This window comes from Mus caroli, unplaced genomic scaffold (assembly GCF_978045245.1).
Source record: "Mus caroli unplaced genomic scaffold, Mus_caroli_1 scaffold_13, whole genome shotgun sequence".
NCBI lineage: Eukaryota > Metazoa > Chordata > Mammalia > Rodentia > Muridae > Mus > Mus caroli.
Genome location: NW_028227268.1, coordinates 45,694,855 through 45,766,337, shown reverse-complemented (window position 1 = coordinate 45,766,337; position 71,483 = coordinate 45,694,855). Strand labels below are relative to the sequence as shown.

Below are 71,483 nucleotides of genomic sequence, written 5' to 3'. Positions count from 1 at the left end.
AGGTTACACGTGTCTCCCAACAGGAACTTGTAATGCAAAGTGAGCCAGTAGGTCAGTAAGCTTGATTTGTAGAAGGCAAGCTGTCACGTGTGGCTTCCTGACTTCCAGTTTGGTAAAAGATATTCCGATCTGTGACTGTGATCTGATTTCTACCCCTAATCACCTGGCCTTTTGCTTCCTGATAAATTTCTTTGGTGTATAAGTAGAGCGGTCTCCAGTAAGGTAATGACCTCAGTATATCCCAGAGTTGATTAATACAAAGCCAGAGCTCTCCAAGACGACTCATCAGGCACACATCTATGGAATGGTTGGCACCATGAGAATAATTGGGGAGGGGGAACAGCTAAGAGTGTGCAGGAGTGAAGGATGCTTTGGAGCTAGGGTGTAGCTCAGTGGTAGAATTTCTGCTTGGTATGTGTTAGGCCCTGGGTTCTATCCCTAGCACTCCTACACACAAAAAAACTGAGGGATGTTTAATTTATTTACTTATCCCGCCCACCCCAAATATCCTGAGCAGGAGCCAAAAGCAAACAAATAAACTTTGTGTTATGGGCATCAGGATACAGATCAGTGGACTTCATTTCCAAGCAGGCACGGTGACTATAGTTCCCATCACTGTCCTGGTGGAACTCTTTGCCAAAGTTGGGAAGACTGGAGTCCTACTTCCTTACAGATGGTGTGCAGCCAGGCTCTTAAGCAGTACATGACCCCATCACATATCTAGGTCAAGAATCATGCCAGGCAGTGGTGGCACACGCCTTTAATCCTAGCACTTGGGAGGCAGAGGCAGGAGGATGTCTGAGTTCGAGACCAGCCAGGGCTACACAGAGAAACCCTGTCTCAAAAAACCAAAACCAAACCAAACAAACAAACAAAGAAGTTGAGAACCAATGTTCTAAGTGTCTTACCTGCCTGGGGCATTAACATAGTACAGACTACTGTTGGTGCTGCTCTTCAGACCCACTCATGTCTCCTGTCTTTCTTAGTCTGGGGAGCCCTTTTCACCTTTGTCTTCTTGCTCTCCCATCCCTCTTCTCTCTCTTTCCACTTCTGAGACTCCTCCTAAAAACTTTTGTGCTTTTAAGAAGGCATTGACTTCAGTTTGCTTCTGCTCTCTGTGTGGCAGGAAAGAGGGGGAGAGGTGGGTAGAGAAGCAAACAAGCAAGCTAGCTCTGGGCAGTGCTGCTGCATGCCTTTAGATCGTCCAATCTCTGCGAGTTTGAGGCCAGCTTGGTCTACAGGGTGAGTTCTAGGAGAACTAGGGCTTACACGGAGAAACCCTGTCTGGGGGTGGGGATGGGGTTGGAAAAACACAATAAAGAAAGCACAAAATGGCTGAACAGTCACTTTGAGTGAGGTACTCAAATTTCAGAAACTCCTTTCACAAAGGAATGGGTTCAAAATCTGCATTTGTCATTTAACTCTGTGATTTTGGATAAGTAGCCTAACCTGTCAAAATCCCCATTATGCCTTATCTTTTAGGGTTGTTTGGAGGATTTAACTAAAAGGGTGATATATGCAAAGTGCACATGCTTGGTTCATGTTAGAAACACAGCAATATGAAGTATTAGAAGTTGACTGCTTTCTCTGCATTTGCCTTCCCAACAGACAAAGTTTTTGTCATGCCGGCAGAGCCCATCATTGCTGCTTGTATCGTGGTCTTCCTGACGCTGGCTTTTGCCCTGTTTTCTAGGAGGAAAAGAATAATGAAGGTACCTGAGTATTTTGAGATACTAGGGCACAAGTCATCTAAGAGGCTGGCTCTATGCTCAGTGATAGACTGCACGCCTCTCAAGTACAAGGCTCTAGCATTCATCCTGTATGTCGCTTTATAAAGGAGAGAGATGCATATGAACAAAGCCTGAGTAGAAATACAGGAGCTTTAGAGTTGGTTTTCCTTCCTTTTAAATCTCTCCTGCCAGGTGAGACAGTGCACACTTGTTTTCCAGTGCTGGGGACATAGAAGCAGGAAGATCTTGAGTTTAAGTCCAACCAGGGCTGCATAGTCAAATCTTCTTTGAAAAACAAAAACCCCAATCAATAACTTTCTCTTTTATCGTTGCTATGGCACCCTTGGTGCAATAAATAAACACAGAGAGGAACAGACGTCTGCATGCTCTCCTCTTGGATACAGCCACATGCTCTGCTGTGGCCGACTGGAGTTTGAGTTGTCCAATGGTTGACATCATTGTGTACTGTGTCTCAGAATGTGTGCATGCTTAGGCTAATGGCTCGCATTTGACTCTGTGAGATCACTGGGGCCAAAGAGGGCACATGACAGAAAACCTCTAAACAGAGCCAGAATGCCCTAGGCTGAACTCATCAGCCAGAGAGCTGCCTTCTCCATGCAACAGTAACTAGATCTGATTTGGGGCAACAATGTTTCCCAAGAAGAAACTTGTCCCACCCTCTATTCCAGTCCAAAACATTTTTCCAGAGAAAGAAAGAATGGGAGGGAGGGAGGAAGAAGAGGAAGGAAGGAGGAGAGAGAGAGAAAGGAGGAAAAGGAGGGGAAGGAGGAGGAGGAGGGAGGGAGGGGAAGAGGGAGAAGGAGGGAGAGGGAAAAGAAGAGAACAAATTGGACAGAGAAGATTGTTTAGTAGGTAAGGGCACTTGTGGCCAAGCCTGAGGACCTGAGTTCAAATCCTGGAGCCCATATAAGGAAAAAAATGGACACCTGCAAGTTGTCTTCTGTCCTCAACACATAGACTAAGTCATGACACTCCTCCACCATGTACATACACACACACACACACACACACACACACACACACACACACACACACACACACACTGATTTATCTCTATATCTATCTATCTATCTATCTATCTATCTATCTATCTATCTATCTATCTGTATATATAACCTGTGAGCCCTAGAAACATTCTGATTAAGACTTATATCTTCTCAAAGTTCAATCAAGATCTATCCACACGATCAAAGAAAATGAACTGAGCCCACACAGAAGGCTGCACTGTAGCTCCACAGCACCCAAAGCCACGCTGATGCATTCAAAATGCTCACAAGTACCCTGTGCTTGCCTTTTAGCTCTGTGTGAAAAAGAATGACCCGAATTCAGAAACAGCTCTGTAAGTGCTCTCTGGCAGAGATAGCAGTAGGGGGTGGGGACTGGGGGGTTGGGGGTGGGGTTGGGGGTGGGAGTGGGAGGATCCGTTCCTTAAGCAATGAGCCACAGAGAATGCCTATCCCAGGCAATCCCCTTCAGAGATGGGAGGCCCTGGAGAGGGGTTCAGAGGAGAACACAGTGGAGAGAATCCTGCCTCCACTTTAGAGGAAGAGTCGGGAAGGTTTTCAGAGCAGGGGAGACCTTGGGGCTTTCTGCCTATTCTCTAAGCAGGTTTAGCCAGGGCTTGCACAACTGCATTGCCACACAAGCGACTGAGGGAGCTTGTCCTGGTAGGAGCCAAGGCTGTACCGCATTCCCACAGCAAGCCCTGCATCCTGTGTGCTGCTTCCTCTGCACAGCGTTCCTTTAGCCAGCACATGGCAAGTAGGTCCTGTAGAGCAAACAGAGGCCTGCTGCTGTAGAGAATGGATTTTGTGTTGAATTTCTTTTTGTTGCTACAATCATTATTTGAATTAATTTCTTGATTCATTTCAGATAAAACAAACAAACAAAAAAAGCGGAGCTGCCACCTAACACGGGAAGAGTTTTGCATCAAGACCATCTCAATTTGTATAATGTCATCTGTATTTATTGCCATTTTTAAATTCACTCCTGTCAAATTGTCAGAGGTTGTGAAGAAGTATTTAGTTAATTACTAAACAGTTGTTATGACCAATTTGATCTACTTATGGATCTGTGTAATGGGTAAGGGTTCAGAATAGAAAGATTTGGGTAAGGTCACTCCCGAAGTATGTTAATTATTTTTCAATTTATTCCTAATAGATCGGTAACCACTTACTATTTGACTTCTAGTTTTCTACATGGGAGATTAACCGACATTTGGATGCTCTAAATCAGTGCAGTAGGTGAGACTCGAAGCAGAGACCAACATAGAACGGTGATGTTTCTAAGATGCCAGGGAGCCTGTAAAGATGCAAACTGTCTCTTGAGTTCAGTGTCATCTCATTAATGTTTTGGGACTAAAGGAGGGAAGACCTAATCTCAGAATGTAAGACATTCCTTCAAGTGGAATAAATTTTGTACCATGAAGATTTTAGTATATGTCCTCGTTTTTCTTATCTCCACACAGCTGACACTGTCATAAAGCTGATGTGTGGTGTGGAACATGTGTGCAAAGGGCACGGACTGGGGCTGGATAGCTGGACGGTGGTGCCTCCCTCAGTATCCGGAATCATTTGCATAGCTCTATCTGTGTGCCCGATGAGTCAGCATGTACTCACGCCATAGTATCAACCTCAAACTGCAGCACACTTACTGTTCAGCGATGACTCCCTCCACTTCCAGTCTTTCCTTCCTGTTTATATATATATATATAAAAGAATTTATGCTTCTCTCTCTCCTACAACTGAGATAAATCCAGCAAGAGACAGCACTGCCCAGAAACATCTTTAAGATCTCTCCAACAATCCACCTCTAACTTGAAAGAAATTTCTTTTCTGGTTTGTTTCTTGGTGTTTTGAAATATTTGGAATTAAATCTGGTGTACTTTACATCCTAGACAAGAGACTCCGCCTCTCCCCTCTTCAGAATGTGTCTAATGCAATAAATAGGCTAGAAAAGGGAGTGGGAGAGGGGGCTGGGGGCGGGGTGGAGGATGATCTGGCTTCACGCAGGATTTCTCCCAGAATCTGGAAGCCCTGATGAGACGCTACAAGGACAAAGTATGACTATGGATAAATCGGATGCTTAGACCATTAAGTAGAAGCCTAGAATGTATAAAGACAAAATAGGTAGTTCTGGTCTTGATTGCGCTGTCTGGGGCAACTCTTTCTCCTCCCCTTCCCCAATCCTGGGCATTTGGAAAACAAGGAGGCTGGATTGGGAGAGCTTTAGAGCATTTACATTATTTTGACAATCCCGATTCCCACAAGCTTTAGGTAAATGTAGGAAACAGCTGACAAGGACTGAAAGGTAATGCCTTCGCCCCACCTAGCAAAATTATGAATCATGCTATGTTCTAGAACATAAAACAATTCCCTGAGAATTGCAGGTCATCAGGAGAGCGTTTCTTCACCCATATATAATTCAGTGGCCTTGTACACTGGCACAAAGACCACTGCGTGCGCATGAACAGCAGCATCATAAATGACGCTGCAGTCAGAGACATTGTTTCACTGCAGAGAAAACAGTCAGTAGTAATACGAGGCTTCCTGTTATAATCGATGTGAGCCTGCTCTGGACATGAAATCCCTGGCCTCAGAAGCAGCCCCCATTCCTGCCTCTCCCCCAGCAGTTTTTCTCCCTACCCAGAGGTAACTGAGCCCCTGACACTTGGACATCAAGTTTTGACTTGAGATCAAGTTCCAGTGGAAAATGACAGTAACGGTCACTCCTTTCTCAGCCTTTCCATCAACGAGGACACCTGTCATTATTATGTTTCCTCCTTTTGAAATTCATTCTTTTATTTTAAAAAATTTTTAATTACGTGTGTGTGTGTGTGTGTGTACAAGTGAGTGGAGTGCCCATGGATTCCAGATGAGGGTGCTGCATTCCCTTGCAGCTGGAGTTTTAGACAGTTGTGAGCCACTTGACATGGGTCCTGGGAACTGAACTTAGGTCCTCAGCAAGAGCAGAGCAGTTTGTGTCCTTAACTGCTAAGCCACCTCTCCAGCCAACCCACCCCCCTCGTTCTTTCCAGTGTTGAGGATCAATCAAGCAAATTCTACTTATAGTATATAGTAATCTATCTTTTTATAAAAAAGATTTATTTATTTATTTATTTATTTTATATGAGCACTCTGTAGCTATCTTCAGCTGTCATTGGATCCCATTACAGATGGTTGTAAGCCACCATGTGGTTGCTGGGAATTGAACTCAGGACCTCTGGAAAAGCAGTCAGTGGTCTTAACTGCTGAGCCATCTCTCCAGCACCCACAATCTATCTCCTTAATTTTAGAAAGATTTATCAATAACATTTACCTGCTAGTCTGAATTTGCATTAGGATAATCTGATTACCCAGTCAATATAGTGCCACCTAAAAGCAAAAGTGATATTTTATTTAACCTGTGCAGTCTTTTAGAGGGTAACAATATAACCAGGTATGGTACCCAATGCCTGTAATCCAGCCCTTGGGAAGTGAAGGCAGGAGGATCAGGAGTTCAAGGTCAGCTCCTGCTACATAGTAAATAAACCTGGGTTACATGGGAGCCTGTGTCAAATAACAACTACAGAAATCCCATAGGAACAGTGTTGGGGCATGGGAAACAATATGACAAAAATATACTGTTTGAAATTCTCAAAGAATTAAACTAAATTAAAAATAAAAGGAGCAGCAAAAATACTCAATGTAGTCCTTGTTATTTGGCTGAAGAGTTGAAGCCGGCTTCACCTCCCTGCCAGCTTTCCCACTTCAGTCACTCCTATCAGGACCGACTGCTTTGTGTGTCAGTGGCACTCACATTCTTACGTGGGTCAAGCCTATGGGTGAGTAAAGCAGGCGAGACAGACAACAGCGAGGAGGGATGAGCGTTGTTGGCATCCTCAGAAAGCCCATCTGTTTGTAAGATGCAGATTTTGACCACTGGAGACAGAATTAATTCTTTAGAAGAAATCAGTAATTTGTATTTGTATGTCTAAAAGTCTCCTAGTTTAATTTTGTTGTTGTTGTTTATTTGTTTGCTTTGATCCTTAATGGGTAGGAGTAGACGAGTCCCCTCCTGCCAACAAAGGCCATTTCCTGACAGATAGGTCCTAACCTGGGGTTGACTTGGGCTTTCACGGACTCAAGTGAAACTTCTGTGACAAAGCTCTCACACCAAATGCAGGAATTCGCACTAGAACGTATCAGTGACTGAGAGTTACCCTATACTGTGCTGGGGACTTGATCTGAATTATTTCTTGATCTTATAGATCACCTTGTGAAGTAGTCGTGACTGTCCCAATGTTAAAAGGCCCTGATTCAATCTCAGTACAGACACACACACACACACACATACACACACACACAAAGATGGGCTCAGAATGCTCGATAACTAAACAGGGTGACTAAACTGGGATTCACACCCAGGCTGATCTATAAAGCTTAGACGCTGGAGTCAGGGAGAGGGTATCACAGAATGAAAAAAAGGTTCCATGATAGAACAAAACCGTACCTCCCACTCCGAGAATGGTGTCTGTGTTCATCCTATCTTAAATTACTTCCAGACACTTACAAGCATAGGTAATTTACAATCATCTTGGCCATGATGTCTTTGAGAAGGGTCCCACAGTCTTTGAGATGATCTGCCCCATCAGAGCTGTTGGGAAAGAATTGTCACCTTAGACATTTTGTGCCCTCCCCGTGATGACAAGCACAGAGTGTCTCTCGCTCGCTCGTGCAGAGGTGGGCGTTGGAATCTCCACTCGACAGGTGTGGAAATGGAGGCTAGCATGGCTTGCTCAGTCACACAAGCAGCATGAAGCTGAGGTGAGAGTCAGAACCACTGCAGCTCACTCTGTGGTGCTGTGATGAGGATGGAGGTGTGTGAATCACCCAGAACCGCTTGCCTCTTCTGGGGCTGAGGACTGTGATGGAGACTTTTATACTTTCTGAGTGTCTCTGGCCCATCCTGTTTTCAATTTGCTTGGTATCAGGATGTCCACAGGACTTCTAATCAAGGGGCTATAGATAGAAGGTGTAGTGTCACCTCTGGACAAAGCAAAGCAAAAAGGGTTGTTGTTGTTCCTAGACATGGCAGCTGTGGAGAGAAGTCAGGACACCCGGGACACCCGCCATCTTGGTTGCCATCGTGGTGTTCTGAATATCCCCAGGGACCAGAACTTCCTGTTCATGTGTAAATGAGAGACAGAACTCTCGGTTAAGCCATCAGATTGGAATGATTTTGCTGTTGTTATTATTGCTACACAATTTAACTTCTGACTAATGCAGGTATTTTCATCACAATAAGAACTCAAGAGCATTTGTTTAGCTCCATGGTAGATCACTTACCTAGTACTTGTAAGAACCTGTCTAATCCCCAGCAATGAAGCAAATCAAAACAGTTTCTAAAATAAAAAAAAAAAAGCTTTAATAAAATAATGTTTAATTTCAAGGTAAGTTTCTTTATAATTGTTAAAGATTTATTTATTTTTTTATTATTTATTTATTTATTTATTTATTTATTTATTTGTGTTTGGAGTGGCCTGCTTGTGAGAGGACAACTTGCAGGAATCCTCCCCTTCTACCATGCAGGTCCCAGGGCTCAAACTCAAGTCATCAGGCTTGGTGACAAGGTTCCTTAACCTCTGAGCCACCTTGCCAACACAAGGACAGTTTTCTTAACCCCTATCCCTTCCCCCCCCCCCCTCTGTGGACTCTGAGTCACAGACAATGCTGGCTAACCCGGCACAAAATCATGTTTAGCCCTTTCAATAGATTTGTATCTACTAGGAACACATCTTAGAGGAAATGGGGCAGCAGTGATGTGAGCCAAAATAAAATCAAGCCATTTGTCTCATTTCATGAAAAACAAAAATTCAAATTCTACTCGAGCTCATGCCAGGGACTGCGGAGAACACACGTTCGTTCTCCATTCATCACAGATGTCGTAGGGCTTGGGTAGTCTCCACTGGAGACTTTATCTCAGCGACATCAAGGTGGGTATGTGACAATCAACTTGCATCATGGGTTCTTTGCATTTACATAGTGCTATAAAACATGTTGTTCTCAGAGCGCTTTCTACATATGTGTACAGGGTTGAGATGGGAGTGGGGGGTGGGGATCTGAGCCACTGCCAACAGATTCCGAAAGTGTTGCTGTGGAAACCTATGCCTTAGTACCAGCCTTTATTTCTTCGGATGCTCGTTTAAATAGATTAGGAAGGACATCCTCTTACATTTTCATGTATCTTTTAATTGATAAATTATTTTACACCTGGCTTTTTGACTCACATAGCCGCTCTGGGAGGTAACGATGCCATTCTTTACCATTTATGATTGGAGATACTAAAGTTCAGAAAGGTTAAGTGATCTGTCCAAGGCCACACAGCCAGAAAAGAGAGCCACTCCTTTCTATCACTCGGCCTTTTGGCCATAAATAAGTACCATGATGATTCTTGGTTTTACAGGACACTCAGCTCTTGGGCAATCTGACGGGAAGAATGGAGACAGGTTAAAAAAAAATTGACTTACAAATGCAGGTAATTTCCACTCGGTCTTATTAGGTTGTTACAGGGTCTGCTATAAATCAAGAGAATTTTGGATCTCAATCCACAGCATTTCATCTGTCCTGAGCCAGCCAAGTACAGACTGCAGGGTGTTTGTTTGTTTGTTTGCTTGTTTGTTTGAATATAGAGGACGCTTCTTCGGAAACTTCAGTTTACATCTGCCTCTTACACCAAGAATGAACATCTGTGAGGAACTTCCTATATCACAGAACACACACGTGTATATAAAGGAACCCCCCAGGATCAATGAGTTTAGCATCAAATAGAAAACAGATGCAGACAGAAAGGGAGAGCAGAATGAGGGGTGGGGGGAAGTGGGGGTTGGGGAGAGCGAGGAGACAGAATAATTTAAAGCCCGGAAGGTCCTGGCTCCCTTCATGGTTCTCATAGTTTACCTAGCTCAAGAACTGAGATCAGATCTTGTATTCAAGGATTTGCTGTATAGGGAATGTAAAGGGTGTCGTTCTCTGGAGTGTTTGCCTAGTACCTGGGTTTGATCCATCCTCTGGGGCTGCTGTGAGGTGGTGGGACCTTTAACACAGCAGCTAGTGGGCGGTCTTAGGTTAGTGTGGGTGTGTCCTCAGAGGGAATTATGGGACCCCTGCCTTTTGGAAGAGAACAATGGCTCCACCTTAAGTTCCTGGTGGTACAGCCACAGGAATAACTCAACAAGATGCAACAGCCATAAACTGAAACCCTTGAACTGTGAGCCAAAATGATTTTTTTTCTTATTGAGTTGACGTCTCATCTATTCAGTCACAGAGATGGGAAACTGGCTTATGCCCCTCGACTCTTGGAATCTTGTCTTTGTGGAAGGCACAGCTTCTCTCGGAATTATGATTAGGCTGGGTGCTGGAGCGAGTAGCCAGGTGCCTGTGATTTCATGCCGCACTACTACACAGAGCCAAAATCACTCGTGGGAAAGCTGTAGCTGCCAGACAGACATCCTTGACGTATCTGAGATGCTTTGAAAAAACCGGATGCTCACTCTGGCTCTACAACATGAAATCAGTCGTAATGGAGAGACCAGTTAGGAGTATTCTCTGTACAATCCCATGAGCCCTCATATTACAGGATTTAAAAAGTATCTATTTGTCGGGCAGTGGTGGCACATGCCTTTAATCCCAGCACTTGGGAGGCAGAGGCAGGTGGATTTCTAATTTGAGGCCAGCCTGGTCTACAGAGTGAGTTCCAGGACAGCCAGAGCTATACAGAGAAACCCTGTCTCGAAAAAAAACAAAAAAGAAAAAAAAAGTATCTATTTAACAATAAAGACTCTTAGGAGGCTTTGCCACCTTGTATGTCATTTCTGCAAACTGTATGTTCCTTTTGAAGCAAATTCTCATTCCCAAACAGGACTTTTCTGTCCAGCTGTGGTTCTGACAGGCAGCTCAAGGGCATCATTAAACAATTCCATCAAAGATGACATAAACTTTGTTGCCTCTGAGGCACCATAGCCTTGAATTCCTGAGATGATTTTATAGTTATGAGACTTCATAAAACGGTTTGATAACTAAACGTGGCTCACATGGAAATCATCAGTCTGAAGGACTTTGTTCCGATCGGAGACGTAAGTTGTATTTGTTTTTAGGAAACTATTTACTGGTTTATTGCCAACTTTGGATTTCTGCTAGACTTCCGGTCTCTCTTGATCCCCCTGAAGGGGATGGTGCCTTCTGAACCCACAATGGCTGATCACCATACTGATGCTTCTGCCGGGTGCTCCTTGCTTGAATGTTGTGTGACCTCCATTATATTCCATCTACATTGGATGAATGGGAAAACTTCACTACCAACATGCACAAGAAAAGCTTCGTGATAAGGACGTGCTGTCTGTCTGTCTGTTTGTCAAATCGTCAGAAACCTAAACTATTCAGACACTTGCTTTGTGGCAGGCTGAGAAAGGGCATGCAACAACACCCCACAGTTTGCAAACTTCTGGACTTATTGTTTAAATCAGCCAGCTTAAAGAATTCTTTTCCTCCGGGTTTGTCCACTTACACTGTCTTTGGCTCTCCAGATTGGAGGGTCTAAGTTCTTAGTCTCTGGAGTCAGCTGCTTTCTCTCCCAACTCTGTGTGATGATATAAACATAATCTAGTCTCTCTGCTTATATTTCCTTGTCTGTAAGATGAGGATAGTAACAAAACCCACTTCTGATGTAGGGTTGTTAATAGGGATTAAATGACCAAAGACTGAGCAAAGTCTATGACATAGTTGGTGCTGGAGTCATTTTACTCATGATATTTTGCGTTTAAATAGCAACATCCCTTTTTAGAAGAGGAAAGCTACTCAGCAATTAAGTAACTAACTGTACATGCCTCTAAATGGTAGAGCCAAGTTGAGTGGATTTCAATCCTGGTCTCTTTTTTGTACCTTATGCTGCTTTTCGTTTGATATTGTTTTGTGAAACAGACCTTTCCTCTGTAGCCCAGACTGACCTCAAACTTAGAAATCTCCTGCCTCAGTTCCTGAGAGATGGAATTGCAGACATGCACCAACGAGATGCTGTGTTTCTTATTAAATTGAAGAAATCAGGTCTCTTCCCACCTCACCTCCAACTCAGGGACTCCTGCTTGATGGGCACATCTCCAGGCATATTAAGGGGTTTTACTAAAGACTTTTTTTTTTGTCCTAAAAAGAGAAACTTATTTATTTCCTTCCCTTTCAGAGATGCATGCCAACACTCCCTCTCCCTCTCCCTCTCCCTCTCCCTCTCCCTCTCCCTCTCCCTCTCCCTCTCCCTCTCCCTCTCCCTCTCCCTCTCCCTCTCCCTCTCCCTCTCCCTCTCCCTCTCCCTCTCCCTCTCCCTCTCCCTCTCCCTCTCCCTCTCCCTCTCCCTGTCTTTGGTTTCCATTCTAGTTGTGAACACAGTTTCATTTCTATATGATGAGTTATTCTTTCTTGGGACAAGGAAGAAAGAAAAATAAGGCGAACAAGGTGAGACTGAAAACTAAGAATTGCATGAGAAAGTAGCACAAGGATTCTGCTCTGGGAAGGGTGGGGCTGAGACACCCCTTCCTGTGTGCTGTATTTAGTAACATTTTCATTTTTTTTTTGTCCCAGCAACATCACGATTATTGCTCTGGATCGTTTGTTCCAGATAGAATCCACTCCACAGACAAGAGATGAATTAAAACCCTGGCGCTCGCTTGCTCGCAGCTAAGCAGAGCCTGTCCAACAGCATTCCTAAAAGGAAACAGAGACCTGTGGTCTCCAATGGTATCTAATTATTGTTTTCCTGAAGATCCTGTTGCTCCAGTTTCCTATCTCCTGTTATTTGCCCTTCTTTTCCTTTTGTCTTCAGTCCAACTTCTCTAAACTTCAACAAAATTTCTCTCTCCAGGATTGTAGGTGAACATTTTAGAAGAGTAGGGAGTCACATACTTAATTGAAGATATTAGGTGCCCCCCACCCCCACCCCACCCCACCCCTAACCTCACCCTAACTCAGGGCTTCACATGTCAAGAATTTCCGGAGCTCTGTCAGGACTCTCTATACCTGATCTCCACAATACTGGCATGCTTTATCCTGTTTTTCTTTTCCTTTTGGGGGTGGGGGTGTTGGGTGGGTGTGAACACGAAGGTGTGGGCACCTGTGTCTATGCTTGTGGAGGCAGAAGACAGCCCTGGTTTTTGAGATAGGACCTCTCAGTGGGGCTTAAGACTGGCAGAATAGGATGGGCTAGCTAGCCAATCTGCCTGTCTCCACCTCCTCAAGACTGGGATTACAAGTGTGGGCCACGCCACACCGGGTAGTTTTTAATTCAGGTGCTGGGGGCTCAACTCAGGTCCCGTGCTGGCAAATGCTTCACTGACTGAGCCATCTTCTTGGCCCATTCTCCTGTTTCTCACAAGGAACTTCCTTTATTCCCCAGCAGAAGGAAAGAGAAATGAAGGCAGTTCCCAAGAATCTTTCAGGTTCTGTGTTTCGATTCCTCAGTGGGTTCAATCAACTCTCTGTCTCCTCTCTCTTTAGTTCTAGCTGTGCTCAGTCTTCAGTCTCTAAACAGAGATCCACTACCTTAAGACACTCTGTATGAGGTATTACTTCCATGTGTTGGTTAATTCTTGTGACACAAACTAGAGGTATCTGAGAGGAGGGAACCTCACCTGAGAAATCACCTCCAACAGATGGGCACATTGGCTGATCTATAGAGTATTTTCTTGATTAATGTTTGATGTGGTAGAGTTGGTCTATCCAGGTGGACCAGGTAGCCCAGATGGTCCTGGGCTGTGTAAGAAGCTGAGGGCTGGAGAAATAGCTCATCTATTAAGGGTGCTGGCTGCTCCCCCCTTTTTTATTGGATATTTTATTTGTTTACATTTTAAATATTATCCCCTTTCTTGGTTTCCCTTCTGCAAACCCCCTATCCCATTCCCCCCCCCTTTCCCTGCTTCTATGAGGGTGCTCCCCCACCCACCCACTCCTACTTCACTGCCCTAGCATTCCTCTACACTGGGGCATCAAGCCTTTACAGGACCAAGGGCCTCCCCTCCCATTGATGCCAGATAAGGCCTCTTCAGCTCCTTCAGTCCTTCCCCTAACTCCTCCATTGGGGGCTCTGTGCTCAGTCCGATGGTTGCCTGTGAGCCTCTGCATCTGTATTGGTCAGGATCTGGCAGAGCTTCTCAGGAGACAGCTGTATCAGGCTCCTATCAGCAAGCACTTCTTGTCATCAGCAATAGTGTCTGGGTTTGGTGTCTGCTTGTGGGACGGATCCCCAGGTGGAACAGTCTTTGAATGGCCTTTCCTTCATTCTCTGCTCCACTCTTTGTCCCTGTATTTCTTTTAGACAGGAGCAATTCTGGGTTAAAATTTTGGAGATGGGTGGGTGGCCCCATCTCTCATCCAAGGGGCCATGCCTAACTTCTGGATATGGTCTCAACAAGTTTTCCCTCCACTTTGTGGGATATTTCAGCTGATGTCATTCTTGTGGGGTCCTGGGAGACTCTTGCTTTCCTGGCATCTGGGACTTTATGGTTGCTATCCCCAGTTCCCCATCTCCCATTGCTACAAACCTCTGTTCAATTTCCTGACCCTCTGTACATCTCCTTCATCTCCTCCCATACCTGATTCTGCCCCTCTTTGTCCCACTCCCCCTCCTCCTTCCTCCCAAGTCCCTCCCACTCTTTACTTCCCTTGATTATATTGTTCCCCCTCCTAAGTAGTACTGAAGCATCCACTCTTTGGTCTTCCTTCCTCTTGAGCTTCATGTGGTCTATGAGTTGTATCGTGGGAATTCCACACTCGTTGCCTAATATCCACTTACAGGAAGTACATACCAAGTCTGTTCTGTGACTGAGTTACCTCAGGATGATATTTTCTAGATCCATCCATTTCCCTGAAATTTTTGTGAAGTCATTTAATAGCTGAGTTTACTCCATTGTGTAAATGTACCACATTTTCTGTATCCATTCCTCTGTTGAGGGGCATCTGGGTTCTTTCCAACTTCTGGCTATTATAAATATGGCTGCGATGAACATAGTGAAACATGTGTCCTTGTTATATGTTGGAGCATCTTCTGGGAATATGCCCAGGAGTGGCATAGCTGGGTCCTCAGGTAGTACTACGTTCAATTTTCTGAGGAACTGCCCAGACTAATTTCCAGAGTGGTTGTACCAGCTTGCAATACCACCAGCAATGGAGGAGTGTTTCTCTTTTTTCAAGCATCTGCTGTCACCTGAGTTCTTGATCTTAGCCATTCTGACTGGTGTGAGGTGGAATCTCAGGGTTGTTTTGATTTGCATTTCCCTGATGACTAAGGATGATGAACATTTCTTTAGGTGCTTTTCATCCATTCAAATTTCCTCAGTTGAGAATTCTCTGTTTAGCTCTATTCACTATTTTTTGATAGAGTTATCCAGTCTGTTAGCCTATGTCTTTTTATTGGGGAATTGAGTCCATTGATGTTAAGAGATATTAAGGAATAGTGATTGTTGCTTCCTGTTATTTTTCTTATTAGAGGTAGAATTATGTTTGTGTAGCTATCTTCTTTTGGGTTTGTTGAAAGAAGATTACTTTCTTGCTTTTTCTAGGATGTAGTTTCCCTGCTTGTGTTGGTGTTTTTCCATCTATTATCCTTTGTAGGGCTGGATTTGTGGAAAGATATTGTGTAAATTTGGTTTTTGTCATGGAATATCTTGGTTTCTCCATCTATGGTAATTGAGAGTTTTGCTGGGTAGCAGCCTGGGCTGGCATTTGTGTTCTCTTAGGGTCTGTATGACATCTGCCCAGGATCTTCTAGCTTTCATAGTCTCTGGTGAGAAGTCTGGTGTGATTCTGATAGGTCTGCCATTATATGTTACTTGACCTTTTCCCCTTACTGCTTTTAACATTCTTTCTTTGTTTAGTGCATTTGATGTTATGAGTATATTTGGACTTCTTTTCTGGTCCAATCTATTTGGAGTTCTATAGGCTTCTTGTATGTTCATGGGCATCTCTTTCTTTAGGTTAGGGATGTTTTCTTCTATAATTTTGTTGAAGATATATACTGGCCTTTTAAGTTGGGAATCTTCACTTTCTTCTATACCTATTATTCTTAGATTTGGTCTTCTTATTGTGTGCTGAATTTCCTAGATGTTTTGGGTTAGGAGCTTTTTGCATTTTGCATTTTCTTTGACTGTTGTATCAGTGTTTTCTATGGTATCTTCTGCACCTAAGATTTTCTCTTCAATCTCTTATATTCTGTTGGTGATGCTTGCATCTATGTTTCCTGATCTCTTTCCTTGTTTTGTTTTTCTTTTTCTTTTTTTCCTTTTCTTTTCTTTTCTTTCTTTCTTTTTTTTTTTTTTTTTTTTTTTTGAGACAGGGTTTCTCTGTATAGCTCTGGCTGTCCTGGAACTCACTCTGTAGACCAGGCTGGCCTCGAACTCAGAAATCCACCTGCCTCTGCCTCCCAAGTGCTGGGATTAAAGGCATGCCCCACCACTGTCCGGCTTTTCCTAGGTTTTCTATCTCTAGGGTTGTGCCCCCTTTGTGATTTCTTTGTTTCTATTTCCATTTTTAGATCCTGGATGGTTTTGTTCAATTCCTTCACCTGTTTGGGTGTGTTTTCCTGTACTTCTTTAAGGGATTTTTGTGTTTCCTCTTTAAGGGCTTCTACCTGTTTATCTGTGTTCTCCTGTCTTTCTTTCTTTCTTTCTTTCTTTCTTTCGTTCGTTCGTTCGTTCGTTTTTTGAGACAGGGTTTCTCTGTATAGCCCTGGCTGTCCTGGAACTCACTTTGTAGACCAGGCAGGCCTCGAACTCAGAAATCCGCCTGCCTCTGCCTCCTGAGTGCTGGGATTAAAGGCATGTACCACCATGACCGGCTTCTCCTGTATTTCTTTAAGGGAGTTATTTATGTCCTTCTTGAAGTCCTCTATCATCATCATGAGATGTGCTTTTAAAATGGAGTCTTGCTTTTCCAGTGTGTTGGAGTATCCAGGGCTCACTGTGGTGGGAGAACTGGGTTCTGATGATGCCAAGTAGCTTTGGTTTCTGTTGCTTATGTTCTTGCACTTGCCTCTCACCATCTGGTTATCTGTGGTGTTAGCTGGTCTTGCTGTCTCTGACTGTGACTTGCTCCCCCTGTAAGTCTGTGTGTCAGTACTCCTGGGAGACCAGCTCTCTTTGGGCAGATTTGGGTATGCAGAGCTGTGGCACAGGGTCAGCTCTGGGGTGCAGACTGAAACTGGAAGGATCCTGTCCCCAGCTGTTCCTTGGTTCCTGTGTCCTGATGGCTCTGGGTGGGTCCCTCTTAGGCCAGGAATTTGAGCAGAAGTGGTGGTCTCACCTGTGCTTTCAGGTGTGTCATCACTCTTGAAGACCAGCTCTCTCCTGGAGGGATTGGAGTACAAAGAGCTGTGGCACAGGGTCAGCTCTCTGAGCACAGATGGAATCTAGAAGCCTGGCTGCTCTTTCAGACCTGGGTTCAATTCCCAGTACCTCACAATTGTCTTGTTAACTCCAGTTCCAGGAAATCTGAGGCTCTTTTCTGGCCTCCATAGGTACTGCATGTATATGGACAAAGGTGGGCAAAACCCCTACACATATAAAAGAAATAAATCAAGAAAGAAAGCTGAGTAAGCCATGGAGAGGGAGTGGATAAGCAGTTTCCTTTATGGTTCCTGCCTCTATTCCTGGTCTAGTTTCCAAGCTGACTTCCATCAATGATGGGCTGTGATTGGGACATGTTAGCATGAACCCTTTCCTTCTGGATTCACTTTTGGCAGGTGTTCTTATCAGAACTGCAGAGAGCAAACTATAACATCCCAACTAGAACACCTTTCCCCCAGGCATTGTCACTTGACAAATTCCCAGTTGAACAAAACTTCATTATCATTCATCTCTTCAGAAAAGCTTCCTCTAAAGTTTCCAGCCTGACTTCAAAGTTCTTCCTTCACACTCCACATCACCTTAGGCAAACATCCACCCTGAGCTAGTGGATTTTTTTTTTTTTTTTAATTCTGTGCAATCACTAGCAATGCTGAAATTGTCTTTTTTTTTTTTTTTTTGGTTTTTCGAGACAGGGTTTCTCTGTGTAGCCCTGGCTGTCCTGGAACTCACTTTGTAGCCCAGGCTGGCCTCGAACTCAGAAATCTGCCTGCCTCTGCCTCCCAAGTGCTGGGATTAAAGACATACGCCACCACCGCCCGGCAGCTGAAATTGTCTTGACCATGACTCTCAGAGCAGCGATTTTTCCTGGGAAGCTCTGTCCAACAGAACGTACTGCGGTGATGAAAGTCTTCTGTTTTACAACAGCCTGACACAGTAGCCTAGCCTCCACCAAATATGGATACTGAACACAGAGAATGTGATTTCTTCACTGAAAAACTGAGTTTTTGTTCTCCTTCTCACAATAGGGGTTGAACCCAGAGTCCCACTTGCTAGGCATTCACAGTACCACCAAGATACATCCCAAGTCTACACTTGGCATTTTACTTTAAATAGCCCACAAGCTCCTGGTAGCCAGAGAGGCTCTAGAGTGGTCTTACTGGGTTAGGGAGTATGTGTACTTTGGACATTATGAAGTAGAGTCATATGCTGTATACAGATGTTTCTGTCAGTGACGGATGGCACACAAGACAGTGCTTCTGTAGGGTTATAACAAGGCTGAAAAGTTCCTCTGGCCTAGTAATCTTGTGTCCCAGTGCCATAGTGCAACAGATTGCATGTTTGTGGGATGCTGCTATGAGCCAACCTGCTGTACTGCTGGCCATGTGGTAGCATACCACAGACAGTGTATGCTATTTGATCATAAATGGCTGTTTATGTGTTCATGATACTTCTCATTGCCCATTTAGAGAATGTATCGTCCACATTAGTGTTAACCTCATCTGTCCTCTGTTTGCTGCACTACATCTTGATTGTGTCAAGAGCCCGTATCAAAAGATTAACTTTTGCCATCCATGTGTGTGCAAGCTCACTGTGTGTTTGCACAACAATGAAGTAAACAACGCAGTTAGGATGCGCTTCTATCAGCTTCAGCAGCGGGGGGGGGGGGGGGGGATGGGGGGACTGTGGGAGGGTGGGAGGTGGGACTGTGGGAGGTGGGACTGTGGGAGGTAGGGTGGGGGTAGGACTGCATTGACAAATGTTCTTAAGCTGGTGATATTAAGTTATGCCCCCATGAGCAGCACATAAGCACATGTGTTTATTATTTTTTTTTTAGCTTTCTTTTAGTTATTTTATTATAGAGGTATAAAATGCTATTTTATTTCAGTTTTGATTTCCAGTTCTATCATTCTTGTCATTTATGTTTCCTTTTGTGTGTTGCCTATTTGAGTCTTTTGTGCTTTTTTTTTTCCTTTTGGCTTCTCTTCAAGTTTTCTTATTACATTTACTTAGTTTATGTGTTGCATGGTGTGTGTTATGTGTTGTGGGATGTGTGTGTGCGTGTGTGTGGAGGTTGGAGGAGAACTTGAGAGAGTTGTTTTAACCCTTTTCACCTGCTTTTAAAAATATTTTAAAAAATCTTCCGGGAAGCTGGAGAGATGGCTCAGTAGTTAAAAGTGTGTGCTGCGCTTGCAGAGGACTTGAGTTTAGCTGACCTTTAAAATCCATCCACCTGAGAGGTGTAGTTAACACTTCAGCTTTGAGGGCCATGGTGGTAAGCTGTTGCAGTCTGACTGTGTGCTCAGAGCATTGGTAACTTCCTAACCTTCAGTCACGTTTCCCATCCTCGGACTGTCAGCTCCCCCAATCCCTGTCCTGCAGGATGCACATTTGAAATTTTCTTCCTGGTCTTCGCATGTGGACACTTGGCAGACACACACACACACACACACACACACAGAGGGGGGGATTGAGAGAGAGACTTTAACTTTATTATTATTATTATTTATTTTTTATTTAAGTGCCTGGAGCTAGTGACACAGGCAGTTGTAAGCTGCTTGATGTGGGGGACGGCACTCTTGTCTTCTGGAGAGCAGCAAGGTCTTTTAACTGTTAAGCCAGCCCTTAAACTCTCTTTGGCAAACATTATTTCAATGGCTGGCACACTGTACAGCAGACAAGACTGATCTGGCTCAGCAACACTATTTAAAAGTTTTTTTCCATTGGGGGATTTTGTCCATATAGAAATATCCCAATGGGTTGGGCAGTGATGGTGTACCCCTTTAATTCCAGCACTCAGGGGTAGAGGCAGGTGGATCTGGGTTCTAGGCAGCTTGGTCTATAGATGGAGTTCCAGGGCAGCGAGGGATACACAGAGAAACCCTGTATTGAAAAAAAAAAAACACAACAAAACAAACAAGAAAAGAAATATCCCAATGAATAAAGGGTATGTGCCATCAAAGTCTTTATGATTTGATTACAAACTATCCTTCAGGCTCATTTCTGACCTCTCAAGTGTTTCCTTTGTCCTACCGTCTACTCTAAGCGACCACAGTAATTTTCAGAGCAGTTGATTTCTTATAAAGAAGATAAGATCCTAACCCTTCTCACAAGAGGGATTCTGTAAGTAAAGGGTTTGCTGCACATGTATGAGGACCTGTGTTTTGATCCTAGAATTTGTGTGAAACATGTGGCAATGCATGCCCGTCACCCAAGCGCTGGGGTGGGAGGACAGATGGGCATTCCTAGGTACTGGTTGGCCAGGTAGTCTAGCAAGTTCTAGGTTCAGCGAGAGACCACTCTTATCTCAAGAAATAAGATGAAAAGCAATGGAGGAAGACCTTTAGCCTCCACACATGTACACACACACAGCACTCACACAAAATTTTCTCCACTCAAGGCTATTTCCCCTTAGCAGTAAGTTGATTCAAGAGCAGATGCTGTTTTCCCAGCTAAAATGCTCCGCCGTGTGGCAATAGCACAAATAGTTTCTAGTTCACATCACCACTACCAATTTCAGAAGTATGCATTTCTTTTAAGATTTATTTTTACTTTATTACTTTATTTGTGTGGGGGTATAGTGTGTGTGTGTGTGTGTGTGTGTGTGTGTGTGCATGTGTGTGTGTGTGGTATTTTTGTGGGTGCTGGTGGAGGCCAGATAAAGCTGGAATTATAGAAGGTAAGCCATCTGATGTGGGTGCTGGAAACTGATCTTGGTGCCCCTGGAAGAGCAACAAACATTTGTAACTACTGAAGCATCTCTCCAACCCACAAAGTATGCATTTATTGACAACTGTTAGATAATATGAGGGATTCTCCTTGCTTGGCATTTTGTTCATGTCATGAGGTGTTACAACTAAGGGTTATTATGAACCATTTCAAATGTACTTAACCAAATATAGCTGGTCCTCCATGTCCATGGCTCGCACAGGCATTCCGCCATATTTGCAAGTATAACTAAATGCTGAGTGAAAATATTTTAAAAAAATATTCCTGGAAGCTGGAGAGATGGCTCAGTAGTTAAAAGTGTGTGCTGCCCTTGCAGAGGACTTGAGTTCATTTCTCAATGTCCATGCCAGGAAGCTCAGAAATGTCTGTAACTCCAGCTCCAGGGAGACCAGATGCTTCCGGCATCCTTAGGCACTACTGCACACATGTGCGCATGCTCTCTTTCTCTCTCTAAAAAAAATTCCATCTCTACTGAACATGTACCAACTTTTCCTATTATTCCCTAAGCAATATGATGTAATAACTTTTTACATAGCATTTACATTACATTAGGTGCTATCAGCCATCTAAAGTGATTTAAACTTCCTGGGAGGGTTGCATAGGTGATAGGTAGATACGGTGTGATGTTATCCAAAGAGAATGAGCATCCTGAGATCCTGAGACCTCCCTGTGTTTACTTCTTATGCATCCCTATGGAGACAGAGGACAAGACTGTCTCATTGTTCCTGCACCACACCCCGGTCCATCCAGGCCGCTGTCTCTGTGTGTACCCTTTTCTCTCTCTAGACTATTCAGTGGATTGCTAGCACCTGGGAAAATGGTGATTGGAAAGTTAATGTCTTATCCAGAGGCAGGAAAACATTTACAGGAACATCCTCTTAAATAGATCCTTGGGCAATATTTCAGGAAACAAATCAAGCAAGAACTCAGGCAATAATTTACAACTCATGTTGAGTATTCCAGAAGGCCAAATCTTTGGGCCAAGAGAGCAATGTCAAGTGTTGGGTTAAACTCACAAGGGATTTATGAGCAGCAGGGAACATAGAAGTCATACAAAAGCAGTCGACCTGTGCTCACGTGTTGAAATGTATTTACAGGACAGATAGGTCTCTGTGAGTTCAAGGACAGTTAGCTCTACATAGAGAGCTCCAGACCAGCAAGGGCTACATAGTGATACCCTGTCTCAAATGGTCACGCACACACACACATACAATACATGTGTGCACATGCATGTGTGTGTAGCTGGCACATGTGTGTATATACATATATATATATATGCATGCATATATAAATAAATGTGGAACCCTTTTCATGTGGGGGTACTTTTGTATGTGTACACATGCATGTAGCATGCATGTTGAGGTCATGGTCAATGTTGTATGTCTTCCTCCATCACTCTCTGCCTTATTTATATTTTTATTTTATTTGTATTACATTTTATTTCTTGTGTGTGTGCACAGATACACCACAGCACACATATAGAACTCAGAAGACAGCTTGTGAGAGTCATTTCTCTCCTTTTATCTTGTGGGTCTTGGGGATTCAACTTGGGTGGTCAGGCTTGGCAGCAAGAACCCATATAGGCTTCTCAACAGTTCTCCACTTTATTTTCTCTTACTGACCTTCAAAGTCACCAGTAGGCTAGGCTGGCTGGCTAGTGGGCTTAGCAGTCTTCTTCTATGCTTGGTTTTTTACATAGATACTAGGAGGCTAAACTCTGTACTCTTATGCAGCATTGTGTTTTGTTTTGTTTTGAGACAGGGTTTCTCTGTGCAGCTCTGGCTGTCCTGGAACTCGCTTTGTAGACCAGGCTGGCCTCAAACCCAGAAATCCTCCTGTCTCTCTGCCTTTCGTGTACTGGAATCAAAGGTGTGTGCTACCACCGTCTGGTTAAAATGACAATATTTGCAAGACAAGCCAGCTACCCAAAGTTTCATAGAGAACTTCTTAGTTTTAAATATTGATTCAAAGAAATTGAAATCAAACTAGGTATGGTGTCGCAGTGCTGTAATCCTACCATGTAAGAGTCAGAGGGAGGAAAAATTCAAAGTTGGAGGCTAGCCTGGATTGGATAGCCAGACCTTGTCTCAATAAATAAATAAATATAGCCGAGTGCAGTGGCACACGCCTTTAATCTCAGCACTCGGGAGGCAGAGGCAGGCAGAGGCAGGCAGATTTCTGAGTTCAAGGCCAGCCAGGTCTACAAAGTGAGTTCCAGGACAGCCAGGGCTACCCAGAGAAACCCTGTCTTGAAAAAAAAACATAAATAAATAAATATGAAATCACCATGTGGGTCAAGCGGAGCATCTAGAAGCTGGATTTATTTTAGTAGGCTACAAATGCGTAAACACTGAACCTTATTCAGTTTTGGGACTTTCAACAAAAGCAAATCTCAGAATTCTCTGGGAAATACTTAATTGTAAATGATTTTCATGAACTTGCAAAATGTTTGTGTTAGATTCTGGTCCAGGTCTCTACCCACTATAAAAGTCTTGACCTTCCTTTGCCATCAGAATAGAAGCAGATGACCAGCATATGTTAAAGACCGTGGACAATAAAGGAAGGGCCTGGATGGAAAACTAGCTCCTGTTTGCTGGAGAGTAGCCCTGTCTGCTCTACCTGGGTGAAGCTCCACAGAAGCTCTAGGCAGAAAGCCTGCCTGCTATGGCTCACTGTGCTGTTTCCTCGGGTTTATCTTTGTCACACTGTAAGGTGTCACTGGGTCCCACCACATCCCATTTGCCTAGAGTTAGAGGAAATGTCATAAGAACTTTCTTTGAGGGGAATCGTCTTCCTGGGGGAGTCCCTGGGGGAGTCCCTGGGGGAGGAAAACCAGTTTACTCTGTATCTTCTCTCCATGCCCACACGAGGGTTGAGTGTATGGGTGTGAGTTGTTGGTACAAAGGGTGTCACCCTGACAATAGGGCAGAGCAGATCTGGGAGGAGATGGTGATAGAAATCTCTAGGCACAGGGTGGAGAAATGTAAGTGCCAGCATGAAAGGGGTGGTAGTAGCTGTAAAACGAGTCCCCTTCACCTCCTGAGTGATCTCATCTGCTCTCCACCTGAGCTTGTGTTAGCAACTGCATGCTTTCTAACATACAGTCCCATCTCTCCTCTGTACTGGCTCCTTGTTCCCAACCCCCCATGGACTGGCTGGTTTTGTGTGTCAACTTGACACACATTAGAGTCATCAGGCAGGAAGGAGCCTCAGCTAAGAAAATGCCTCCACGAGATCCAGCTGTAAGGCATTCACTCAATTTGTGATCAATAGGGGAAGACCTATTCATGATGGGTGGTGCCATCCCTGGGCTGGTGGTCCTGGGTTCTATAAGAAAGCAGGCTGAGCTGGGCGTGCTTAATCCCAGCACTCAGGAGGCAGAGGCAGGAGGATTTCTGAGTTCGAGGCCAGCCTGGTCTACAAAGTGAGTTCCAAGACAGCCAAGGCTTCACAGAGAAACCCTGTCTTGAAAAAATAAAAACCAAAAACAAAAAACAAAAAAAAAAAAGAAAGAAAGAAAGAAAGAAAGCAAGCAAGCAGGCAGAGCAAGCCAGGGAAAGCAAGCCAGTAAGCAGCACCCCTCCATGGCCTCTGTATCAGCTCCAGATCCCAGGTTCCAGCCCTGCTTGAGTTTCTGTCCTGACTTCCTCCAATGATGGGCTGTGATATGGAAGCGTAAGCCAAGTAAACCCTTCCTTCCCAGACTTGCTTTGTGGTCATGGTGTTTTGCCGCAGCAATAAAACCCTGACTAAGACATCCATCTCAGCTTACTACAGTGAGGCTCCTACCCACCCTCTACTTCCACTGCAGCTGCCCTCTCTAAGGCCACTATGTCCCACATCTTTCTAGAGTAGTGGTTTTCAAACCTCCTAATGCTGAGACCCTTTAATTCAGTTCCTCATGCTTCAGTGACCCCTCAACCATAAAATTATTTTCGTTGCTACTTTATAACTATAATTTTGCTACTGTTATGAATCATAGTGTAAATATGTGATATGCAGGATATCTGATATGTGACCACCCCCCCAAAGGAGTCTAAACCCACAGGTTGAGAACCAGTGCCAGTGGTCTTATTGGCTTGGTATTCTAGTCAAGTTGACAACCAAGAATGGTCATCACAACTGGCCTACTGGATTTTGAATATATAGCTCCCCAGGTTATCTCCGAGTTCCCTGGCTGCTCCTTTTCTCCCAGCTCCTTGGCTTTTCTCTTGCTCACAGCACCCTTGTAAGGAATAGTAAAAGACCTATAATAACCTGACTGGCACAGCCCTGGGCCAGGGTATGTGCCTCAGCAAACAGAGCTTAGACTGGTCTGCAACCCCCTGAGCACACAGCCCAGCGCCATGTGACCTGAACACCTTGTGCAATTATATGCTGAGGCCCAGGTTACTGACTGACCTTACTCCTCATCTTTTTGGTTCAAGCCTGCTGTGACCTTCCATGGTCACAACCTGGTGTGTCTTACCTATTTCTAGACTTTTCATATGTTTCCTGGACTTCTTGTCTTTCTTTTCCTGTAGGAACCCCAGAGTTGTCATGGTTCAAATAGAGTTCCCCAAATATGCTGAGTTTTCCGTGGTCCCTCCCTTGGTTCAGTGTTTCTTAAACTTTTCCCACACACAACCCCTTGTCACTTAAGTACTTTTTATGTGCCCCTAAGGGATTGCTAATAAACCACAAACTTATTTTAATACAATTCTTTGGCATGCATATAAGGCCAAGGTGAATTTCATACTAATGAGATGGAGGAGCCTACTTATCTTTACAGAAGAATTAAATCTTGCCTGAATACTCGATATTGCAGGGCACGAAGCATCCTCGGCATTTCTTAGAGTTGATCAATAGTTTGGTTTTATACTCTCTATCTCTGAGAGTGATGCTTTGCATAAGTGTAGAAAATGAAAAATGGCAGGAGTTGGCCAGTGGGCTGGCTTAGCAGATGAGGGCATTTGTGCAGAGGGTCTGCATGTGCACACACATGCACACACATAACAAATGGGAGAAGCACATTTAGGGCCATTTTAGAAATTGCTGTGGGCTGGAGAGGTGGCTCAGTGGTTAAGGGCACTGACTGCTCTTCCAGGGGATCCGGGTTCAATTCCTAGCAACTACATGGCAGTTCCCAGCTCTCTGTAACTCCAAGAGCTTAACCCCTCACACAGCACAGACATACATGAAGGCAAAACACCAATGCACATTAAAGAAAAATAAATATAATTTTAAAATGCTGAAATGTTTAAATAAACAAACTAGTCAGTATTGAAATATTTAAAAAAGAAAAGAAATTGCTGTAGAGCCAGGCATGGTAACGCATACCTTTCCTCCCAGGCAGAAGTAGGAAGATCTCATGAAAACAGCCAGAAAGTGTCAGGAATTCTCTCTTAATCCCAAGCCGAAGGTCATCTAATGATCTTTTTATATGAAACACAAGTCAGCAGCTCAAACAGCAATCTTTAAAATCAAACATTTTCACACAATAAAAATCTAACCATGTACTAATTTGACACTTCCATGAAAAAAATGATGATGGGACATATTTAAAATGTTTTTATAACTAAGCCTCTATATTTCTATAAGAGAAGAGCATCTTGCATATACAATAAAACACTGCAATTCGTAGTAGACAATGTAGATGATATATTGCTGAGGTGTCTCAGACATTGCTCATTGGTGTTGCTTGGTGTGACAGCATACACAGGCCAGTGTTCATATCCTGCACTCACATACCAGGCTGCAGTGATGCCTGATGAGGCAACACAGGCTCAGTATTGCCAGACACATGTCAGATTCACCGAGTGCTGAATTGTGAATGAAGTTTAGTCATCACATGTTCAGAAACCTTTTACGATTGCCAACTTAATAAAACTTTAGTTGTTGCTTTTTTATTATGTGTACGGGTGTTTTACTTGTATGCATGTTTTTGTACCATACCAGAGAGTCCACGGAGGCCAGAAGGCATCAGGTCCCTGGAGATGGAACAGATGATTGTGAGCCACTATGTGGTTGCTGGGAATTGAACCCAGGTTCTCTGGAAGAGCAGCCAGTGCTCTTAACTGATTAGCCATCTCTTCAGCCCTGTTGCAAAATTTTCATAACTCACATCCCACCACCAGTTTCATGATCCCATATGGGGTTAAAGCCAATGGATTTAAAAGCTGGGTCTTGGTCAGTGATGTTACCTTTTCTAGTTCAACAGAGAGCTTTGAGGTTAGCCATGCTTCTTTACGCTCCACAATTAAGGCTGTTGTTATCTCCCAAGTGTTCTACTATAATAGCATTCTGACTAATTCCCCTGCCTCCAGAATCTCCCCCCTCCCGGTAACCACCAGATTTTTCTTTGCACAGATCTGAGAATATTGCTCCTTTGTTTAAACCTATTTTTGACTTCTAATTAAGCATAGAATAAAGTCCAGATGCTCAGGTGTGGCATATAAAAGCCTTCAAATCCCAGTCCAAACCTACCTTCCTGGTCCTGCACCTTGCCTCTGATCTCATCACAGTTCTTGCTTTGAACCACATCAAATTGTGGTGCAGGGAGGCTTAGATCTGATCTTGTCATGTACTCCCACGCCTCCTGCCTTTGCTGTTACCTTGAGTGCCCTCTCTCTCATTCTTTGTCTCGTAAAATTCCATCCACTCTTCAAAATTATCACCACCGGTCCCCCTTTTCTTTTTGTGGGGCTGGGGACTAAATCCAGGGTCCTTGTGCACGCTAAGCAAGTGTTCTCTACTCTTGAGCCCAGCCTTATCACCTCTGTTTTTCTAGCGTCTGGCTCTCACTGCTAGCTACTACTTATACAACACTACTGTGAGATAGTATAGGTTCTGTTGCATGTCTTTCCCACATTAATTGTTTTGAATGTGTATGTCTCTGTGTATACGTGTGCACATGGGATGAGTGCCCATGGTAGCCAGAAGGAAGTGTTGGCTGGACCCATTGGAATTGGACTTACAGTTTTCTGACTTGAGTGTTGGGACCCGAACTTGGGTCCCCTGGAAGAGCAGCAAGTGCTTTTATCTGCTGGGCTACCTCCCAGTCCCACACTGAGAGTCTCTTGATGACAAGATTAAAGTTTTAAATTTTTTTTCATATCAGCAGAAACTTGCTGAGTACCTGTTACACCGCAAATGTTAAATACAATTTTATTCTTTGGGCTGAGTCCAATTGGGCAGGAAGTTTGAACATCATTTTTATTGTTTACTTATTTATTTATTTTTGTGTGTGTGTGACAGGGCCCATGATTTCTTTCAGCATGAGTTGTAGCCTGTTTCTCTTTTCTTCAGAAAATGGAAAGAAAAAAAAAAAAAAAAGCCCCACAGGATAGAGTAGTTGATGGGCTCCTTGGAGAATGGTTGCTATGTCGAAGTGTAGGTCTTTAGCTAAGTCTCTCAGGGACACAGAGACTGAATTCTCAAATGACAGATGGCTGTCTGCATGTGGCACTTTCCAGACATCAGAATTCCTCTGAACCATGGGTGATTTTCAATTTAAGACTTAGGTTTTAGGCTCCATGGAAAATCTGAATAATAAGGCTACAGTGTGTATTTGTATTTATTTTATTATGCAGTGGGACTCTCCCGCCCCGTCTTGAAAAACTGATTAGTTATCTTGAAGACTCTGTGTGTGTGTGTGATTTACAGGTTTTGTAGATATTAGAAAAAAAAAAAAAGCATAAAATTGACGTAATCATTCTCCTTAGCCCAAGCTGGGCTCAATAGGAACCACTCATGAGCCTTGCGAAGCCCAGAATGTGTAGATGAAATGAACAGATGTGTATTTGTAGAACCGTGGTAGTAGCTTATGGGTGGGTGGGAAAGAGATTGGTTCCAAAATCCTTTCAAATACAAGAACTTTGTTCTCGCTAGACTCTAAGCAACAAGTTGCAATGGAAAAAAAATGAACAGATTGGTCAGCTAAGTGCCTACAGGAAAAGCCTTTGGGTGAATTTCTTGAGATCTGCCGTCCCATGGCTAATTTTGGGCCCCTCACTTCCTTTTCACTTCACAAAACCTCCTTCTGGCTTCTCAAAAGAGTTCTAAGCGTCAGTTTCCCCAGTGCTAGACAGTGAGGGATCTGGGCTCATCAGCACGGAACCCTCAGCCTCCTTCCTCTAGGAGCTTGGGATCCCGGGAGGGCGCCCTTGCAGCCAGGAAGAGGGATCACAGATGGCGGAGGGCGCAGCGGAGGCGAAGAGTGAGCAATGCTGGCAGTGGGGGCTGCAATCGTGGGTGGCTTCGCCCTGCCGCTCCCGGGCCGAGGTGCCGGCCCCAGCGTCTGAAAGGCCGCCCCTGTCGGCCCTCCCACGGGCGGGGCTAGCCCCGATGGCGCTGACTCAGCAACGCGAGGGGGGAGTTTTGTCCCTCCGCGGACCCCGTTTCTCTCGGCCACCATTGAGCGGGTTTCCTTCTTCCGGCGCTTAGGGTGCGAGAACCAGGTCCGGCCAGCTAGGCAGCGGACTGTAGTGTAACCCCAGAGCTCACCTGAGGACCCTGAAAACTAACGTTTCCTCCACGAAGCAGTTTGGGCGCCATGAACAACGCAGGTGAGGCACCGCTCGTACCACGAGTGCTTTCAGGGGTCCTCTCCCGGGCTCGGCGGACCCGTGAGGCCCGGCGGCGTGAAAGGCCGTGGGATGGGATGGGGGGGGGGTACCTAGGCGAGGGCCGGGATGTAGTCCTCCGGGAGGGCGGGAGAGCACCAGGAGAGAGACGACATCACGCGGGGAGGATGCCGGGAGAGGGCTTTCAGGCTACAGCACTCTGCAGGATGCTCTTGCGAAGTTAAATCTAGGATCTACGGTGACCCTATCCTAAAGCTGTCCCCGTCAGCCTCTTTGGGAGGGGGTATAATTGTAATGGCGTTTGATCTTCCCACAGGACTAAATTCGGAAAAGGTAGCTGCTTTGATCCAGAAACTAAATTCTGACCCTCAGTTCGTACTTGCCCAGAATGTCGGGACCACCCACGATCTGTTGGACATCTGTCTGAGGAGGGCCACGGTCCAGGGTGCTCAGCATGTGTTTCAGCACGTTGTGCCTCAGGAAGGCAAGCCAGTCACCAACCAGAAGAGCTCTGGTGAGGTCTTCGACTTCTTGCCTACTTTACTGACAGCAGCATATTTTGTTGTCCTAAAAATGGCCCTGGGATAACAGAGCTTTGTAATGTTGACAGAACTAGTAGTAAGACAGAGAGAAGGTACTAGAAAAGGGCAGGCCCAAGAACATCACCTGTGTGGTGGCTTCGGTGTTCTGTGGCCTATTAGCATTTAGTTTGTTTCCTAACGTGACAGATGGTGGTCTTTGAATGCATATCATCATGTTGTTTTGATATTATGTGCTGTTGGATGTGTGCGGTTTGTTCTCGTGCAGTATTTATCTTAACAGTTCATTTAGAAGTAGCAGAAGAGAGAAACAGCTTATAAGGTTGCAGACAGATAAACCTAAAGCAAAAGATGAGCTATGTACTAACAGATTTGGCCTGTGCCAAATAATTAATAATTAATGGAAAAATATCCATACCGTAGGAGATGTGCCAGAATTGCCCTAAAGTCCAAATGTATAAAATAGAAAAAAACATAAAGTGATTACAACAGATCGTGACCGACTAGTTTTAAATATGCTCTGTGGTTGCAGCTGGAGTTGCTATGCTCATAGTTCCTGTCAGTACTTACTTTGTAGTATTTTTGAATTCTCATTCCTTGCTGGCTGAGAATTCTTGTTTTGCTGTCTACTGTCCAGTTACAACTGTTGAAAATACATCTACACTGAGAGATTGGTTATCTAGGAATCCAAACAGGAGAAATAGTCTCAAAAAAATTGAACCAAAGGGACCTTGCTTTTTTTTTCCCTTTTTTTGGAAACTACTCCAAGTCCATGTGTATCGACAGAAAATACATTATTGCTACTTAAGGCAATTCAAAGCTCAAAGAATACATTTAACATGGGTATTATTTTGCTGTGTGTCAATTATACCATAGAAAATTTGATTTTTAAATTTTAAAGGAAAAAAATTATGACCTTGCAATAATCTTATTATGTAGTAGAAAGTACTTACTTAGCACTCACAGGCCTTCGTTCAGAAGGACTTGGGATGTGTGGTCTGTCAGATGATCTGGTTAATATGTCACAATAATCTTACATGGCCTGATCGCAGTCTCTTAGGGTAAGCTTGGAAATGTTAATCTGGAATCGGGCAGGTGGTCTTATGTGATAGATCATGTTACTCCAAATACTAATAGAACATGAGCATAGTACATGGGTGATGTAATATACTTCTGTGAAATATTCATCTAAATAGCTCACCCAGAAGTAGCAGAAATAGGAATGGTGTACAGGAGAGAGGCAGTGTATAGATAAGCCTAAAACAATGATGACTCTATTAAAAAACACAATTTAATTTTTTTCTTTGTTACAAAATCACTCTTGTTCAGTGTAGAAAATCTGTAACCTACCAGTAGGGGAGTGGTTTTTTTTTTTTTTTTTTTCTGTTTATCCACCAAGCCTTTATTCTCTGTATGAGTGCTTTTAATATAAGAGCAAACTAAGAATTTTTATATGTGCCTTTTATAAACCTTCTCATTTGACCATGTGTAGTAGACATGGTTTCATGTCTGTGAAAATATATCCAAGTATGTCAAAAATTTCCCTTTAAATTTTCCTCCAGGTGAGTGCTACCCTTAATTCAAGGCCTCACAGAGGCTCTGTGTTTTCTAGCCTCTCCTGCAGTGGAGCTATGCTTTGTTAAAGGTAGCACTCTGAAGTTACCCTAGTCTTCACTAGTGTGGAATGCTTATAGAGATTAGATTTCCTCTGTTTTGAAAGTCAAAATATTTGAATGTCCTAAAGACATGACCTCACTTAGAAATGGTGGGTGTCATTGGAAATAGACCTTTAAAAACTCAAGTGGATATAGAAAGTGGTAAATTGCAGAAGCTCTGATTATGCATTTACAGGGGCAAATGAAAACATGATTATGTTCTTAATGCTTGTCATAAAATCTTCAGGGACGCCATCATGTGTGCATTTAGAACTTTGTTGCATCAGGAACGTACTAAATGGAGGGATGGTGGTGTGTTGTGGTTGAACATTAGGATCTAAGGATAGCAGAGATTCTGGTGGCCAGGGGCATAGGAAGGGTGTGGAGCTGTGAAACTGAGCGGGAAGGTAGAGAAACAGCCCTCTGTGGCACAGCCTCCTCCTGCCTCCACTTCCCAGTGTTGGGATCACAGGCATGTACTGCCCTGTCTAGCTTATGCAGTGCTGAGGATGAATCCAGGGTTTTATTGCATGCTAGGTAAGCATTCTGCCAACTGAGCAGCATCTCCATCCTGGAACAGTGGTACTTCTCAGCATGACTTTGTTGTCCTTAACATGATTTTTAAGAAGAAAGTACTTTGGTATTTGTTTTGATTTGTTTTTAAAATTTATGTCTCAATTTTTAAATTATTATATTTTAGCTCTTTGGCTGAAGTGAGCCTCCTGCTTCCTTCCTTCCAAACTTATCATTTGTGTTTAAATGTTTATATAACCCAGTTAGTTAAATACCTCCTTTAAAATGTAACAACTCATTATTGAGAAAATAGCTTATGTTTAATGTTTAGCTTAGTACTCACTGTAAGATGAGTGCTATTCCAATTTAAGGTTTTTGTTCATTCCAAATTAAGATTTTTTTTTAAAGACTTATTTATTTTATGTATATGAGTACACTGTAGCTGTGTTCAGACTCACCAGAAGAGGTCATCAAATCCCATTACAGATGGTTGTGAGCCACTATGTGGTTGCTGGGAATTGAACTCAGGACCTCTAGAAGGCAGTCAGTGCTCTTAACCACTGAGCCATCTCTCCAGCCCCAAATTAAGGTTTTTGTTCTCATATCAAGCTCAGGTGATTGTATCTCCTTAGCTCTCTCTGTCCAGAAGCAGGATGCTTGTTTTTCCAAGTTCTCACCAATCTGAGCACTGTCAAGAAGAAAACGGACTTTTCCCCACCTTACTAATAATGTCTTATGAAGAACTTAAAAAAAAAAAAAAAACAGTGTCTTTACCCTCTGTGTCCTTTTTGGACATCATGTACTCTATTTATGATCTCTGTTCATTTTCTTTCAGTGTTTCTAGGTTATCCTAGAACTCACTACATTATCCAGGCTAACCTTGAACTCATAGCGATCTTCTTGCCTCAGCCTCCTAAGTACCAGGGTTACAGGTATGTGCCACCATGCCTAACCTACAAGGTTTCGGTTTGGTGTGTGTGTGTGTGTGTGTTGGTGTTTGAAATGCTAAGTTTCTCCGTGTGACTACATGTCTTTTATTTTGCTTTGGATTTAATATTTCTGTTCTGGGTTGAGGCTGTAGCTAAGTTGATAGAATGCCATGTACAAATTCCTGTATCACATAGAACCAAGCTGGGTGACATACACATGTAATTCTGAAGGAGGAGGGTCAGGAGTTCAAGGCCACTCTGGCTGTGTATAGTAGGCTCCAGGACAAGGTGGCCTACATGGTACTCTGTCTCAAAAATAAACACGTTTAATATTTCTGTTATTTTCAGTTTAGTCTTAATGTCCAGCTCTTACCATGGCTTTGATGTTAGAAGTTCATTTGGAGCATTGATCTATAAAACAGTCATAACGTCTTGGTTTCCTTTCTCATTGTAGGACGATGCTGGATCTTTTCTTGTTTGAATGTTATGAGACTTCCATTCATGAAAAAATTTAACATTGAAGAATTTGAGTTTAGTCAATCTTACCTGTTTTTTTGGGACAAGGTAGGGGACTGACCTTGCATGTTTTTTTTTTTTCTGTTTCCATAGCAGCCTAGTTAGAGGCAGCCTTCATATTAGTTTGCTTTTCTCGTTACAGTATATCTTTTCATGTGATACCATTCTGATTTCCTCAGTATCAGAACTCGATCTTCTCAAAGACAGAAGGACATTTCTTTATTTTCCTTTTGTGGCATTAGGGTCAGAGCCAGGGTTGCTGGTGTACTGTTGATGAAGCTTTAACCCTGAACTCTCGCCCCACAGCTGCTTTCTCTTTGGTGGGTGGCTGTGTTTTCTGAAGAAATACCAAATCTATTAACTCACTGCTTGTGGTTTCTTTATGTAAAATGTAAAACTTTGTTTTTAGCCATTTCCCTTTCAAACATCTTTACTTAGATCATCTGGTTTGGTTTGTTTTTTGCTTTTTTGGTTTTTCGAGACAGGGTTTCTCTGTGTAGCCCTGGCTGTCCTGGAACTCACTTTGTAGACCAGGCTGGCCTCGAACTCAGAAATCTGCCTGCCTCTGCCTCCCGAGTGCTGGGATTAAAGGCGTGCGCCACCACACCTGCCTTCATCTGGTCTTTTAAGCACCCACTGTCTTCATTTGGTAGCACTTTTCTGAAGAAAAAAAAGCAACAAATATTTTTATTTCTTTTGAAAATCTTTAAAATATAACTGTCCATGAAGTGTTTACTGATTAAAAATTCTAAAATAGCAAGATTTATTTCAACGCTGGAATGTATATGCAGCACACAGATGCAGTATGTTGAAATATGTATGCAAGTGTAATTTAAAAACTTCAGATATTCTTTTGAAGACAATATACTGGTACTTAATTACCAACTTCAGTTTTAAAACCGTACTCTATTGAGCCCTTGGCTGGCCCAGGAGTCCTTTCTGCTGATCATACCTGTCCGTGGCATGACGAGCTCCCTTTTCCTGTAAGTTTATTTATGTCCTCTCACTTTAGGTTGAACGCTGTTATTTCTTCTTGAATGCTTTTGTGGACACAGCTCAGAAAAAAGAGCCAGAAGATGGGAGACTGGTGCAGTATTTGCTTATGAACCCTACAAATGATGGTGGACAGTGGGATATGCTTGTCAATATTGTTGGTGAGAGCCTTTCTCTAATGGAATTCTAAGCTCTGCTCTTGGCAATAGGGCATTTCTTTGGTGGTAATGTACACAGTGACTGGCTTCCAAGAATAGTTATGAACCTTTACTTCTTATTCTCACTTGTGAAGTCCATCTCTTTAAATAACTGACAAAGAAATAGATACTATGAAGGTTTCATTGGAGAAGAATTAATTAGGGGTAACTCCCCGTAAAAAACAAAAATACAGGGAGGGGCTGGAGAGATGCTCAGTGGCTAGAGCACTAGTTGCTCTTCCAGAGGACCTAGGTTTGATTTCCAGCTCCCACAGTGTTCCATAACCACCAGGGTACTAAACATTCTTTTCTAGCCTTTACATGGTGCACAGACATACATGCAGGCAAAACATCCACACACACCAAAGCAGTTTTAAAGAAAGCACCGAGGACTCAAGAAGCACACTAATAGGGCTAAAGAGATGGGTAAGCAGTTAAGAGTGCTTACTCCTCTTACAGAAAACCCATGTTTAGGTCCCAGCACCTATTGATGGTTCACAACTGTCTGTAAGTCCAGACACTCTTTCTGGCCTCTTCGGACACACACATGGTGCATGTAAATAAATACAGGCAAAACACTCATAAAACAGAAATTGGAAAAGAAAAGGGCATTGTTTTGGAGGCGTATGTTCATGGCAGAGAGCTTGCCTGGCAGACATATGGCCCCAGGTTTGACCCCTCGTAGTGCAAACAGCAGCAACCAAACAACAGAGCGACCAAACAAAACCCTGACTTGTTTGAAAATGTCCTTAACCAAACATTTTCCTTTGGGAGAAATGCTGAGTGCTTTATAAAGTGTGATAGGTAACAATATTAGAATTAATTTCAAGGTAGATAACTTCATATTAAAAGCCCATTTAAGGGAATGGAGGTATGGTTCAGTAGTAAGGTACTTTTCTCAGTGTGCTCAAGGCCTTAGGTTCAGTCTGCAGAATCAAACAAACCAATAAGCCTGGAATGTCTGGGGATGAAGTTGAGTGGCATGCACGAAGCCCTGGGTTCAATCCTCAGCACCAGGTGTACTGGCATGCATGTCCCTGTAATCCTCTACCTTTTGAAGTAGAGGCAGAAAGGCCAGAAGTTCAAGGTTATTCTAAGCCACATAGGGAGTTTGAGGACAGGCTGGGCTACATGAACCCTTTCTCAAGCAAGTAAACAAACCCCACCTCTGTTTATTAATTTAGCTTATTTTAAAGCAGCCAATAATTTCATCAGGATTTCTAATAAGAATTCATTTTTACTTTATTGAACACTAAAATTTGTTGTCTTTTAGAAAAATACGGTGTTGTTCCTAAGAAATGCTTTCCCGAATCGCATACAACAGAGGCTACCAGAAGAATGAATGATATACTGAATCACAAGGTACAGAATAGGAGGAGGGACTGGGGTAGTTCACTTGACCTAAACTGTAAATGATTGATTCTTTCTTTCTTTCTTTCTTTCTTTCTTTCTTTCTTTCTTTCTTTCTTTCTTTTTTTCTTCCTTTCTTTCTTTCTTTCTTTCTTTCTTTCTTTCTTTTCTTCCTTCCTTCCTTCCTTCCTTTCTTTCTTTCTTTCTTTCTTTCTTTCCTTCTTTTCTTTTCTTTCCTTCCCTCCTTCCCTCCCTCCATCCCTCCCTCCTTCCTTCCTTCCTTCCTTCCTTCCTTTCTTTCTTTCTTTCTTTCCTTCTTTTCTTTTCTTCCCTCCTTCCCTCCCTCCCTCCCTCCCTCCTTCCTTCCTTCCTTTCTTTCTTTCTTTCTTTCTTTCTTTCTTTCTTTCTTTCTTTCTTTCTTTCTTTCCTTCTTTTCTTTTCTTCCCTCCTTCCCTCCCTCCCTCCCTCCCTCCCTCCTTCCTTCCTTCCTTCCTTCCTTCCTTCCTTCCTTCCTTCCTTTTTTCTTTTTGATTTTTTAAGACAGGGTTTCTTTGTGTAGGTCTGGAACTAGCTCTGTAGATCTGGCCTCCAACTCACAAAGATCCACTTCCTTCTGCCTCCAGAGTGCTGAGATTAAAGGCATGCACCACCATGGTCTGGCCTATAACTGGCTTGTTAAAGAGACATGATAACTATTGAAATAAAGGTTTATCTAAAGCAGTGTAACTAGATGTTAGCTTTAAGAAATCATTAAGGGCTGGGTGTGGTGGCGCATACCTTTGATCCCAGCACTTGGGAGGCAGAGGCAGGTGGATTTCTGAGTTCAAGGCCAGCCTGGTCTACAGAGTGAGTTCCAGGACAGCCAGGGCTACAGAGAAACCCTGTCGAAAAATTAAAAAAAAAAAAAAAAAAAAAAAAAAAAAAGAAAGAAAGAAAGAAATCATTAAGGGACTAGAGAGATGGCTCATTAATTAAGAGCACTGACTGCACTTGGAGAGGTCAGGAGTTCATTCTTGGCAGCCACATGGTGGCTTATAACCATCTGTAAGGGATCCGATGCCCTCTTCTGGTGTATCTGAAGACAGCCACAGTGTACTCATATACATAATATTAATTAATTAATTAATTAATTAATTAAAAGGGGAGAGCATAAATCTCCCTCAAACAAACAAACAAAAAGAAATTAAGATTACTGTGTTTTGTTTCTGTTGAGTTTAGTGTTTTCTCGTACATATTCAAGGAAAAAGACCCTGGGTTCAGTTAACATTGGTCTCTGTACACAGCTTCCGTGCTGCTCATTTGATTCTAGTGGAGATGGAGTGAGCCTACTTCATGCACTAGCAAAACCAAGCAGAACAATTTGTAAGACTTCCTTTAACAATGTACTTTGTTCTTAGGCTTACCCAGACCACATCAGTGTGGTTCAGCCACCCACTGAGGATTTGATGTAGTCACTGAACTGTTTTTTATGGCTTAAGTAACCTTAATGAATCATTTCTCCTCCACATTTTCCCAGGGTTGGTTATAAGCCTAGTGCAGTGGTGTTCTGCTTGCCAGATCTCTTTTTTGAGAACTGGGAGTTGCCAAAATCTGCCACTCTTATCTACAAAGCTGAAATTAGATCTGTTATCCCCAGGGAAAAGAGTGCATTTAAAAATAAACATAGATATGTCTCCCCAGTTTTAAATGTAGACTGTTTTCTACCCAGGAAACTCTGGGGACTTTTATCCAAAGGCTAAAGGATCATAAACCTTAACTTTGGATTTTATTTTGAGCGAGAACAAGTTGCTTTAGCACTGTAGTTCAGATTTCGGAATCTCCTTTATGCAGTCATGGTCAGAGTGACTGGCAGAGAAGGTAATGCTAACGACAAGCAGAATTCTAACTAAGAATGTGTAAGAGTGCTGAGTGTGGTGATGGTCTGCCTCCTGCTTTTCTAAGGGTGGAGGGCACTGGCCCAGATGCCCCTCCCCCCCAAGGGCTGTGAGTCACAGAGCAAGATCACCTCTATCCAGTATTCTTTGGGAATAATCCACATTTTTCTCTTTACTGAAAGTATTTTTCACTGTCTGTTTAAGGGGACCATTTGGGGAAAGTCATTTGTTTTTATAAACGTTGCCCAGGGCATTAGCTGTGCTGTGGTGATATGTTAGGCTTATTAACAGCGTGTGTAACTACTGGAATGCTGAATAAGTTTCTATCATAGATGAGAGAATTCTGTATACGGCTTCGGAACCTGGTACACAGTGGAGCAACCAAAGGGGAGATCTCATCTACACAAGATGCCATGATGGAGGAGGTAAGAATTATTTGGGCTTTGTGGCTGTCTAAAAAGCTCCCGGAATAGCCTGTTAAGCCACTATGGGGTGTAGTCACTGCGGTGAATGTTTAATTGAATGAAAGCTACTTTTTATCACTTCAAGGTAAAGACAAAAGGATCAAGAGTTCAAGGTCAGCCTCAGCTCTATAATCTTGGCTACAAAATACCCTGTCTCAACAAAACAGAACAACTACTCATTTTAAAGCTGAAAAAAAAAGATGAAATTTACAGTTGCTTGCATTTTAAGGACTTGTACTGAAGTCTCCTAATTCCTAGTTTAGTTTAGCTTCTATATAAAAAACCTCCCATGCATTTTATAAATAATGCCTTCTGTGAGTTTGGCACTGAGGGAATAAAGATGAAAAGGCAAGTTTCTGTTTTCAAAGGCCCAGGTTTTGTGTGGCATTCTCTCCTCCCCTCTCCAAATCCTGGAGACAAAATTTAGGGCCTCATGTGTGCTTCTCCATATTTCAGGTTATGTAGAGAGGATATTTGAACCAGCAGTAGGGATTTACCATGCGACTAGTAAGGACTACGAACCCAGGCAGAGGAGATTGTGTATATAGTAGGGTGGGATGTAAGGGATCTTGGGTAAACAGCAGAGTGTTTGGGTTTATTCTGCAAGAATAAAGATGAGGAGCTGTTGATGGTTATATCTGTTAAAAATAATGTATGTGAAATACTTGGAAAATTTAAAAGTTGCCAAATAGATATCTGGTGTTAACGGCATGTATTATCAAGGGGGATAAAAGTCTTTATTAATAATATCCACATTCAGTACTAATAGATAAGAAGCTGAAATTCTCTGGAAAGAACAGCCTGTGGACACATTGGTGGGACCACTGTTTAGGACATGTGTATGGAATGGCCTAAGTTTTTGGTCCTTCAGTGGAAAACCTTGTTTAAAGAGGCAGTGTAGGCATAGAGGAACATGTGTACAGAGTCAGATTCATGCATTTCCTGCTCAGCTGTATCACTAGGGACAGGTTCTGTCATCTAACCTCAAGTCTTGGTTTGTTCATGGGTTACATATCCAGTGTCTGACATGACAGCTGTTTCCTACATATTGAATAGATGAGTGTACAACATTTATTTGCTAAGTGTATTTAAATTATATTGAACTTTCTTAAATGTTCTATTGAAGGACAGTATCAGTACAGGAAGAAAGAGACTTTAGAGTGAGATGTACCGTGGACTTAAATTTTGACCTGGTTACCTACGTCCTGTTGTTTTTGTGTAGCTCACTAACCTGAGACACGATTTGGAATTTAAAATACTTCCCTCCTTGGAATGGTGGGAGGGCATGGGGTGGCAGGGAGGTCAAAAAGAATTAAATGTCAGAGTGCAAGGTGCTAGTGCCCTGTACATAGCAAACATTCAGTTCCATGCCTTCTCTTCCCTTCCCATTTGGAATGATGCCCTTTCGTTGATGCCATTTTTCCTGACAACTTGCATTAACTTGCAATTTGATTAAGGTAATGGGAACTTAGTAGGGGTGAAGACTGTACAATCAGGGTTCAGCAAGTGACTCAGCAGGTACTGATGAGTGCCTGCAAGCCTGAGGACCCAAGTCTTTGGGATCTACATGGTAGAAGGGAAAGATGGAATCCTCTGATTTCTACACCTGTATGCACAAATATATAAGTGAGTAGTAATTTTTAAAAGATTGTGCTAATGGTTATGGAAAAGGTCCAGATAGTATTTCTGTTTCTTAAAGATTTACTTTTACTTTATGAGTCCCGCCTGCTGTGTCTTAAATGCAGGAAGTGCAGTCCAGTGCCCACAGAGGTCAGAAGAGGGCATCAGATTCCTGAAACTGGAGTTACAGACAGTTGTGAGCTGCCATGTGGGTAGCTGGGTCATTCTGTAAGAACAAATGCTCTTAACTGCCCTAACTATCTCTCTAGCCTCCAAATAATACTTCTTATAGATCATAAATGTCATATTGGCCTGTGGTGTTCGCTTTAATGATCCTAGGATTAATAATATGTCTTAAGATTTACGTCCTAACCATAGGATTAGTAGAGGACAATGAATGGTGCAGAATTAGAGGCATACATTTTCATATGTTTTGGTTTGTTTTCTTCTCTTACCCCTCCCTTGAAATCCAGAGATGCTGCTTTACCACGTCCTGAGTATGGGTGTTTTGTTCCTGTGATTGTTTACTTAGTGATTTATTCCATCCATTCACTACAGAATCTATGTGGTAGATTTTTAATTTTTTACAATCTTCCAAATAACTCCTTATCATTGAACCTGACTCTTTGGTAATGAAGAGTCTAGCTTCATTTAAAGGCACAAATTAGTACCTCTGTTTTACCTAGCCTTATGGGCAAGTCTCAGCAATGACTTCAGTGAATAACCATGAAGCTAAGATAGCTTGAATGGAAGTTGTTTATGCCAAAGGTGTTTTTTAGAGAGGAGTGTAGGTGGTTTGCGGACATGACAGACTCAGCAGATCTGTTTTAGAATCATGTAGCCACATCAATTATAGGTGTTCTCCATGGGCTTGCTCTTTAAGCCTCCATATTCCGTCAGGATTATTAATGTATTGTCTTTCAAACTGTGGTATGTTAAAAATAAATCCTAAAACAGATACCAAAACTAATACTTGTCAGGGCCATAAAAAGAGAGAGGAAGTAATTTTGATGGCTTAGGAAACCATCAGTGGTTCTTAAAAACATTAATGGGGCTGGAGAGTTGGCTCAGTGGTTAAGAGCACTGGATACTTTTCCAGAGGACCTAGGGTCAGTTTCTAGTACCCCCATAATGACTTATAACCATCTGTAATTCCAGTTCCATGGGGTCCTATACCCTCTTCTGGACTCTGGGCAACAGGCACACGTGGGTAAATACTCATGCACATAAAATACTAATTGGTGGTGGCACATGGCTTTAATCCCAGCACTCAGGAGGCAGAGGCAGATCTCTGAGTTAAGGCCAACCTGGTCTACAGAGTGAGTTCTAGGATGGCCAGGGGTACACAGAGAAACCCTGTCTTTAAAAACCAATAAGCAAACAAACAAATAAACCTTAAAACAAAACAATGAGCTGAGGATTCAGCTCAGTGGTATAGTATTTGCTTAACATGCTTAAGGTCTTGAATGTCCAGAGGACAGGAAGTGAGAGGATCTGATAACGTGTTTTCCAAATTATCTGGAAATTACCCTAAGATCCATTCCTATTATCAATGACAATCTATAACAATACCCTAAAATATTTTTAGGTATATACTTTTAGTTTTGTATGTATGTCTGTGCCTGAGTGTAGGTATGTGTGTCGTGTGTATGCAGGAGCCTGCAGGGTCAGAGGAAGCTGTTGAATCCCTACAACTGGAGTCATAGTGGTTGGGTTCTCCGCAAGAGCAGCAAGTGCTTCTAACCATTGAACTACCTTTCCAGCCTCTAAAGCTTATAAAAGAAACAGTGTCCATGTGTGTGGGGGTATGTGTGTGAGAGTGCAGTGAGGACACCAGAAGAGGGTGTCAGATGAGATACATGCAGCTGAGTATAAGCCGCTTGATATGGGTGGTTGGAACCTAACTCAGATCCTCTGCAGGCGCAGCTAGCACTCTTCACCACTCTTAATAATCTTTGCAGCCCCAAGATTCATTTTTTACTTATTTAGATTGGTCTTCCTGAGGTCAAAGCTGGACTAAGAATGACAAGAGTGAGCCAGGTAAGGGAGGGCAAGGACAAACACCCCACATCCCATGATGGAAGAAGCTGGTGTCCCAGAGTAACAGAAAGGCACTGTGGCTTGAGCCTGGGAAGTGAGGATGGAGTCAAGTGGAACGGATCACAAACGAATTGGCAACTGGCTTAGTATAGGACCCAGAGCTGTGGTGAAGAGACTGCATCTTAATCTTTGTAAGAAAGCTTTTAGGGAGTTTAACCCAATATTTTGTTTAAAATATCTGTACTTTGAAGCTGGGCATAGTGGCACACACCTGAAATTGTAACATTAGGGAGGCTGAGACTGGAGAATCACAAGATTAAGGCCAGAATGTAAGACTCTGTTTCAAGGAGTGTGTTTGTGTGTGTGTGTGTGTCTGTGTGTCTGTGTGCATGCGCGCATGGATGTGTGTATGCATGGATAGAGATAGATACCTTCACTCTGGGGGTTTTGAGAGCAGATTGGAGAAATACAGAAACCAGATGGAAAGTTAATTGTAACCACACAGGCGAGAGCTTATAGCAGCTTGGCCAGGGTTAGTGCGAGTGAGAACGGAGAGCACTGACATCCCGGCTTTATCTGGAAGAGATGCTATTAGGGCTTGCCAGTGAGTTCTCTGGAAGGCAAGGAAGGGTGATGTCATGGTGTCTTGAGGGAAGATTGGAGATATGAGGGAAGGCTTTAGGCAGGAGTAGGGAACTAGTGTGTGGGAAAAAATAATGTAAAGGAGAGACATAATAATTGAGAAGATTTGAGGAGAGAAAGATAGATATGGTCTAATGAAGTACTTACAAACTTTTAAAGTCTATGTAAAGTATTACAGAAAATAAAGATAGCTTGAGTGGATCCACAGTGGGATGTGTGTCTAGTTCTTTAATTCATATACCTCTCTGGAGCAATCTCAGAAACACTTTCTGGTTACCCCATGAGCTCATTAACTCTTACTGTCCCAGAGCGGCATACACTCTGGTGTGCCTTGCACATTGCTGCTCTGTCCAAAGATAGACTTAGTGCCCTTAAGTCTCCTTACCTAGGTAGTTTTTTGTTTTTAAGTAGCTCTTGCCCTTGTCTTCTCCACCAGGAAGCAGGAGAGAATGTTTTCCTCCTGTCCCCGCTCTCTGTTCCTTAGTCAGAGGTTCGTTAGGTAATCCTCTGACCTCCTGAACTGCCTTCAAAGTTCACATCCTTGTGAAGATGCTGTGGCCAGACTGTCAATGGTTCATTTTACCTTTAAACGGAGTTTCTCTAGCAGTAAAGTAGGAAGTTCAGGTAATTGATTTCTTTTTTGAGGGGGGAGGGGCAGGGGCACAGAAACTAGCACCCTAATTTTGTAAGCTATTCTAAGTTACAAATCCTCTGGTGTCAGATCCACCTAAACCGGGGACCCCTGGCTATGTACATTGTGCCTCCATGCTCTCCCTGTCCAAAAGGAAGATTCGTTCTCCTGCCTCGCTCTTCTTCTCTAGGTAATTGATTTCTTAAGAACATTGTAGCAAGCTGGGCTCTGAGGTACATACCTGTAATCTCTACTCTTGGCAAGCTGAGGCAGGAGGTTTGCAAGTTTGAACTTCTAAATTAGATGGTAAGACAGTATCTCAAAACAATAGCATTGTAGCTTTGTACTTTAGAACAATGGAAGTAACTAAGTTTTACTGTGCTGTAGATTTTTTGATTACCTCAATAATCATTGCTTCTGAGGTTGTGACACCTCTACATAGTTCCAACTTTCTGAACCGGATAGTTCCAACTTTCTGAACCGGTTTCCTCTGAACTACTGTCTCCTAGCCTTCCATCCATTCACTGCCTACTATTGGCTGGTTTAAATTCTCTAATTCTCACCTTGGGAATCTTTATGACTGCCCTCCCCTGGAACATCCTTCCTCTCTCACCTGTCTGACTCCTCTGTCTTCCAGATATGGTCATGAGCGAGCAAGAGAGTCGACTCTTCCCGTCTGTGTGTCTTTAAATTGAGGGGCAGTGTTCTGAATCCCATGCTTTTTGTGCCTTTTTAAAATTTTTTCCTTTCCTTATGCAGATATGTCATTTGCCATGTTAGATACCAATTAAAATAGAATTTCTTGACAAAATTAGACTCAAAATTTACACTCTTGCCTCCTTAGAAGATGTATTTATTGGTGTTTTGCCTGTATGTTGTTTGTGTGAGGGTGTCAGATTCCCTGGAACTAGAATTACAGATGGTTGTAAAGCTGCTGAGAATTGGACCCAGGTCCTTTCAAAGAGCAGCCAGTGTACTTAACTGTTAAGCCAACTTTCCAGCCCCCTTAGAAGATGTATTTAACTAGAGTTAGGAATTAGATCTTTCTGATACAGACTTCAGCTTTTCTGAAGGATTATATGTTAGACAAAGATTACACATTCCCAAAGTAAGAGTAGATTAAATTTTCAACTTAATTGGCAATTAAATTAATCAGAAATTGAAAGCCAGGTGCCCTCAAGAGGCATGACCAGCCATGCCCAGCATGGCTTCTCTAGACTGCCTTCTTCCTAAGGTACAAGGGGTTAAAGACATGAGAGAATTTTTTTCCAATAACTTAGTACTGACTGAAAAGAATAACTAAAAGCAATTGATTTTTTTTTTTAATCAAAATCAACAAGACCACATAGTTATTGGGTTTGGGCTTTGGGGAGGTAGAATCAGGTCCAGGGCGCCTCTGTTGTTTATCTCTCTGCCTTTAGTTTTCCAGTATTTTGGAAAGCCCACATTGCCTAAGCCCATCCCCCTTGACTGTATTAGTACTTTTTTTTTTTTTAAATCAGATTAACTTAGTTGGCTCCAAAATCACAGTTACAAGACACAGACAAGGGACATGCACCTAGCACTGTTCTAGGCATTGGAAATTTAGCACAAATGGGGAAGGGATTCCTAGTTCTCTGCAGTTAACATTCTAGTAGGCAGAGACAAATGAAATATGTAAAAAGCATAATAGTCCCATTGAGAAAATGAAGGGAGGAGCAGGGGACTGGGAGGAGAGAGGATCCCAGACTCACCAGTGGCTCACTGGGAGATTCTAACGTGTGCCCACACTCTGGGAATCACGGCTCACTCTTGAGCATCATCTGTGTTAGGAATGCCAGTTAGATTTTGTGAGACTCAGATGGCACTCCTGCTTTTTGTCCACCAGAGAGCAGACTTGGATATTTAATATTGTCATTTTTGTACCTTTGAAACTAGTGTTATTTCAAAACAGAGACTCCTTTATATATCAAGAAAATACAGTCTCATGAGCCTCAGAGATTGTACTTTGGAAGGTTTCTTAAAGTTAAAGTTCATTTTTTGTTAGTTGATTGGAGCCAGAAATTCCTTCCACATGGCTGCAGATGGACTCAAAGAGATTTGGGTAACTTACCGCCATTACAAGCAGCTTAATAGCAAAACTACATGTCTTTTTGTTTGTTTTCTGAGACGGGGTTTCAGGATGTAGACTAGGAAGCCCTTGAACTCTCAGAGATTGGCCTGCTTCTGTCTTTCAGTGCTGGAATTGAAGACATGTGCTATGAGCTACTCCTCTCTTGCAAAACGATGCCTTTTGTTTTGTTTTGTTTTTTTGTTTTTTTGAGACAGAGTTTCTCTATATAGCCCTGGCTGTCCTGGAACTCACTCTGTAGACCAGGCTGGCCTCGAACTCAGAAATCTACCTGCCTCTCCCTCTCAAGTGCTGGGATTAGAGGCGTGCGCCACCACTGCCCAGCTCAAAACAATTTAAGTTGAAGAATCTTTTTAAAATCTAAGAGGGACAGACAGCACTTGACCTTCTTATGTCTGTTTGATTAAGAAGCTTCAGATCTGTAAGGGGCGAGTGACTAAGTGCTCTCTTACAAAGGGCTCACAAGAGAATTCAGTCAGATAACAGAAATGTAGATTTCTTTAAAAGTTTTTAAAACTTTATTACTATCAGTTTTATTTTGTGTGTGTGTGATGTGTTTGTGGGTATACATTGTATAGTGCACCTATGGAGGCTAGAGGACATCTTTGTGGAGTTAATTCCTTCCACTTTATTGGTTCTAAAAATAGAACTCAGGTCCTCAGGCTTAAACAGCTAGTGTCTTTACCCAGTGAGCCATCTTGTCAGTGCCAGATTTCTTCTGATGAGTGTGTGTGTGTTGCTTTGGGCAAAATTTTGAGGAGGAGGTAGTAACTTAGTACTTTTTACTTTAGGTATACAGGTAGGGGACAGAATATACCGTAAGGTACACTGCAACTTAGAGAGGAAAGCGTTCATTCATATCTTTAACATATGTTTACAAGTAATCAGAAATTTACTTAGTTGTCTTAAGCTTTTATTCTGTTTTGCTTGGCCAGATCTTAGTGGATTTACCACCTTTGCATTACTTTAGAGTTGACCAGACCACTTTCTCTGATAGATACATATACGTGTATTTCAGCAGTTAATAGTTGAACATAGACATCATGGTCTCTACCATAGCTCTTAGTGGTGGTGTCCCCATGGTGACAAAATCCTAGAGTTGCCTTCTGTAGCCTTAGTACTGAGCTAATCCAAGATGATGTGTGGTCCATGTGACTCCCAAACAAAGCTCGTAGTGCACAGTTGGAGTAACTCATTACAGTTGCTTGTAAGCTGCTTGCCTTTCTGCTGTGCAGAAACCAGCTTGAGAGCGTAGTGTTAGGAGGCAGTGGCTGACGCCTCAGCCATGCAAGCCTATAAAGCACACAGCCAGTAGTAATAAAAGATGCTTCTCTCTTGGAAAACAGAGCAAAATGAAAGGCAAGCAGACCCTCTTCTGAAAGTTAACTTTCTTCTATAAAGATAGTAGGATCACAGCAATAAAGAACACATTGCTTATACACACAGGGAAGTGAGTGAAGCTCACAGGCGTGCTGGCAAAAGGAAACCAGACTTAAAAGAGAGTGTGCTTTTGATTCCATTTGTACGAAGTTTAAGAGTAGGCAAGATTGAACCACAGCTATGGGAGTCAAATGATAGTTACCTTGGGAAATTATGTGAATTATTTACAAAAACAGAAACAGGAAACCCTTTTTAATGCATTCTGTTCTAAGTGGTGGCTACTTCTATGTATGCTAAAAACAGTGAATTGAGCCAAGAATAGTACGTGCCGTACTTCCTAAACATAAGAACAGAAAAGTAAGAAAGAGAAATTAAGGCATGGAGTTTGGATTTGTTGTGGGAGATAATAGGCAGGCTTTATTGAATTTTCAACAGGAAAGTGACTCAAAGAAAGTGATGCTTCTAAAATTATCACCCTGAGGTGATGTGGGGAATGAGTCAGGTGTGTTGGTAGATCCAGGTCATGTGCTCAGTGCAGCTAAGATCCTTGGAGCACACAGAACAGCCATGAGACCATGGTCCTCCATGCTCCTTGCGCTTTTTCTTTTTCTTTTTTTTTTTTTTTTTAAATTCTGTGTGTGTGTGTGTGTGTGTGTGTGTACACTTTGCCCACACACATGTACACAAGCATTCTATGATGTAGGTGTGAAGGTCAGAGGACAATTTTCTGGTCCTTATTCTTAAAAAGCTTGAACTACATTGTAGAAGAAAAGTTATATGAAACTCAGAAAGCCACCTGGTAAATTTATTAGTATTTTGGAAACTGTCTTAGTTGAATAGACACCATGACCAAGGCAACTCTTAAACAATGACAACATTTAATTGGAGCTGGCTTACAGGTTCAGAGGTTCAGTCCATTATCACCAAGGTGAGAACATGGCAGCATCCAGGAAGGCGTGGTGCAGGAAGAGCTGAGAATTCTACATCTTCATTTGAAGGCTGCTAACAGAATACTGGCTTCTAGACAATTAGGATGAGCCCACACCCACAGTGACACACCTACTCCGAAAAGGCCACACCTACTTGAATAGGGCTACACCTTCTAATAGTGCAACTCCCTGGGCTGAGCATATACAAACCATCATGCCCATTATCATCATGTTGGGAAGCATCAAGCAGTATGCAGACGGGCACTGGAGCAGTAGCTGAGATCTGTATCTTGACCCATAGGCAGAGAGAGAGACTTGGGCTCGGAATAGAAACCTCAAAGCCCACTCCTAGTGACATACTTCCTCCAACAAGGCCATACCTCTTAATTATTCTTATCCTTTCAAATAGTGCCACTCCTTGGTGACTATATCTTCAAATATATGATCCTATAGGGCCCATTCTTACTCAAACCACCACAACAGTGTTTTTAAAGAAAAAAAAAGACAAGGAAATTTCAGGTAGAAAAGAAAATATTTTATATATTATAATCTTGTGCGCAGTATTTATTCTTTGTAGAAAATGAAAATAATGCAAGCATTTCTTTGAGTTATATTACTTTTAACTCAAAGGTCTTCTTATATTTTGAATAAAGCATGTTATTTGAGGCCTGTAAGAGCATGGTCTGCTTTTGCAGAAGACCTCAGTTTGACTCCCAGGATCCATAAGGGGCAGTTTACAAGGTCCTACATCTAATTACAGAGGAATCCAAAGCCTCTGGTCTCCCTGCACTCTCCCTGCACAGACACACATATGCACATAATTAAAGTAAAATATTTTAAACATATTATTTGGGGGAACTGGTGATATTGCTCAGAGATAGAGCACTTACCTACATGAATAGGGCCCTGGTTCAATTCCCAGTGTTGCCACTACCCATAAGAGAAGAGAGAGAAAGAAGTGAGAGTGGAAGAGAAATCATGAAGCAATGCAGTGTTTGTTATTTAATGATCATTAGCAGTGCTAGCGAGAGTTCAGCTACTCTTGCTGAGGGCCCAGGTACAGTCCCCAGCACCTACATGGCAGCTTACAACTGTCTGAACTCAAAGTCCATGGGATCTGATGGTTTCTGGGCTCTGTGGGCACCAGACACATATGTGTACAAATATACAAGTTTGCAAACATATACATTAAAAAAATTACAATCTTAAAAAATAAACAAGATCATTAGCAGAGTAACAACTTCAGTTTTGTTGGGTATCAGTGATGGACAAGTTTCTTTCCTTAAGGCAGGGTCTCCTCACTCTTTGCTCTGTCTGTCCTGGAACTCACTCTGTAGACCAGGTTGGCCTTGAACTCAGAGATCCACTTGCCTCTGCCTCCCAAGTGTTGAGATTAAAGGCATGTGCCACCATGCCTCATGTGGGCAGCTTTCTTAGCTAGAGGAATGTAATGTGCTGTATATTACTAAGCATTACTGTTCACATTTTAGAACTTTGTTGCTCAGGGTGCCTGAGAACTTAGATGTTGAATGTGACAATTTCCATATCTTGGTACAGTTATAGACTTCTTTTGCAGTTTCTGAGTTTGAAACATAGCTGTCTTACTGTTTTTTTCAAGCTTATGGAAAATGAAACCCTTACTCATGCCTTCTCTTTCAGATATTCAGAGTGGTGTGCATCTGCTTGGGTAACCCACCAGAGACCTTCACCTGGGAGTACCGAGACAAAGATAAAAATTACCACAAGATTGGCCCCATAACACCCTTGCAGTTTTACAAGGAGCACGTGAAGCCACTCTTCAATATGGAAGATAAGGTTAGAGACTGGTGCCAGCAGCTGCTGGCTATTTACTTTCAAGTCTCTGTTGCTTCCACAGAGGGTATAAGATTCCCAGGTTAATGTGCATGGTTCCTGAAGTTTGTATGCATCTGACAGAAGTAGGCACCTTTCTCCAGTGTTTCTCATCAGGATTTCTGACTGTAGGCCAAATCCCCAACCTTCCTCCTTGAAATTTAAGGTTCAGATCAATCCCAGGTACAAAGAGAAATGGTGGTATATTGGATTTTTCGTTTAGGCTCAGAGCACCCTCATCTCCTGGCCTTTCTGGAAACTTGTTAAAGGAGGGCGTCCACTGTTTGCTCTTCCTTCCTTCTACATCTGCCTAGAGGATGACCAGGGTCTCCTCCCTTGGTGGGCTTTTGACCCTCTTCCAAGAAAACTCCATTGCTACATATTGAGCCTCTCTTACTCTTTGAGGAAGGGCCTATAGCAGTGTTTCATGAGTGGTGCCTTATGAGTTCTATGCAGTATGACAGATTATATATGCAGTGGGGCAGTTTTTACCATAGGGAAGACAGGTAGAGAAAGCTCTCAAGTATGTTCTTTGTGCTAATTAGAATGTGTAGTGCCCTTTTTCACACTGCCAGCTTTTGATTATTTGTTACATTTACCTTGTGGCTTTAGTGTTTGTTCTCGTAGTTAGAGATGAGTTTGTAACCATAGCAATCTAGTAGAGAGGGTTGTGTCTTACTTGACGTCTTTGGTCTTGTGCTCTAATATACATGTTCTTGATCTCAAAAGATTTGTTTTGTGAATGACCCACGGCCCCAGCACAAGTACAATAAATTGTACACAGTAGACTACTTGAGCAATATGGTTGGAGGGAGAAAAACGCTGTATAACAACCAGCCCATTGACTTCTTGAAAAAGATGGTTGCTGCCTCCATCAAAGATGGAGAGGTTAGTACTGCCTTAAGTTTCTGTGTCTCCCACATGGGGGTTAAAACAGCTGCTGCTTTCCTTTTCACTACTCTGGTTTATGTTGACTTTCTTCTATTTCTAGGCTGTGTGGTTTGGCTGTGATGTTGGAAAACACTTCAATGGCAAGCTGGGCCTCAGTGACATGAATGTGTGAGTGCACAGAGTTCAAAGTAGGAAGCTCTTTGTGGGTTGTTGCTGTTGGAGTGCACTCATGGTTGAAGTGCCTCTGCTCAGGTTCATCCAGACATTGAGGTTGGCCTGAGGGTGGGTCTCTCTCTGCATCCGTGAAGTTTTCTGCTCCTGCCAGAGACTGCACATGTGTAACTTCTTTAACTCTGGAAACCAAGATCACACTAGAGCAGAAATCACTGGGGTTCCTAAGATGCTGTCCTATATGAGAAAGACTCTGAACACACAGTAGGTGACCTGGGATCTGCTCATCACACTTGGGGTGCAATGCGAGACTTTGCAGAGCTTTTTACTGATCCATCTTTAAATGCTTCTCTTCCTTTGATGCCTTGTGTATATTCTCTTTAGGACAAGTTGGGCTAATTTATATATTTACCTTAACTCATTCTCCTTCATCTTTGATGACATCAAAGCTTCATTTCCAAGCTGAATCAGACAAGATTCCTTGATTTTAAAAGACATCGTTTTAGGAGCTGGAGGGACGGCTGAGCGTGGTCAGGAGCACTTGCTGCTCTTGCAGAGGAAGGACCTGAGTTCAGTTCCCAGCTAATGGCAGCCAGCTCGCAGCCACCTGTAACTCCAGCTCCACGGGCTCTGATGTTCTCGCTGACCTCCGTGGGCACCTGCAGACATGTTGGGGCATATACTCACATAGACACACATATGCAGTCTTTACAAAAATCATAAAATAAATACATCATTTTTGATTTACCCATAAATAATTCTGACTAGTAGGAAAGTTCAGTAATGTCTTAACAAAAAGAAAAAAATACTATAATGGTGAAGCTTTTCAGTTTTATATTTGAAATGGAGAGTGCAGGCAGGATGATCAAGATTTCAAGTCAATTGCAAACTTTATATGCCCCAGTACAGGGGATCCCCAGAGCCAAAAAGGGGGAGTAGGTGGGTAGGGGATTGGGAGGGTGGGTATGGGGGACTTTTGGAATAGCATTGAAAATGTAAATGAGGAAAATACCTAATAAAAAAAATAAATTATTAAAAAAAAAAAAAAGATTTCAAGTCAATGGCTATATAGTAAGTTCAATGCCAGCCTGGGCTATATAACACACTGCCTCTGAATGAATGAATATATATATATGTGTGTATATATATACATATATATATATACACATACATACATATATACATACATACCACAGTCAGTAGTTTGACTCGGAAACTGGGAGGGTCTATAAACTTGAAAAAGACCATTATAAGAAGTTACTTCAAAAGCATTTTCATTTTTTAAAAGATAATTTTCTTGCCCATTGTAGTGATGTACTCCTTTAATCCCAGCACTCAGAAGATGAAGACAAGTGAATTGCTTAAATGAGAGGGCAGTCTGGTCTATATGGTACATTCCAGGACACTTAGAGCTATGTAGAGAGACCCTGTCTCAAACAAAAAACAAAAACAAAAGAAAAAAAGAACGTTTTCTTGCCAGAATAACAGTACAAATCACACTTGTCAATATTTACTTTCGAAGGTTTATATTTAATGCTCTTGTATTGTCCTGCACAGTGTAGTGAAGTGTACGTTTGTGCAGAGCCACTCCTTTGGGGCTGTCAGGCTCCAGTTACCTCAGTGTCCTCACATAGCCAGACCAAGCTCTCTCATTCACTCTGTCCCTCTTTTACAGCTATGACCATGAGTTAGTGTTCGGTGTCTCCTTGAAGAACATGAATAAAGCTGAGAGGTTGGCTTTTGGTGAGTCACTCATGACCCACGCCATGACCTTCACTGCTGTCTCAGAGAAGGTAAGCTCCCCAGCGTGTCATGATAGGTTCATTGGTGGGCAGGTGGGTCCACACACTCCTGTAGACTGTCTGTCCAGCAGAGCCACAGTTACTATATTTGATTCCTGTTGAACTAGCTTCCAAGTAAGATGCTAAGATGTTCCTGTATCACTTGCTGTTTAGTTACTTGCTCAGTAGTAATAAAAACAATAATGTCCTATGAAGACAAGAATTTAGGTCAGCAAGGAGCAAAGAGATAACTTCTTTTGGAAGGTTAGTGAAGGATGCTAGGAAAAGATGTCTTCTAAGAAGTTGAAGTGGGTTCTTAGAGTGTCTGCATCTCGATGGCCTTGCTCACAATCACCTTTGCGTTGGTCATTCACATTCACGAGTTACTGTCATGCACAGTAACCTGTGACCTCCATGCCCATCACTGGATTTGTACACACTGGGATGCTAATTCTTTAAGTCCTTTGTGATTGATGGCACCCGTTCCAGGCTGTAAAACTGCCAGGGGCACAGGAGAGAGGAGTTGACCTACATTAGTTCTTTACCCTGAGATGCAGCATGTCCTCTCTCCAGCACCAGCACCAGCAAGGCACTGCGGCTAACTACTTTACCTAAAATACTTTAGGAAATATTTTGTTGTTGTTTATTCTATGCTGCTCACTAGATTTTTTGATCATTAAAGCATTTAGAAATATCTTGCATATTGTTATGCCAGACTTTCTTAACTATTCTCCTAAAGTCCTGATATTTCTGAAGTATTTCTTTGAATTGTTTTGTGTGCTTTCTAGGCAAAGCTGAGGGTGGGCTGGGCTTTCGTTGTATGCCTTCCTCCTATCCCTTCTGCTTTGTGGGAAGATGCTCCTCTCTCCTCACAGTGCTCCAGAGCCTGTGCTCCCTCAGTCCCATCTAATGTTAGCTGGCTATAGTGTGCAGTCCTGCAGCCCCAGCCCTGGAAGCCCAAGACAGGAAGACTGAGTGGCAGTCACTCAAGAGTCTGCCTCAAAGCAAAAGAGTTCAAAACCAAAACCTTATCTTACAGGGTTAATTACATTTATACAAATTATACAGTTGGGTCTTTAAGTAGCAGGACTCTGATGGTCTCAGTTTTATGTGAGTTCAAGTATGAAACATCCTGAACTAATTAGGTAGCCTATGCTCATTCCTGACCCTCATGTACTTTGCCTAAATAGATGCAGAGGTGAGCTCTTACAGTTAGGGAGCTGTTTTCTTCACCGTTCCATCAGCTCTATAGCTAGAGAGATCCCCACACCAAGATACAGACAGGTGTGTGTAATACAATTGCTGTGGCCTTTGTAGATTGAGAAAGCATTCAGAAGATACATGCATACACTCCTACACATAAAAAAGAAAGAAAACATTTGCCAAGCATTATAACTCATACCTATAATACTAACATTCAACAGACAGAGACAGGAGGATTGCCATGAATTCAAGGCCAGCTTGGCTACTGATGAGACCTTACCTCAAAAAAGAAAGAAAAAGAATTTTATATTCCTCTAATGTCCTACCATGTTGATGATTTAGTGGAATCTCTATGAAGCTGGACTGTGTATCACTCTGAGGTGATAGGTGATCTAGAGGATACTTGATCTAGGTCCTTTGGGAATCCACTGGTAAGATAAAGAGAGCAGCAAGCATTCTCAGACCTTTGCTGACAGGTGAACAGATTTGACTGTTACGGTAATGTTTCAGAGGAAGTGGAGAGTGGTTGCAAGGCTTGGGTAGAGAGCAAAAGCAGACATTTGGTAAACCAAGCTCAGTGTGGGAAGTTCAGAAGTTTGATTCCTACGGGTTTATCTGTTGGCTAAAATCCAAGATCTGAGAAATTTGCTAAGAGTAGAGTGTTGGAGTGAGCAAAGCCAGAGGAAACCGAGTCTCAGGTGGACGCCGCTCCTCAGGCAGTGGTGTGCTAGCAGGGCTGACAGATAGAATCATTGGCAGATGGCACAAGGGCCTTTGCCTTTCTCCTGCTACAGGCGTGCACTGTTCTGACATCAGCAAGTGTCCTGGGAAAACAGAAGAGAAAAATGTTTTTCCCAAATAGAGCCTGCCTTTTGTCCCTCTCAGTGTGTCTAATAAAGACTGTGAATGAGGGTTATCATGGTGAGTGTCACTGTCTCTTGAAGCTGAGCTTTTTAATGAAGGCAGAAGAGGGTGAACAGCTGACTGGGCTTTGTTTATGAAGTTGATCTTTTTATTTTTCTTTGCCACTCAGTCTCTTGTATTAAATTCAGTATTTATGTAACTGAATCAGTAAAAGAGCACATTTGAGGATATAATTAGTTTCCCTAAATAGAAAATTGGATATCGTGATGAAAATATTTTTGTCTTGCCTTTTAAAAACTTTGACCAAGCCGGGCGTGGTGGCGCACGCCTTTAATCCCAGCACTCGGGAGGCAGAGGCAGGCGGATTTCTGAGTTCGAGGCCAGCCTGGTCTACAAAGTGAGTGCCAGGACAGCCAGGGCTACACAGAGAAACCCTGTCTCGAAAAACCAAAAAAAAAAAAAAAAAAACTTTGACCAGATCTTAGAGTCATTCCTAAAATTAATGTGTTGGGATGCTTTCTCAGAGGGCTGGAGTGGAAGCAAGTGTTCCTGGACAGCATTGTGATTGAGGAGTGGGGTCTCCATCTGCTTTTACATGGTTTCAGGGATCCAACCGAGGTTGTGAGGCTTGGGTGTCAAGCGCTGTACCCACTGAACCCTCCAGCCAGCCCTGTGTGCTTATTCCTTTCTGCTTAGAATAGGAAGTAAAGGAGTAGCTAGCATGGCTGAGGAATGGCTCCGTGGGGGAAGAGAGCTTATTGCTCTTCAGAGGACCAGATTTTATGTCGCAGCATCTCAGTCATGGGGCTCAGAAACTAATTACCTGCTTATAACTCCAGCTCCAGAGGGTCTCACACCCACATGTGCACAGAGACACACATATAAGCAAGATATAGATCTTTTAAAAAATGGGAGGTAGCTGGGCGGTGGTGGCGCAAGCCTTTAAACCCAGCACTTGGGAGGCAGAGGCAGGCGGATTTCTGAGTTCGAGGCCAGCCTGGTCTACAAAGTGAGTTCCAGGACAGCCAGGGCTATACAGAGAAACCCTGTCTCGAAAAACCAAAAAAAAAAAAAAAAAAAAAAAAAAAGGGAGGTAGTGTTTTTTGTTTCATTATATTTTTACCCTCAAGAGATTAAAATTGCAGTAATATTGGAGTGTCTTCTGGTAATAGAAAATGTCTGGCTCTGCTCACCTACGGTATTGTGAGCAGCCTGAGATGAGTTAGACTGACGTGACACCTCAGCTGGGAGAATCTTGTTCCAGACTGTTCACTGTCGTCTGCTTTCTGGCAGGATAATCAGGAAGGTTCTTTTGTGAAATGGAGAGTAGAGAATTCATGGGGTGAAGACCACGGCCACAAAGGTAAGTGCCAACTGCCAACTCAGTGTACCTGGACTCTGCTCCACTCTGCCTCTTGGGGTAAAAAGCTGTGCCAGTGAAGGGGATTTGTTGGTACTCAGTCCCTCTGATTCTCCTGTCCTACAGGAAAATAGCAGGTTGTAGACCCCAAGGTTCCTATGGCCTACATGTGCCTGAACTCCCAGGCTAACTGAGACCAATGTATGCTGTTATTTGTTCCAAACCATGCTGACTGTCCAGGACTGTAACAGACCCTCTTGGCTGAATGAAGGTGGTGAGTCCATTGCAGTGTTCTTGATATTTGGCATTTTGTACATTTTTTGTCACACCGCCAGCACATTAGGAAGAAGCCTTCCAAAGGGAGAATGGAATTGGCAAAAAGAAACTTTCTGTAAGGATCTCTTAGGATTTTCTTACTATGAAGTCTAAAGTTACCATTTAAAACTTTTCATGCTGAGAGGGTATAGGGGACTTTCGGGATAGCATTTAAAGCGTAAATGAAGAAAATATCTAATAAAAAATTGAAAAAAAAGAAACCTTTTTATGCTGCAAATCCAAACCCTGGTTGAAATCAGAATAAGTTACAGTGGCAAAGCTGAATAACATATCTATATACAAGTTGTAGAAAAATTTTAAATATGTATAAATAAAAGAAAAGTAAGATCTCTGATGGCTAATTAATAGTTTTAAATGTTCTTGGAAAACAGATTGTCTTGTTGATTATATAAAAGGCTTTTTTTTGTTTTTTGGTTTTTTTTTGTTTTGTTTTTTGAGTCAGGGTTTCTCTGTATAGCCCTGGCTGTCCTGGAACTCACTTTGTAGACCAGGCTGGCCTCGAACTCAGAAATTCACCTGCCTCTGCCTTCCAAGTGCTAGGATTAAAGGCATGCACCACCACGCCCGATTTATAAAAGGCTTTTAAAGGTGGTTTTTGTGCTTTAAATTTTAGAGCTTCGAGCTGAAAATGGGGTGGGAATCTAGCTCCGTGGTAAGAGTGCTTCTCTGCCCTGCCTCGTCTGTCCTCAGTACGGACAGCAGCAGGGGGGTGAAGGAAGGAGAAAGAGGGGAAACCAGGCCTAGTGGCACAACCGTGTTACCTCTGCGTTAAACAAAAGCAGTAGCTACAGTTACTTGTGTGATAGGAGCAGCATGTCCTGTGCTGGCGGTGTTTTGTGGCTAGCTTTCCGGCTCTGTCTTCCTTTCTTTGGGTCAGTGGATTCTAGCTGAGAAACACTAGCGGAACAGCACGCTAGACAAGTCACAAGAATGAAAGGAATGGGTGTGGAAACATAGATGCAAGATGGGCACTTAGAACGGAAAAAGCACACATCTCATCCAACAGGCATCAGACAGCTTAGAAGGAGGCAGGGTGAGATCACAGCCCTGCTTGCTGGGTCCCATCTGTTAGAACGGTGATTTTCCCCTGTGTTCTTCAGAATTCTGATGTCCAAGGCCAGACAGTAAAGGAACTTGGAAGTGATGGCGCTTCCCTCACTTCTCCGGACTCAGTCTGAGTCTAACCACTGAGCTTCACAGGACTTGAGTATGTAGCTGAGCAGCACAGCCCTGTATGTGAGGGCCAGCACCTGGAGACTGGTAAACTGCCCTTCAAGCCTCTTCCTCCTCGTGAAAATGATCACTGGTGGGTTTTGGCTAAGCATCCCTGGGGACTGCAGTTAAGTGGAACAGTTCCATGTTTGTATGAACAAATACAGCCCTGTTAGTGTTTGGTGATCACATGTTCCTCTTCTGTGAGTCTGTATTTTTTTTAACGATTTATTTATTTTATGTATGTGAGTACACTGTTGCTGTCTTCAGACACACCAGAAGATGGCATTGGCTTCCATTACAGATGGTTGTGAGCCACCATGTGTTTTCTGGGAACTGAATTAGTATCTTTGGAAGAGCAGTCATTGCTCTAAACTGCTGAGCCATCTCTCCAGCCCCATGATTCTGTGATTTATAAATTATAATGCAGTACTTTAAAAATTATTTTCTTATTAGGTAAATCTCATTTTAATGCAAACACAATTGGCATCTGGGCATTAGAAGCCTTAACAATGCTAGTAAAAAGTGAAGGTGATCCAGTTAAGTCTGTAAATCAGTTAGGAAATGAACACTTATCAGCTACCTGGCAGGGGAGAGTCACAATGGTGGTTTCCCAGAGCGAGGCTCATCCACTGCACCCAATGTGTTGGCCCCTGCAATTTCCCAAATGCAGAACTCACCTGTGTAATCTGCAGCAGTGGGGTCTGTGTTCATGCTTCTCCCATTTTGATGGTTTTTTAAAGAGGATACTCACGTAAAAAGGATTGGATTCCTTTTAGCAAACCTAAAATACTGGGTTCAAGTAATTTTTCTCTTCCTTCAGGTGAGCCATTTCTGCAAGTGGAACTATGTCCAGGAAAAAGACTAAAGTTACAGCTTGCTTTTTTGGCATTTTCATTAGGTGATGTCACTAGATTTTAGATATAAGAAAGGATGACCACTCATGAAGCTAGGAGAGTGTTCTGTGTGTCGTGTGGAACATTTACTACTCTGAGGCTAAATACGTGTGCTGGAGTATTGTGGCCTCTTTGCTAGTTTGCCATCACATGAACCCTTTTGCCCTATGAAGTGCATGTCTTCTGAGTCTCTCAGCCTCTGCTGTGTTGACGGAGCCAGGGTCTTCATGCTCACTCTCTGGTCTCTGCTCTGATTACTGAAGGCTGGATACTTTTTTTGGTTGTTGTTTTCAAATAGTTAAAATGCCTGAGATTGTAGAGCCAAAAAGATAGAGATTGAACTGGGAATGGGCAAGAAATAGTTCATTCAAAGCCAAAATAAATTCCTCTCGTGTGTCTCTTGGTAAAGTCCTTTCTGACTTAACAGGAAGGAAGGAAAACATGACCTGGTTTTATTGACACACTTGTCCTTTAGAGATCACCTAGTGTGTTATTCTGCTGACCGTGTGTGCTTACTCCAGCAAGGTCCCCCGGTCTGTCATCTGGGTGGACATTGGCTGGCAGGGCTTGTGTTTGTGGGAAGCAGGACCCTAGGGTCTTATTGCTGAAGATAACATTGTTAACAGTTTGTTACTATTCTCTTTGGGATTTCTGTCTGTTGAGATCCATGTTTCTGCCACGCAGCTTTGATAATACAGCTGGAGGTAAACAGCAAAGGTCCCTAGGCAGGCTGCCCCTGCTGTACCCAGGGCCAGCTTTTGGCTTTGGTCTCCACTGGTCATGTTCTTGGAATTTCCTGCCCAGAGACTACCAGGTAGATTACATAACCTTGTCCACAGATGGGCAGAGGCTCCTTCTGACCAAAAGAGACAGAGGGAAGATTTGCATCTTACCTTGCTGCCGCTTCCTGCTGGCCATGAGTGTTCAGTCTGCTGTTCTGGAACGGGATGCTGTTGAGCAGTGTCTCGAGCAACTGGCTCCTCCCCTGCTAGAAATATTAACCCCATGTGGATCTCATAGTGAGATGAGGAAAGAGACTGTGGGATTTACCACCTTACCTTTTAGTTTAAAAAGGTGATCTGGTAAGTCATTCTGTAAGCTATTTAGAAAGTTAAGGAACACTGGCGGTGGTAGCTTGTACTTGCAGCCTTAGGAGGTAGAGGTAGAAGGGTTAGAAGTTCAAAGTTATTCTGGGCATCAGAAGACCTGGTGTCAGCCTCTCCTCCCCCAAAAATATTAAAGGAAACCAGAAATTCACCTGAGAGAGCATAGCTTACACCAGAGTGACATACAGACCCTTGAGGATCTATGATGGAGCCAAAATCACAACCCTGCCTGACAACAGAGCTGGTTTTCCTGACTGCCAAACTGCTTTCTCTGAATTTCTGTTTTGGAAGCATTTGGCCCATTCATAGAAAACACAGGACCGTTCATGATTGTGGCAGTTTGAGTGAGAATGTCCTCATAGGCCATATGTTTGAATGCCTGGTTTCCAGTTGGTGGAACTGTTTGGGAAGGATTAGGAGGCGTGGCCTAGTTGGTATAGGTTTGTCAGTGGGGATAGGTTTTGGGTTTTCAAAAGTCCACACCTTCCTAGTTAGTGTGTTCTCTCTCCCCCTCCTCTTCCCCCTCTCCTTCTCCCTCTCCCTCTCTTTTCCCCTTCCCGATTCCCACCCTCCCCCTACCCCTCTCTCCCTGTTCTCCTTTTTTGCCCTGTGGTTGTTGTCAAAATGTAGCTCTTAGTATGGCTTTAGCCCCTTGCCTGCCTGCCTGCTGCCATGCTCCCTCCATGATGGTCATGGACTCTAACCTGAAACTGTAAGACCCAAGTAAACTCTTCTATAAGTTTTATTAGTCATGCTATCTTACCATAGCAATAGAAAAGTAACAAAGACAATGTTCTTTGGTGACCAGAAACAGTGGCTGAGGGACATAAATCTATAACTTTATAGAGGATCTGGAAACACATTGGTGTTAGAAGAGGCTCCTGTAGTCTGAACAAGTTGAGGTACCTTGGGAAGCCTGTGACCAGCGTTAAACATAAAACATGAAACACATGAGTCTGACAAGTGACAGACCTGACAGAGCCAGCCCTTGTTCCCAAGCTGTCCATTTTCCTCTTTAAATGTTTAACTTGTTGGCACAGGCAATTTCTAGTATATTACAGATAAGCATAAGGATATTAGTGTGTGCATGTGTTACCAGGTTGTTGGATGGTCTCTCCCAAGATCAGTCTTAAAGTTTTGTTCATAATTGGCCTGTCAGTCTCGAGACTTCAGTACTATTAGATGCTGGCTATCTCTCCAAGCAGAGATCTGGAGTGTGGACCTGTTATGACATAGCTCTTAGTGCTTATTCAGTCTGCTTTCTCACTCCCCCTCTGCCTGTGTGTGCATGCGAGCATGTGTGTGGAGGGCAGCGTCCTGCATTGTAGCCAAGGAGGATCTCAGAGATCCTCCTGTCTCAGCCTCCTGAGGCCAAGAGTACACGAGTAATGCAGCTCTTCAGAGGCAGTGCTGCTGCCAGTCCTAATTCTCCTCACAGGGCACAAATCTTTATCTTTTAAAAATTGTCTCACTTTTCATTTTGAGCCAAGATGAGTTTTGCACACTCCTGGTGCTTTGCATCTTTCAGACACATGAGCCTTTGAAATCATTGTAACCTGTTTTGTTTGTTTGTTTTTTGTTTTTTCGAGACAGGGTTTCTCTGTGTAGCCCTGGCTGTCCTGGAACTCACTTTGTAGACCAGGCTGGCCTCGAACTCAGAAATCCTCCTGCCTCTGCCTCCCGAGTGCTGGGATTAAAAGCGTGCACCACCAATGCCCAGCTGTAACCTGTATTTTTTTAATCTTTCAAATAAATCTGCTTGTTCTTGATTTCATTTTAGTAAAATGTCCAGACTTGCTCCTAAAAAGGAACCTTATGGTGTTTTCAGTTAGAGAAACTTCAGCATGTTAGGTATTAACCAGAAACTTACTTACCAGCTTATATGATGGGCTTTATAATGTCCAATATAATGACCAATAAGTGTCTCAGTAGCCAGACAGCACATCATTTTTAAAACTGCATATTTAAAGTTTAGCACGAATGTTGCTGCGTCCCTATGATTTTAAATATTGTGTAACCAGCTGTGCTGTCTTAAAACAGACTAACAGTTCTCGGTCACAGTTCCTCGAAGGGCAGGGGAGGCTTGTGTTCTCTGCTCTCTCAGCAGCACAGACGCTTGCTCCTCCCTAAGGGCTGTAGGGTTCCTCTGTAGCCGTCCAATGAAGTGACGTGCAAAGCTTTGTTCAGACCGTATATAGGCAGTTACTCAGACGCACAGTGGATGACACTCCATATTTCTGCCACAGGTACCCAAGATAGAGCTCACCTTTTAAGATTCGGTTTGTTACTGTGTGTGTGTTCATTTCACTGCATGGCGTCCTGGTAGGACGAGTGTGCGTGCACCTGTGCTGTGTGAGGCAGGTGAAGGTTATTGAGTTTTGATGTGTACAGGTTGTGTGGGATTGCAGCAGGGTTGGAATTCAGGTCTCATAGATTTCTTAGTCATATACGACTTAACAGAGGACAACCAGTGTTTACTAATGTGTTTGAGGTTCACTTATGGAGAGCTAGAAACTCAAATAATAAACTGGCTGTAATAAGAGTAGTGTCACCAGCTGGAAGCAAAGTCGCTGACTTCCTGGCTTGGTGAAGATACAAGGTTGTTACCTCACTGGAGAGTGTTTCTTGTTGCTCCAGGCTTGGTTGATTTAGCTGCCACTGGTCACGCCTGGGGAGTTGAGTTCTGGGCAATGACTTCTCATTGCTTGTCTTTATTAACTAGATGCCTGCATGCCTTGGGCTACAAAGCTAGTCCATGTGAGTAGAAGATGCATGGGCTGTCTGGCTCAATGGTGCTTCCTTACTGACATTCAGGACCCGAGACAGCTACCATTGTGGAGACGGAGACATGCTACAGATTCAAGGCTTCAAACTAGGCATCAGCTTCTAAGAGAATTCCTCTTGTAGTTAACACAGTGTAATATGTGTATTTGTGCTTTTTCCTGAAAAAGAATCTACTCTGCCCTAAGGAGTGTTTCTGCCTCCATCTGCATTTTAAGGATGGAGGTTAATCTGGAAACAGGCTGTCTGGGCATCTCCAGGTGTCACACCATTCAGGCTGTGAATGGGATTGTCATGGCATCCAACCTGTCTGAGTGGCCTGTAATTGTCGAAATACAGAGGAAGTGCACCACACCCTTGGCTGTCATTTATGCTTTAGACTGATGGATGCAGGAGGCTCTCTCACTTTCTCATTCAGAGAAGACTAACTTGCCCATGCTTCTAGCTTCAGAGCTTTGAGAACACAGATCTCAGCATGACTGCTGCTATGTCACAGTCACTAGATAGATGCCCCACAGTGCAAGCTTAGTTTCGTGAGAAACTAAGATGGGTAAATCCAGTGCTGAGGAAAAGCCATTAGCAGTGGCTTCAACTCACATTTATCAGTGGGATGCAGAGACCCGTGCACAGCCATGATGGAACAAATGTCCCCGACCCTCAGAGGAATTTATACTTAATCTCCTGGGACATGGGAACAGGAGTTAAAGAGGGCTGTGATGAGACAGAGTGGCATTCGTGGTGTGCTCCTCAGACTGTAAGATACGGGGAAATAGACCGAAAAACTAAGAAGGTGACTTCTCCAAGAAGGCAGGTGATGGAGGACAGAGGAAGGTCTGGGTGGCCCCTCAGCAGGGAGATGAGGAGGGCAGGAGCTGAGGTTACTGAGAAGGGAAGGCTGAAAAGACTACCTCAACAGCCAGGGGTGTTGGTGGCTGGGAGACTGTGGGGACCACAGTAATATAATGGCAAAGCAGACAGAGCAAAGGGAAGAAAGAAGCGTTGGGCTTAGATTCACAGGCGGTTTCAGGAACTGCAGGAGTGTGTCCTGTGTGTCAAACCAGCATTTCAATATTCAGTGTCTTCTGGTCTGACACAGTTGGGTTGGGGATATTGGAGGTGAGATAGGTGAAGCTGTAAGTCTTGATGTGTGTGTGTGTGTGTGTGTGTGTGTGTGTGTATGTGTGTGTGTGTAAAACAGGAGTAAGTACAGGGTTTCAGGATGGTGAATAAGAAGAGTGAACGGTGGGTCCTCCTTAGGAGTTCTCCTGGAGGAGACAGCTTGAGGGCTTCTTGCCAGGCTAGCTAGGGAGATAGTACCTCGGATGGACAGGTCAGAGGTGTGTGACTAAGCAGTAATATGGCCTACCATCCAGGGAACTTGCCCTAGAACAAGTAGCAAGAGTGATGGTTTGGGGGGCAGAGAAAAGTTACATGTGAAAATCAGACCCTTGGGTAGAAAAGATCCTGTCCTGGCCAGTTCCGTGTAGCCTCAGGCTTCTGTGGCTTTCAGTCATGGTCCAGGAAAGGAGTCTGGAGTCCGAGGTGAGCACCTATCGTCTGGGCCTCTTGGGGTGGGTATCCTTGCGATGGGTATCCTTTTGCTTATTGAATTTTGTTGTCGTTTTAAAAAGTGGGGCCCGTGAAAAGCTCATTGAACAAAGGCCTTGCTGCCAAACCTTACCCTGTGAGATTGATTTCTGGGACCCACGTGGTGGAAGGAGAGAACCCTCTCCCACCAATTGTCCTCTGACTGCTACCCCATGGCATGTTTGCACACCCAGATCAATGTCATGTAAATGCTTTTAGAGATATCCAAACAGCCCTTCTTCCCTACTGTGTGTGCTGTTTCTCCATGCCCCATTTTCCCATGCCTTTAGCAGGGGCACTGTGCCATCTGTAGCCTTTGTGTCTGAGAGAGGCCACCAGTAATATCCGGCTCAGTGAGTATCTCATCTGTTATCTGCTAAAGGTTCATGGCCATGAATGTGTCCTCAGCCCAGCCAGACATCTGTGTCTGGTCTGCAGGGGGAAGCGGCTTCTAAGGTCACTGTCCAAGTGACAGTCAGAAGTACAAGTGGTTATTTGGTTACCTCGGCTGCCTTTTTCTTCTTAAAACATTAACCCATTTGAATCATCCTGTCTCATAAAGATGCTTAGAACACATGGCATCTCTGTTGTTGTTAGTGTTGAAGTGTGGTTTCACTATGTTGCCCTCACTCCTATAACTCACTATATAGATTAGGCTGGCCTTGAACTCACAGAGATCCTCCTGCGTCTGCCTCCTGAGTGCTGAGTAGTACACCATTACACCCAGCTGTATGTGTGTTTCAAAGTATAATCTTCTAATAGATAATAAAATTACATTGTTCTAAAGTCAGTATATCAAAAGGCATGTAAATCTGTTGCCTTCTTTTCTTCAGCCAATGGCAGCACACCGTATACTGTGCTTGCGCCTGTCTCACTTCCCAAGCAACATGCCTTGGAAGCATTTCCAGTTTGTCATCTTCTGTCATCTGGATATCCGTGGTTTATTTAACCAGTTCCCTAACTAATGGAACTTTAATAGACTGACTAACTAACTAACTAACGAATTAACAATATTTCCTATTTCAGACAATATTGCAATAGGTTATTCCGTGTACAGTGTGTAAAACAGTTCCTGGCCTATTGCAAGGACTGAGTAGGTTTCTGGTCAAACTACACATACCTACCTTTTATGTATTTACCCGTAGGGTAAAGTGCTAGAAATGACTGTGTGAAGAGGGCAAATGCCTGTTTATCTTTTCTGCACATTGCCAAATTCTGTTCCATGAGGGTCTGTTATTTTGCACATGTGTAGTATACTGTATTAATGTAAGTATTACTGTATTAATGTGGCCTTACACACTGAGTTATCTAAAAAGTGATTGACAGATTGTCTGCTCCGGATTATATGTATATTTAAATTGTCTCTGTTCATGGTTAGGAATTAGACTGCCAAAGTCTTCATGAACTGATGAGGTTTTTTGTTTTTCTTTTTTAAAGACTATTCCTTGTATTTTCTTAAGCCCTTGCCCTAATTTTTTCCCTTGTATTTATTTTTTTCATTATGATATATTTTAAAAACTTTAACTTTTAAAAACTGAAATATTGATGAATATAACTTTCTGAAAATGAAGGAATTTTAATAGGCTATAAAAATGTAAATTAGAAGGCAAAATGCATGATAGGAAGAAAGTTTGCAGCCAAAATAAATATATAACATGCTGTTATTGATTACTGTGAAAAAGGCAAACATTCCAACTAAAACTGAGCAGAGGTTGCTGGGGAAACAGCACAGTAGAGTAGTAGTAAAGTGCTTACACACAGGCAGGCTGACTGACGTTTGGATTGTAGCTAGTGCCTGGCAGGCAGAAAAAGGGGTTCCCCAGAGCAAGCTGGCTGTAGACTAACCAAGTTGGTGAGCGCTGAGACAAGTGACAGACCCATCCTCAACATAAAAGTTGAAGAGGAACTGAAGAAGTCATTTGATGTCAGCTTCTGGCCTCTGTGTGCATTCACAACTGACACACATACTGCACACAGGTGTCCACAGAGGATAAGAGAAGACAGAGCTCGGGTAGCTTATTGCCTTTTTTGTTAAGGATTTAAGAACTTTGTATATATGTGTCTCTTTATGTGTATGTGCACATGGAACATGTGCCTTTGGAGGGCAGAAGAGGGTATGAGGTCCCCTGGGGCTGGTCACTGATGGTTATGAGCCACCCAACATGGGTTCTGAGAACTGAACTCAGGCCCTGGAAGAGCAGCAAGGGCTCTTAACTGCTGAGGCATCTCTCCAGCCACAGTGTGATCTGCCATTTAGTTACTGTTGTGTGTGGGAGTGTGTGTGTACAGTGCATGTAATGTGTATGGAAGCCACGTGTAATATACAAGTTACAGGGATGTACCATGTATGTCTGCTCTACTCTAAAAAATTTTAGAAACTTGCCAGGTGTTCTTTGCACTGTCGTCTTAGTGACTGACATGTTCTGTAAGGTGTCACTTACTCTGTCTTAGGCAGTTTGGAACACAGACAGACAGGTTTTAGGTTTGTTTGTTTGTTTTTTCCCCCTGGGAGCCTTGCTGTACCTCTGAGTTAGGGCCTTGGGTGACAAGTTGGCTTCCTTAGGTCATTGCATCGGACACACTCCCCAGAGCAGAACAGTAACTTGTCTCACTATTTGTTTATATAGAGTTTCATTACATAGCAGAGGCCAGCCTCGAATGCGTGATCCTCCTCTCTGACCCTCTCTGAGCTGGGATCACAGCTGTGCACCACCACACCTAGCTTAATCACTGTGTTTTACCAGACTTGTTTTTTTTTTTTTAATAGAAAAAAAATCAACTACAAATTGTCAGTTACGTTCTTAGAACAAAGATGATAAAAACTAGAAAGTATTTCTAATTCATAAATGATAAAAATTGAGGTTGGAGAGATGGCTTATGTTAAAAGCACATATCTCCTTTCCAGAGGACCTAAGTTCCATTCTCAGCAGCTTGCAGACAGCTCAGACAGCTCATAACCCACCTGTAATCCCAGAAAGAGGAGATCCAACCTTGTCTTCTGACTCCATGGATCTACAGTTGTGTGTACATATCCCTACACATGCCTATAATTAAAAATATGGATGCTAAAAAAAAAAAAAGGCCGGGCGTGGTGGCGCACACCTTCAATCCCAGCACTCGGGAGGCAGAGGCAGGTGGACTTCTGAGTTTGAGGCCAGCCTGGTCTACAAAGTGAGTTCCAGAATAGCCAGGGCTATATAGAGAAACCCTGTCTCGAAAAAACAAAAATATGTATGCTAAAAAATAAGTGGTAATATTTTGTTGTTTTAATATAGTCTGCAAGGTTTAAATCTCAGACCATTGGCAGAGTGTCAGAGAGCTCAGATAAGCACTTGCATCCATAAACTGGGCTCTTCTGTCTGCGTGAGTCTCAGCATTGGGTCTGCAGCCGTGTCCCAGACTCGCCTGCCCTTCACAATGGCTTCTTTCCTTTCCCATACAAAACTCAAAAGCACTGCCAGCTGCTTTAGGATAGCTTGTTTATTTGCTCAAAGAATGTAAATAAGAACTAATGGCTTAAATGAAATTGTATTTCAGAAATTGACTTCTTTATACATTGTCTGTCTTCCTGAAGGTTACCTTTGGGATTCCAATTTGCCATTCTTTCTCGGGCTTGTGGATGAGCCTTCAGTTCAGAGCCCCACACCCGCAGTCTGCTGCACCCCATAGCACCCTTGGGCTTCAGACTCTTCTCAGCACTTCTGGCTTCAGCCTTACTGATCCTAATCTCTGGGAAACTCTGAGACATGCAGTGTCAACAGTTGAAGCCAGCACGCCTGTTATCTGCCCAGGGTGCAATTACTTGGCAGCTTTCACACTGAGGGTGTTGTGGGCCCTGAAGAACTCATATCCTGCAGAAAGAGGCTAATCAAGGCAGGTCCTCTTGGCAGGGACATGGGAAGGGTGGGCTGCAGTTGATAGGAGATTTAATTTGTGAGGACTTAATGTGATCTCCTTTTGGAACAAGATAGTGCAGATGTACTTTGTGTGCGTTTTCTCTGGGCTGTCTTTGAAGACTCATTTGATTGTGTGGTGATAGTATTGTTAGAAGGACACGGAACTTTATTACAGAGTCTGCCTCTATCCTTTACCTGCCCTGCCAACCGCCCAGAGCTGGCTAGGTCATCATGCTCAGCCTGCACTATACTGAGGGGAGGATAACTGATGTCTCAAATGGTGTAGGGGAGCTTTTGAGATGGTCTAACATTGTAGCCTGGGCTGTCCTCAAACTTGCAGCAATTCTCCTGCCTCAGCCTCTCACATGCTCGGAATCCAGGCATTAACCAGTATATCTCTCTTTGACAAGGGAAATGCTGAGTTTCTGGGGAGTGATACTTAAGATGTAGCAGGAGTGAGGTTGACTAGCACTGATACAGGTGGCATAGCAGAGCTGGAGGCCCACGGGGTGGAGTCAGGACAGATAAGAAGCAGCACAAGCCAGGAACTGCTCTGTGCTCTTCCTTACCTGCCATTGGAAGAAGCAGCCTTGAGTCAAGAGGGTACTCACCAGGTTGAGCATCCCTTGACAAGCCTTGGTTCAGCACCCCTGAGAGCACTGTGTGTGCACATGCCTATGATGCTGGGAACTGGAACCCAGAGTCCATTGCACAGTGGACAAGTGCTCAGCACTGACTTCCTTAGAGCGTTTTCTCATGAGTGTGGTCTTACTGGTGTGCACATGTGATCGAGCTATGTCCACTGGTATCATCTCCATCCTTAAATTTTCTCACTGTGGCTGGCCAGCAAGACCCTGTACCCCCAAGGTCACAGTGTTAGGAGCCTGCCATCATGCTCAGCTTTTTATGTGGGTGCTAGGGATCTGAACTCGAATCCTTGGGCACAGCAAGCACTTTATCTACTGAGCCTTCTCCCCAGCCCATAGAAGTGTTTAAAAGTTAATTTTTAATATAACAAATAGTAATCAATATATAGATATAACCCACACAAGTGAATTTAGGGTCTTTAATTATTTTTTAGATTTAATTATTTAATTATGTGTGTATGGGGGTTTTCCTGTAGGCATGGATGTGTACTGAGTGTGTACCTGGTGCCCTTGGGGGTCAGAAGAACGCATTGGATCCCTTGCAGCCAGAGCTATGGATGGTTGTGTTATCATGCTGGTGCTCAGAATAAAACCTAGGTCCTTTGCAAGAACAACAAGGGCTCTGCACCACAGGGCAGTCCTTGTAGCTTCCTTTAATTATCTTCCAGATATAAACAGGTTTTACAGCCAAAGAAGTTTGGAAACTGCTTAACTAGAGAACCCTTTGCTGGGGGGGGGGTGTCTTTTTATTTTAGTTTAGTTTTTTAGGAGGGGTGCATGTGCATGCATTTGTGCATTTGTCTTTGTGTCTCTGTCTGTGTATTGTTTGATTTGCTTTGTTATTTTTGAGTCAGGGGTCTCATATAGCCCAGGCTGGAGTTGAACTCCCTTTGTAACAAAGATGGGCTTGAAGTCTTGATCCTCTTGCCTTCCCCTCCCAAATGCTGCTGTCAGAAGAGTGTACTACCACTCCTAGCTTTAGAGTACCTTCTTGGGAGAAACATCTATGTCTCTTCTCCCTTACTCTTGGTCCTGTGTAGGAGTGAATACCACTAGGTTTACATAAATAGAGGAGGGTGGCTGAGGTGTCTAAATTAGTGTGTACCAGCTGCATCCTGTGGGTAGTGGGTGCTCTTCCCTGCAAGTCCTCCGATGTGCGTGCAGTGCTCCTGGTCAGGTGTGTGCTTGCAAATGCTTGTGCTCTGCACTCCTTCCCTAGCTCGGTAACCATGCCTTGTTTTAACACACACTCTGTTAGTCTCTTGTTTGCACTTTTTTCCTTTATACTGCAGTGGTTTAAGCTGAGTATTTGCCCCGTGAGCTTGTTGAAAGTGTGGTCCTGAAGAACTGGTGTGGACCTTACAGAGCCTGAGACTCAGGTCCATCTCTCCAATAAGAGCCAGGTTGCTAATCTGGGGACTGTGCGCCACTTGCTGTCTCAATGTTCTGGCATTACACATTCCCGTTCAGAAAAGCAAGGACTGTGTGATCACCCAGTGTCACCTGCAAATGAGTGTCTGACTGCTGGCCATAGTGACATGCCCTTAGCAGCTTAGCTGGTTGCTCTCAGAGTGTGAGATTGGGAGCAGCCAGTGAAACTAGGAGTGTAGGTGATGAGGACGGGGCTGCTGTGCTTGCCGTACTGCCCTAGAGACCAGTCCTCCCGGGTGACTGTGAGCCAGACGCTCAGCACTGACCTGCTGGTGTACAAGTCAGCACCCAGCATCACAGAGGCAGCTGCGTGTGGGCCAGCACGGGGCCTCTCTGGAGCCAGGCACGTCAGTTACTCTGAACCCCTTTTCATAGTTGGTGAAAACACAGCAGTGTCTATCCTGTCTGCTTCACAGATTGCTAGTAAACTGGAACTCAAATGAGCTCAGTGGGCAGTGCTGGAAAGTTGGTATTTTTGTAGAAGACCTTTTTACACTAGTAGGAAGTTCTCCTTTCTGCCTACCCTCTGAACTCAGGAGTGTTTCTTCTCTCCTTTCCAGGCTACCTGTGCATGACCGATGAGTGGTTCTCTGAGTACGTCTACGAGGTGGTGGTGGACAAGAAGCACGTCCCGGAAGAGGTGCTGGCTGTGTTAGAGCAGGAGCCCATTGTCTTGCCGGCATGGGACCCCATGGGGGCTTTGGCTGAATGAGTGAGTGGACTGCCTCCAGCTCTCCTCCTCCCATGGGATCGGATGGAGCTGCCAAGGACAGACCCAGGGACTGAAACCAAAGTTACATGGGTGGCTGTTCCCACAGGATACAGTCAGACTCTTGGGTTTCCAGTCTCCTCCAGGAACCTCTTTGAGAAAAATGCTTTATGCTGAAACAAAATATTCATAAAGGAAAAAATAAAGGGGAAGGATTGGGGCATCCTGTTGCTCTCCTCATCTCTGACGGCTCAGGATCTCATAGCATTTTAATTGGATGTCATTGTCCACTGTCACTGTCTTTGTGTTTGTAGTAAGACAGAGTAAGATGAGCAGCTGAGGTGTACGGAGAACAAACAGTCCTGGGCTCCTTGTTCCTAGAGTAGATTAGGGGAGGGTTAGCTAGGATTTGAACTCTCAACGCTGCATGCTGCCTCACAGGTCACTGTCCTTCCTACCTGGCAGTCGCTGAATTCAGCTTCCTGTGACTTGAGAAGGGGAGGTTGATCGGTCTGAGATGACTCCTTCTCTTCCTGGTCTGAGCTGTGGGGCTCACTTGGGCCAGGTTAAACGGGGTTCGAGAAAACCTTGTCAGGGGCTCAGCTGTAATCGCGAGGGGCACCCACTGAGTGCTTTAATGTCTGTGTGCGTTGGGGTTGGGCGGGGAGAGGCAGCGATGCTCGTTCTTTCTGATAACTGATGGTGCTGAGAAGCTTTGGAATAAAACCCTTTGCTAACTGAGAGCAAGCTGGCGTGTCTGGTCTGTATACGTTCTCTAAGAAGGAGTTATTGGGCTACAAATGGGAGCAGTCAAGCAGCTGAGACTCTTCAAAGTGAAGAAAAGGAGCAGAGCTCGGGTTCTCCTCAGCTGCTCTGCAGGCCATGATTGTGTCCTGAGCCTGCCCACCCCCACCTTCCAAAGGGCTCCTGCAGAAGCCTTCATGTCCCAACTCTGAGCCCTGTCCCTGCCATCCAGC

The 71,483-nt window shown here is 43.4% G+C and overlaps 2 protein-coding genes across 3 annotated transcripts in view; both read left to right on the top strand.

Annotated features, from left to right (window-relative positions):
• Tmigd1 (transmembrane and immunoglobulin domain containing 1) overlaps positions 1 to 4,172 on the top strand; it is an 11,970-nt gene extending 7,798 nt beyond the window's left edge. The window contains exons 4-6 of one of the 2 annotated variants that reach the window (XM_021178391.3): positions 1,609 to 1,712; positions 3,050 to 3,090; positions 3,624 to 4,172. In XM_021178391.3, the coding sequence (XP_021034050.1) occupies positions 1,609 to 1,712; positions 3,050 to 3,090; positions 3,624 to 3,627 (149 nt within the window). In that variant the 3' untranslated portion in view covers positions 3,628 to 4,172. Of the gene's footprint in view, positions 1 to 1,608; positions 1,713 to 3,049; positions 3,095 to 3,623 lie in introns of those variants that run through there. The other variant, XM_085829270.1, reaches the window with a different exon arrangement.
• A 24,972-nt stretch (positions 4,173 to 29,144) lies between these two features.
• Positions 29,145 to 71,247, top strand: Blmh (bleomycin hydrolase). The gene is made up of 12 exons (XM_021175793.3): positions 29,145 to 29,384; positions 29,719 to 29,916; positions 33,493 to 33,602; positions 34,567 to 34,708; positions 36,018 to 36,106; positions 38,301 to 38,393; positions 49,444 to 49,599; positions 50,365 to 50,523; positions 50,627 to 50,694; positions 52,373 to 52,490; positions 55,839 to 55,908; positions 70,358 to 71,247. Exons 1-12 carry the CDS (start codon positions 29,372 to 29,374, stop codon positions 70,507 to 70,509), a joined length of 1,368 nt encoding a protein of 455 aa, XP_021031452.1. The 5' UTR covers positions 29,145 to 29,371; the 3' UTR covers positions 70,510 to 71,247.
• The last annotated feature ends 236 nt before the right edge of the window (positions 71,248 to 71,483 follow it).

Bases quoted from the DNA above. Each gene is read 5' to 3' on its own strand.
- Blmh (XM_021175793.3), top strand. The intron at 36,107-38,300 runs GTACAGAATAGG...TTTCTATCATAG, and splicing joins ATGATATACTGAATCACAAG to ATGAGAGAATTCTGTATACG. The intron at 50,695-52,372 runs GTGAGTGCACAG...CCTCTTTTACAG, and splicing joins GGCCTCAGTGACATGAATGT to CTATGACCATGAGTTAGTGT.